The following is a 61,470-nucleotide window of genomic DNA, read 5'->3' as shown; positions in this document are numbered from 1 at the left end:
GGTGTTCCTGGGAAGATTTTCATCACTCTTCATGGGTCAAATTGTAATGGGTGATTTTGTAATGCAGATTTATTTGATATAAAAGTATCAATTAACAAATTTATGAATTCATAATGCGCCTACCTTTCCTAATATCTACAGAAAAGTAAAATTAAATCAAATAATAACTTTAAATGAGCTTGACCTATCCCAATGCAACAGAAACGTTGAGTTTTACCATTCGATAATATTTCTATGCTCTGTCGCTAGTATAAGATATGCAAAAAGTGTGTTTTTTTTTCTCTCTGCTAAATCTCAATAATTTCTTAAGCAATCCATTCAACACTTAACACCTATTTTAAAAATTTCATTAGATAATCGCCAAAACCATATACCATACTAGCAGCTGAACTGAAAAGTATCAAAGTTTTTTTTTATTTTCATTTCTTTTTCGACAACCAAATTATTTTTTCATCGACTCTAAAATGGACATTTAAATGGTCTGTTAGTCAAATCGCGACCTTTCGGCAGTGTGCACAACTAGATATTTATTAAATATTTTTTAAATATTTTGTGTGTTGAATTGCTTGTCGTATCAACAATATAATTTATCGACCAAATCAGTGAATCGCAGTGATATTGATCGATATATTTTTAGATGCGGACTGGTTTTTTTTTTTGGTTTTGCAATTATATAAAATAAAAGTTCAACATTCCGATTGTTCGAGTGAATAATCGAATCGTTTGTTGAACATGGAGTATTAGAGTGGTATAATTGTTATATAGTGAATAACACTTCCCGTATAAACGGACAAGGGAAAACCAAAGATAATTAGACAATTACCTGGATAATCATCGTAAATTGGACAAGTGCAATTGAGACAATGGACTATCGCAGTACACCTAAAATTATACGGGTGAGTCTATAAGCATATTGCATTTCATTCTTAAGATTTATTCTAATGTAAAGTCTGTGGACTTTAAAAGCTTGAGGATTCTACTTGATCAGAACATTAAAAATCTTAATCAAAAATGTATCATGTTAAGGCAATTTGAAATTTAGAACACAAGAGTTTCTTCAGTTAATCTTCCAATACCTGTAATACCAATATCCTCTCTTATACCAGAGAATTGTTTTGAGTGTTCAGGAACGGTATAAATTAATGAAATCCAAATACCCTTTTGTCGAAAATGAACTTTTTCCAAAGACTGCCTCAAAAAGCCTTTACCTGTCGTTTTTGATTTTCCACTTACCTTATAATAATGTTGTCGAAGTGCCACAATACGACACATAAGATGGAATTCTACAAGAGTGGAATAAAAATTATTATCGGCGGGCAGTCCCTTCGTGTTGATATGAAGTGACACATTCAATTTATCGTGGTGGTAAATGGACTCAAAAAAACATATTTTCATTAGCATTTTAATTGGAGATGTCCGTCATTCCTGTATTCTGTTACACTGATCACATTTCCAACAATGTGAATAATATGTTATTGGATACTTCCATTTAACGTCAGATCTGCCATGTACCAGCGCGTATATTGCGTCAAAAATGAGAAACATTTTAATTTGATAAGACATTTTAATTATTCGATGTCGGGGTTTGTACATGGCGAGCCTAATGAACGAGTGGATCAATGCAATCAGAATATAAATGAAGTCATGGGAATTTTTAATGCAGCGAGGAAAATGTCTAAAGTCGAAAAATGAAAATGTTAGCATGGACATTGGACAGCAGCTATCACATTAAAATCATCGGGTTGAAGGTTTTGACTTTAATAAGTTATACTTAGTGAGGATTCCTTACTTTTAAGAAAATAATTGGTTTTTTGCCGTGATACCAATCTTCTATTGCCCTTTTCATTATTTCAACACCGAGGTGGTGGAAGGTCGATGCTAAATTACAAATTCAGCCAAGAAAAGAGCTTCAAATTTTAATTTAAACTTTCTTAATTTTATTGTAAAAGTTCTTAAATTTTAGTATGTAAATTATTCAGCGTCAGGACTATCACCGTGTATGTGTATACCTATACCTATACCTATATATCACAGCCTATACCACCACTATAATTATCGAATCTATTACTTCTTTTGACCTGACTATCTTCATCAAAATCCTGTACTTCATTAGTTTTAAAATACAATTTGCTATATAAGATCGAATGAACCTGAATTCATCGTTTATTTTGTCCCCGTTGTCAATAACAGATGACTGTGCCGTCTGCAAAAGTAACAAATAGTGTTTTTAAAACCTCCAAATAGTTTCAAAATAGGTAAAATCGAGGTACAGGGCGAAAAACGTGAAATTCGACATCTTTTCTAATTTGGCAGTTGTTGTGGTTTGAAATTGGTCTCACAAGAATATTGTCAAATGAAAATCTAAATTTTTATTTTCTGAATTTGGTTAGGCATGTGCTCACTCGGTGGCATATATACCTATTCCATAACAATTCTTAAATTAGATGTTATCACCCGCACAACGCAATGCGTAGTACGCATCCTTATACATTCTTTGATATTGCTTGCATGTCCGAATAGAAGCTAAGCAAGATAAATACAAACTTTGGTAAAACTTCTGTAAAATTCTTACGCTACATACTAGAACGCTCACCAATAAACATGGTCTTATTATCATTCCCGCTTAACCTACGCAAACCACAGTTTCAGAACGTTAAACGTTCCACGAACCGATCCATTCAACTCAATATTTATATGACTCGATACATTACATAGATATGGCGAGTCTGTGTTTGTGAGATGATTACGAATTAAAATAATTCAAGGTAAATTAAAAATTCGAAACATTTTGTCACGATTTACTTACTCGTCCGATAATCGTATTGCCCCATAATGAACTAAATGATGTGATAACAATTTTAAGTAGTGCTAAATTTTTATGCAAACACGTTACATTTCATTTTCCATACTTAAACTCTGAATCGATTCAATTTTGGTTTTCAAGGTGAGTTTACATATTTCTGGATCACAGCAACGGCCACATTTCGATTGCATATTTTTATCGTTCATCACAGTTCATTCTTCTTACATGAAAGATGATCAGTTTTTGTAAATTTATTGCCGTGATTTAATCGACACGATCTTAATGAATGTTAAGACATTATTAGATTCACGTCTCCTAACTGCAGAAGCTAGACAAATTCATTAACTGCACGTAATTAACCGTGATAATTATATTGCTCAAGTAAAGATATGTGCACACACCTCGACTGTTTCAGTATGAAGTCATTGATGTAGCAGATAATAATTGAACATTCTTAAGACAATTTCATGGTCTGTTGATTGCATAACATTTGCAATAATTTATAATAATAAACGACGCAACAATTATATTGTATTACTAAAGTTGTAGGTTGCCAATTAGCGCGTGGTACAGTTTAGTAGCACATAATCGTGTCGTCTTCCTAATGTGTGCTAAAAATCTAATGCCGCGCCGGTCACGATAATAGTGATGTGATTACCAGCGTATGTATATTCGATAATATTTTTAGAGTGGTGGTGGTTTTTACCGATGAAATGTGGAACCACATGAATCACTTTCGTAAAGTTTTTCATCATCATTTGCTTGTTATAGAAGCCCAGGTTTTTAACTGCCATAAACGAGGGCTCAAGCTCGTCTCTTACTGTTGTGTTCATTATCAGTAACTGATGACTTGATGCCCATTTATTATTCTTCTTGTAGATGATAATCGATGGGTATCGGTGGTAGATATAGGCTGAAGCTAATTCTGATGGTCCTATCATGCTAACACCTTTCAATTCCTGTTAGACAGAGTGGGAATCGACTTTGGGGAGTTATTTAAATAACTTAAAAACCCATAAAGACATTTGAAACGTAAAATCAATATATTTTTCGTTTTCTTTTTGTGACTCCTCTCTTGCTTGAATTTAAAAAAACAAAAATAATTAGGCACCAAAGAACCGAATACTTGTAACGAAATCCTATAACGTTGTTGTGCATCGACCAAATTCCAACATTTCAATGAAATGGTTTTATAAATTCCAATAAACCCTCAAAAACATGCATAATTTGTAATCTTGAACTCTATAAACATGCCATGGCTTGTTTATTATTTGTAGACGGTCAACGGAGATATATAATTCGCACACAATCTATACACAAAACATTTTGTTTTTTAAAACTCTTTCTGTATGCAAACATTATACCCACCGGTCACATATAGTTTATTGTGTGATTTATTGTTTCTGGCAAATGGAATGTGTATTTTGGTCACATACATCACGATGTTGTTCCACAAAAATTCTTCAAATTACCCATTTGTCAACTGAATATGAAACATAAATTGCACAACGTTTTGGTCTTTGATATTGTGGTGACTTAACAAATAGGTAGAGTTGTTCGACATTAAATTTCATGTCGACGTAATGGTTATTGTTTCGATAATAGGCCTATTCTAATGCATTGTGGTTTATGTGATTTTTGTGCGTCATTTTACACGCTTGCGAATTTCATGAACCTTCGACGCCCACAGCATTTAAAATCCATTAGAAAACTCGGGATAATAGTCTCGTTTTTGTGTGTTTATTGACTTCGGCTTCGTCTCGAATCAACAAAATTCACACGAAAACTTTAATTTTCAACTTTTTATTCCTTGTCTTGTTTACGTTTCATGATTTTCCGAAAGATGATGAAGTACAAGATTCTTGAATCGAATAAGTGCAATCAATTTCGATTTGTTGCTCAAGAAGAGCAAATTAGTTTCTTATTCTATTTTCGATCCTTCGAAACATGACAAAGTGTAATTTAAATAATTCGTAAATATACAAGAGAATTGAATTGAAATAGTTACGTCGGATATGAAATGTGCGACCAAACTTTTCCCGTAATTTTCACCTAATTGTACTAATTTGACCATTTCTGATGTTCCTCAAAGGTATGAGGTTAAGCGTTAGAAATAGTAAAATAAAGTCAAACGGCGATCTAATTGATGTCCAAAGCTATGTACGTTCTTGTTTGGGGATTTTAATACTGATCAAAATATCAATGTGCAAACAATCACTTATGTAAGATATTTTACTTGCGAAGTTCAGCGGAAATTGCTGCAAACGTCTTCATTTCCGTGGAATTCAGGGAGTGAGATCATTTACATAGTTCGGTAATAAGAGCTTAAAAATGCACGTTCTCGTCTGCGTAAATTTAACTAGACTTCACACCGAATTGAATCACACAGAGTGGACTTCAACCTTAAATCCCTAGTTATGTAAATGACTATTTCCAAAGTGCTGCGATAAGGCGCACAAAAATTTTATTTTAAAAATCAAATAAATTTGAACAAAATAATCGAAAATTCTCAATGACCGACCACGGTCGTTTCGAAACATCAAAAGTTATTTTTTCCGCATTGCAAAAATGTGTTTAATTTAACACGAAAAAAACAAGATATTTTTATCGCCTTTATTCACATTATGCAAAAATAAAATAAAAATAAAAGACAAATCACGTGCGAAGCAATATTATTAAGTCATAGTAATATCATATGATATCCGAAAAATGAGTTTTACCAAAAATAAATAGAATTCCGTACCGAAATGAGGAGGTTATTGACATTTGAAAGAAGTAACCTTTCAGAGACGGCACACTATAACACATACCACAAAATATACACGGAGTCTGTTACTTCTTTTGATACACATATTTTCATCAGATTGATGCAACAGTCAGTTAGCTTGGTTAATGTTAAAAATGGAAGAGCAGGTTAACACATCATTTTTGACATCAAAACAACCCAAATTTCACCTGTGCTGTGAAATGGCTAGTTACCGTTATTTGTTTACCAAGGGGATATCGCTTAGCTCTTGTAGGAATTTTATATTTCTCCCCGAGGTGAGGTGAACACATAATTTGACATCCGAATAACCGTTTTTATCCATGAATTGTTGCAACATTTTTCAAAACCAAAAAAAAATGTCAGCAAAGAGAAAAACGCCTTATTCGCCCCGAGGTGAAAAACAAGTTAACAAGAGTTGAGAAAATAAAAATTTTCTTACCTCAACTGTCATCAGAGAGAGCGTCAAAAAAACGCCATCTTCTCACCGCATTGGAGTGAAAAAAATAAGTTTATTCACGACGCATTGACAAAAAATCATTTACTTCGGTGGTCGTTTTCTGCTTACACTCTTTCGTTACTTTTTTGATAACAAACAGTATCTAATAGAGAAATTTGATGTAGTTTATTAATATATATTACACACTTGTCACGAAGAAGTCGAGGCTTGCCGAGACTGATATTGACTCTATTTTATCCAGGGCGGCATGTGACTTACTTTTCTCACTAATTCTGACTTTTTTTTAAAGAAGCGATAGTGACTTACTTTTTTTTGTTTTTTTACTTTTCTAACTATTTCTAACTATTTCGGAAAAAGTATTGAAAATCGGAACCATTTCTTGTTCCAACTAAATATTTATTACACAAAGACATCACAAAATTTGCCTGCGGCGCAAAAATGTGCGCAGTAAGGTAACTGACTGAAAGTTGACCTAGTGGAAAAGTGATCTTAAGTTTTCCGTGTAAATTTGTATGAAAAAAAATTATCGGTCAACTCAACATTCAATAAACCGTGATATGTCCTATGACTTTTGTATAGATAGGACAACTCACGATTCAATGTGTTTGAGATTTGTCAAATTAGGTCAACTTTCAGTCTGTTACCTTATATAAAAATTTTCCGATTTTCCTACGTATTAGGGCAACTCAGTTTTTCTGTTTTTTAGTCGTAGAGTAGTTTACGGTAGCCCACTTATCCCATGTGAAAATAAAATTCGCTGAGAATTTTTTTTAGTCGAACAGAAAGTAGCCTAAGGTAGCTGTATTCTGGGACTGGTAAGACGACCAGTATCCTACAGATGCTTCTGCAAAGGTTTTATTGTGAACGCAATCTAGATACGACATTCAAACAAAAATATATTAAGAAGCAGAAATTTAAAACATTTTAAGTTTTTGTGTTGACAAGGTTCAAAAATAGGGTGACTATACATGAATGGAGAAAATCATCTCCTGGAAAACCTCCAGCTGATGCGATTTTTTGACATAAATTCAATTGTATTTAACAAAAAACACATTCAAAATAGAGGAACAGTGAAAATCAGCTTTTGAGAGGGATTTTTTTATCCTTAAAAATGCTCAAAGGGTCGCCCTATTTTTGGACCTTGACAATACAAAACTTAGTTTCTGCTTCCAATGCTTCTATTACTTTATAATGAATTGAAATACCTCTCAAATGAGCTATGTTCTGCTGTGCCAGCTACGGCTCTACTCGTACGTTTTCGGAATAAAATTAAAGCAAAATAAAATGATCGAGTCTAGTTTTTGACAATTGAATTTCAACTGTCAAAAACCAGATTTTATTTTGCTTTTACCCGCACAAGCTTCGACCTCGGCTTCGACTATAAAAGTGTATCTACGGATAACTAAACTAAATGTGGAAAACCGATGTACGTATAACAATTGAAAAACCTAATCTATCGAGGAATCATGTTCAAAAAAGGAACGTGAGGTAAAATTATATTTAAATTTTAAATCAAGTTTTTGAGTAAAATACCTTACTTGGCATTGCCAAGTTGGCAATGGAATAAATGGTGTAAATGGCAATTCTTGTGTGTTTACCAACCTCGGCTACGATTCGATCGCCAAAATCCGCACAAGCAGTGCCATTTCCAGCATTTGTTCCATTGGTAAGTAATGTACTATTTGAATCAAGCGAAGGTAAACAATTTTAAAGGACTAGTCACTCTTGTTTTTAGCAATCTTTCAGTTTGATGAGGTAAGCGAGAAATAACTTCGATATTTTATCTTTCCCATAAACAATTCTAAATTTTTGATCACCTTCCTTTACTGTCCTTTATGGTACATTCAGATATTATCGATTTAATAAAAGTGTCTGTTTAAACTTGTGCCGTTGAGTTTTAAGTATTATGGAGTTATTTTGATAACTCATCGTCTCGTAGATATATTTGCTCTAAAAAAACGTTTGTAAAAATAAAGTTGCATTTTGTGAGTCATGTCAGTTTAAGGGACAAATACAAGTAATCAGATAACAATAAGTTCTTAGTCAAATCGTCAAAACTAAGTTTATTATTATTTTCTGATCTCCCAATCACACTTTGTGATAAAGAAAAAGGCTTTGTCTCAATAAAGTAACCAATAAATCATAATCGAATTTCGTGCTTCTTTTTCAAGATTTTTAAACCTCCCGCCTGCTGCTAACAAGCGCTAAAGTGTACTTTACTCTTTCTTAGTAGAAAGCAAAAGTGTGTGCTTGAAATTCACGTTTTAGCGCTGGTTTTTGTTCACTATTCGGTCACTATTTATAAATCAATCGATAGTGAGAATACCAACTATTTTCGGAAAATTTGATCACTTTTTCACTATTTTCTGAAGAAAAATCACATGCCGCCCTGTTTATCACATAAGCGAAAACGAGACAACAACATAGAACTGAAATGTAATTTTTGAATTATTCCTCTAGTTAAGTAATTTTGACATCCGAACATCGTATGTTATAAAGACTTTAAGTCACCAATTTTGAAGCCATTTTCTTTCAATGACAGTAGCGTTAAGGGAATACTCGTGAGAAAAATATACTACATAATGGTTAGAGACGTTTTATTTGAGTTGTGCGATTGCACCCCTCAACTTCGGTTCGAAACATGCGCGTGGGACAAGTTCTCATATACGTACGTCTCTTAGCCACTTCGAGACGTCAATAATTTAGTATAGAATCTACATAGATGCCACACAAATTTTCATACATTTCAAGGGGCGGCTCTGTGAACGAAACATCTTTTGAGGTTAGCTTTATGAAATTGACAACTCATTTGAGACTTTTTGAGAGAAGAAACCGCTATTTGACACTGATATGTTATAAATCTATTATACTGTAAATTTTACTTTATACTAGAGCACGCGAACTGTCAGCCGCTCTATATATAAAAATATTTCGTTCTCGGTGTCGTGAACAAGGTTCTCGACTTCGTCTCGAACAACTTACATCACCCCGAACCGAGATACGACTTTACAGTTCTAGCTACGGAATCTTTTACTTCATTGGTTAATACCCCTTGCTTCGGCACTGCTTAAATCTAATAGTATCGATACACATCAAATACACTACAACAAAATCGTTTTCTTTTACATTATAGGCGATGAATGGGAAGCAAGAAACAACTTTATGATTGTTTCTACCGACTTATAGCTATTTTGGTGTTAACTATTTGCATAATCTTATTAAAGTTTCTAAGATAAACATTCATATTTATTCGATTGTCGTGTTATTTTGTCCGTCCTTTAGTTGACTTTAGTTTAGCATCTTTTTCAATTCTAATTTGTAAATTTATCTTAAATTTTCTGTATTATTAGCCTGTTTCTACGATTCATAGTGTTGTTTTTTATTTCGACATCATATCAAACAAAAAATGGGTCGATAAACTTGATAGGATTATGAATCTAATCGTCATATAATTTCCCACAAATAAACGGAACCTTTCGAATATTTTCCCAAGAATATATTGGTTTGAAAAGTCTGAAAAATGTGAAATGTTTTTTTTAATGTTTCTATACTTAAAGACTTTCAAAGTAGAAGATTTAACGAGATTATCGCGATATTCTTATCATTTAAAGGGGTAATGTTTTGGTTTTATGACGGTGAAATTTACTGTACTCGTGGGATTTTATTTACGTCTTTTAGGTTCTAGTAAAGTTTATGTTTGCTAATCATATGCTTCAAATCGCTAAAATTGTCATAATCTGTTCATGTAAGATTAACCTTTCACAGAAGGAAAGAATCGATTTTCCTTCATTTTGTTGATACCAGTAACGGTTAAAAAACAGACTATATTTCCACTTTTGAAATGCCTGATATCAGCTAAAGATTAAAATGAAGGAAATTGTCGATGTCGATTCAAAAGAAAATTATGCCGATGGACGTAGTCGTTCCTTCCGTCCTTCAAATCTTGTACTTCAATTTTTTAGCATGCATTCCAGTTTCAGTACTACATTTATAGTACCACTCATTCTTGACGTGCGTTGATGAAATGTACTGCATTGATTTATCAACGGCTAGACATTTTGTTCTCAAAAAGAACTACAAAAATTAGCGATTTGCTCTAGGAGTACAAACGAAGTACAAGATTCTGTAGAAAGCACCGTACTTTATTTAAACATTTATACATTTTTTCCCTGAAGAACACCCTGAAATTCATGTCTGGCAACGTCACTGGCATCAACAATTACTGTCTTGCATTTTTTTTTAATTAAAAGAAGAAATGAGCCTAATCATAGCACTGCCACAGAGCTGTTGCCCGATCTATGAGAGGTTAAAGGTCCATACTACTTTTCTGAGTTCATCCATCCGACATATGATAGCAAAAAGTTAGTTGAACACATATCTCACCTATCGTGTCTCGAGCAACTCTTTCTTGTGTGTATACTAGGTCCCACCTTTTGGGCGGGTCAGGTCCCTTGACTGACAATATTTTCAATATATTTTTGACCGATTTCATTGTTGAACTTCCGAAGCATCACTGATAAAAATGCCTACATTTAATATATCGATTACTATAAACATGACAACGAAATTTGACAGAAAAAGTTCTTCAAATAAACCTTCGAAGACCGAATGATCTTTGAGTTCTGATTTTTCTTATAAATTTGCAGAAAGATTTTCAATCAACCACACAAATCGTAAATAAAATGCGACTCGTGTGATTTACGGCCCTCGCTTCGCTCTGGCCGCAAACTTCCCACTCGTATGAGCTATCTATTATTCTGTTTGATTGCCATTTTGTCGAATTTAATCAGAGTAGATGCGAAGTTTTACAAATGTGGAACGATGAGACAACTCTTTCACTTTGGTAAAAAATTTAAAAAAAAACGATAGATGTTCTTTTCTTACAGTTTTGTACAAAAAGGAAGTCCCCCGGTATTTTACAAAACCGTCACTCGTGAATAAAATGTGGATGGTAATAAACGACCGATAAATGAATTATTTTTTTTTCGTTTCTTCACTTTTGTCGATTCAGAAAACGACAAAAGTGAGGGATTGACAAAACGTCTTTAAGTTACATTTCGTAGAAGGATGAATTTCCCTAGGAACGAACAAAACGTCTTTAAGTTACATTTTGTAAAAGGATGAATTCCCTTGGAACGAACAAAACGCCTTCTCGTTACATTTTGTAAAAGGATGAATTCGCTAGGAAATCGACAAAGAGTGAAGCAAAGACAATTTTTTTTTACTTTTTACTGATTTACTGAAGAGGTTCCAGCGACATGTACCACATTTCTATCGGTATTTTATTATTTTTTATCGGTAAAATTGAATTTTTCTATTGGTCGAATATAATATCCCATAAAATTATTACGACTCGTGAGAATTACGGCCCTCGCTTCGCTCTGGCCGCAAACTTTCCACTCGTATGGGAGTTGTAACATATTTTGTTTGATTGTTGGAATAATGAATTTAAAAAAAATATTCAGAAATTTGTTGAGAATGACTTATATCTTATATTGCCTACAAAGAATGATGGTTACATTTAACGTTTTTCATAAAATTTCCTACACTTTTCAATCATAGTGTGCTCATGAAATTTTTCTGCCGTAAGACCTTGAGTAAAAAAACATCTTTCTTTGGTAGTAGACGCATTAAATTTGTTAGTCAACTATCAAGTTGTTAGTCAACTATCAAATTTGATAGTCAACTATCAAGTTGTTAGTCAACTATCAAGTTGTTAGTCAACTATCAAATTTGATAGTCAACTATCAAATCTGATAGTCAACTATCAAATTTGATAGTCAACTATCAAGTTGTTAGTCAACTATCAAATTTGATAGTCAACTATCAAATCTGATAGTCAACTATCAAATTTGATAGTCAACTATCAAGTTGTTAGTCAACTATCAAATTTGATAGTCAATTTTCAAGTCGTTAGTCAACTATCAAATTTGATAGTCAACTATCAAGTTGATAGTCAACTATCAAATTTGATAGTCAACTATCAAGTTGATAGTCAACTATCAAATTTGATAGTCAACTATCAAGTTGATAGTCAACTATCAAATTTGATAGTCAACTATCAAGTTGATAGTCAACTATCAAATTTGAATATCAACTTGATAGTTGACTATCAACTTGATAGTTGACTATCAACTTGATAGTTGACTATCAACTTGATAGTTGACTATCAAATTTGATAGTTGACTATCAAATTTGATAATTGGCTAGCAGGAGATGTTTACCGGTTCAAAGCTGGACATCGACTGATGGAATTGTTCTTTCCACTTATTAAATAAACTCTATCGAGAACATACTTATACGATTTACACACACTACGCAACCAAATCAAATTTCATCAAAGTAATCTTTTTCGATTGAGGCTATAATCAACAGTGTAAAATCCTGTTTTTCCTGGATAGCTTCCAGATCCTTCGTCCCACATTGCCCATCTTCGAACTTAGCCTCGAGATTTTAATTCCACATATTTAAAAAAAAAATTCATCCAAATTGCTTGAGAATTACTCAAGTTATCGTGCCTTCAACGATTTTTTGTCACCCACATTTAACGTTTTTCATACCATTTCATACATTTTCAATCATAGTGAACTTTTTTGTCACCCACATATTTCGGTATTTTCTGGTGTAAGACCCTGACTTTCAGTCAAGGGAATAATATTGTAACGGCTGCATATCAGCTCAACCGAAAAAAATCTGTTTGTCTCGACGAATTCAATAACCAAGGACGTTCGATGAATTGTATTTGATTTTTGACACATAAAAATTTGATATTCGGTTAAGTGGGTTAATTATTGAACTTTTGCATAGGAAAATTTGTTGTGCTGGCGCCATTAGATTTTGGACCGAAAGTTTTGAAGAAATTTTTGTAATTCGTTTCAAGAATTCCGAATTTATTTATTTTTTGTTTGATCATTCAATTGAATTTTGTTTTCTTGGTTTGTTTGCTGACAAATTGATTGGTAAAATATTTTTGCTTCGATTTGTCGTGTCATTGCACAATATTTTGATTGTAAAATGAGATTTTTGGTTTTTTCCATCGTTACAATTTGTTTTTGATTTTTCATTTGACCATGAAGTTCGCTCATTAATTTCTATTGACCTCTTCGTAAGATCTCAAGCGAACGATTTCAAAAATGATTTTCGTTTTTCTGTTTCCAGATGGCGGACACACTAAAAATTCCGCGGGCTGCCATACAATACACCAATCAAGATCTTCAAAAAGACGACAACGTCAGCAAAATGAGAAAAATTCTGGTCAAATCTACAACCGTTGACAGTCTACCAAATGAGGGAAATAATTTTGAGGCTTTTTCTAACGACCTAAAACGAACTGAATCCATTGACAAAAGTCCTCGGCATGTAAGTGTTTTGAATTTTATTTTTCACGTGGAACGGGAACAGCTAATGCTCCTGAATGAAAATTATCCAAAATCGTAGAGTACATTTTCCGGCAAGGATTTGACTACAGCTAATTTAGCTCGCTTAAATAAACTGCACAAGAATGCACCGAACGAAACTGTTCCGACGAATCGTGAATTTACCATCACTGTCGATTCGATGACGACGACTCAGAACCACAAGCCGAAAGAGAATGACGTCGAATCAAATGCCAGCTCAACACACTTTACGGTGGTCAATGGATTCGGCGGTACACGTCTCAGACAGCCTACGAAACCGGCATGCTGTTGCAATCTCATAACTGCTGTTATTGTATCGATGACCATTCTGTTCATGATTATTATTTTTGGTGTGATCATATTTGCCGAGTGTAAGGATTTTTGCGAACGATTCTCTTTATCGAAGTGCTGTTCAAACACATTTTTTTTTGCTCTGTTCAAATTACAGATCCCAGGATGATGGCCGAAATCGAATAGTAGCAGCAGTGCAAAGTTAGATTAATTTTTAGTTTTGAAATTCAGTTCGTTTTTCTTTTATGTTTTGTGATAAAGTGTGATAAGACTAAGATTGAATCCTCATGTATGTAATTCGACAAAATTGTAAAAAAAATATTTTTGTAGCTTAACGTAGATCGTGATTAAATTGAAATGGCATTATATACCAATTGATTCGTTTGTATTGTTCTTCAGTGCTCTGCTTTTATACCAGAGATATGACGTCGAATTAACTAACCTTTCCCAGGCATTACGGGAAGAGTTGAAAATCATTAACAAAAATTAACCTTCCTTGTACAAATGAAAGAAAAGCGTGATTTCATCCCATATATTCTCCTAATATATTCATGGTTCATGTACAAAATATACGTAAGCAGTGTCACCTATTTCCCTGTTACTTGTAGGAGGAACATTTTTAGACCCGTACGAAGTACTGGGGTCTTATGCGTTTACGCATACGTCCGTAACACGTCGAATTGGACTCCCTGAGTAAGGGGAAACCTATTGTGGTTGTCTAGAGATGCCAAATCAGTGGAAAAAAAATGTCCGTCGTCCGTCTGTCCGTCTGCACGATAACTTGAGTAAAACGCATCCGATTTTGAAAATTCTTTTTTTTTCCCGTTTGGTAATGTCAAAAGACAGGCTTAGTTCGAAGATGAGTGATTTTGGATCGACCCTTCCCGAGCTGTGGCCCAATAAGTGCTTTACGGTTTTTCGAAGATATCTCCGGACATTTAAACGTTACACTTGTAAGTGATACGTCAATTTACAATACCGATCGACAAAAAAAAAGTTTATGGAAATCGGATGACCGACTCGTGAGTTAGACCCCTTGGTGTGAAACAGGCACAGGGCGGCAAGCAGTTTTTGCTTGTAGGTCGGCCACATTTCAACATATTTCGTCTATTTTAGCTTTATTAGATAGGTATTGACCGTACCAATCAGTTTTTGAAATTATGTTCTCCGGAGCGTGAGCTAGGTCTCTTGGAGTGAGCTCTTATCTGGCTACTCGGCCGTACAGTGAACGTGGAGTATTTTGTCAATATCTCGAGTAAATTTTGACCGAATTTCATGAATTTTTTTTGTTTGAAAGGTATTAACGAATGTAAAGCGTCGGTAAAATTTCCGGTCTCCTAACAAAATGGCTGCCGGTGGCCATATTGGATTTTAATAAAAGTGATATATATTGGGAAAAATGGTACTTAGAGTGTTTCTGTTAACATGGAAATAATTTGTTATGTGTGTGGGGTGTTTCAGGCATTCCATTTATGGACATCTATATATATCTATATTCACCTATATTGAGCTATATAGAGGCATATAGAGCTATATAATAGCACATTCATCTGTGAAATGTTTATTTATAGGAAAATATAGGTAAATATAGTGGTATATAGATGTTTAAATAGGAATTTATGAAAGTTGACTTCGTACGGGGCTGTCTATATTGCCTCCGGCAATTTATTTGTATATGCTAACAAGGCAAAGAAAGATAATGTAAGTGATTTTAAAGGGCGAATAGCTTTTCAGTAGAGAATGAAGTAAAAGAAATGAAGAGTTTCACAGTAAAGGCTTTTGATACGAATAGGTGTTTCGTACGGGTCGGCGTTAGCTATGTTTTGGTTGATGTTCTTAATCGAGATGCAAAATTCCTTAGATAAAAGGTATCACTTGCTGCTTGCCACTTACTGGCCTGTTTGATATCATTATTAAGCTTAGGCTTCAAGCTTACCTGCAGATACAGTTTTGTTGCCAAAGAAGTGTATTCTAGTCTTCGTTGTACTAGAGGAATAATTTTTAAGCAAACGATCTTGTAAATTAGGTCCTCCGCAAATCGCAATATTAATCTTTACTTTAAAAGTTCTCAACTGTTCCGCACTGACTATGCTGCCCGTTCTCAAAAAACCCCCAGCGGTTCGCGCTGATTTCTATCTTAGTCGTGAGATACTTACTCATTACTATGTAAAAGAATATTCTATTTGATCTTGCACTTCCATTTAAAGTGGGAAGAATGTGTTAAAATCAAATTTTATCGTGCCTGACCCTTTTCAATTCGACGATATTCGAACAACCTTCTGATCAAAATTGAAAATAGGGAAACCAATTCTTTTAAAATACCAGAGAGCATCGCCATCATTCGAAATTTTTGTGCTTTCTCTTTTCGCAAAATAACTTACCATTCCACGGTCGGCTACCATATCATTCGTGCTATTATTGAACCTTTTGAACGATGGGCTCTGAATAGCCTGGATCTAATGTAAGACTAACCTAAATAAAAGGACCATCTAATAAAAGGTTATCCAATCCAAATATTCCTCTCCTTTGTCGCTAATACACTTCGAGGTTGCTTATGGAAATAACTAAAAATATCTAAAAACCTTGGCCACAGTGTTGGTATAACTCAACTCATCAAACCTTACCCATCTGGAACATGAATTTTCTATTGAGAATGTCAAGCGATGTTGCTTCCATTCATTTCTCGTACGTGATGATAAATATATGAGTTATTAGTCCCATTAGACAAGACAATGGTTGATTCAAAAGTTCAGCTGATACAAGGAGCTCACAAAAAAAAACTCGACAAAATCATCTTAGAACAGATATTTAATATCTCGATGGAATCAACTTAAAATTATAATTTAAAAATTGGCGCCTACGGCCAAATAAAATTTAGAGAAAACAAATATTCTTTACATAACACTTTTAACACAAAAAATTAAAATAATTAAAAAAAAAACTACGAAAAATGTCTCGTTATTCCCATATGGGTAACATAAATATCACACTGTGAAGGATATTACTTCTTCTGCACTAACAATGGTGCCTGTATATTCGGCACGACTCCAGAAAATGAAATCATCACTTCTTTGAGAAGATTGTTTAGATCGCCATCTTTTCTGATCGCAAGCATAATATGGCGCGGAACAATTCGCTTCCTTTTTTGCTCTTTGGCTTCATTTCCAGCTAATTCCAATATTTCGGCGACTAGATACTCAAGTACCACCGCTAAATTCACGGCACTGTGTACACGAATTCGATTAACGTACTTTCTTTTACGCAGTTGACGATGTACTCGGGATACGGGGAAAGTAATGTCAGCCCTTTGTGATTTCGTTACTGTTATGTAAGACAATTAAAGTGTCGAAATTAGTTCTTGTGGCCGACGAAATGTATCAAATCTTTTTGATTTGTAATTTATTCCGAAAATAGCTTACATCTAGTCGGAAAACGATTATTTCGCCGGAAAACTGTTTCCATTTCGATGGTTTAAGGTTAAACTCAAATAAAGAGAAAATCAATTGATAAAATATAATTGCACAGAAACAAGACAACAGGTGGTCAACAGTTCGTCAAGAACACTGCAAGTGAAATGGCCTAAGTGAGTCGATCAGAATGTCTCTTCGTTTGTAGATTTTAGAAAATATTCAAGGGGTGGTTTGGATCGATAACGATAATCGATTTGTGTGTTCGATAACTTGTTTGAACAGATCGTTTTTAACAACGCGCGGAATTTCATGTGGTAAGTTTAAAAATCAATTTGAAAAGCTTCGCTCATTTATTGGGTACGCTTACAGCAATATACCTATTTGAAATCAAGTTCATCCACTTCATTTTTGGAGATTTGGATTTTTTACTTGAAAGATTATTTTATCTGTTTATGCAAGAGGCTTCTGATCACCCTGAACACAGAAGATACTCGCCATTTTCAAGAAAGATTGATCGATCTAGGCTTTAAATTCTAGTGTCTCAAGGCAATATCAAATCAAAATGCATTATTTCCCACATCCCACAAAATTCTAAAGTTTCAACAAACTGCAAGTAAATGTACGAAAAACTGGTAGAAAATGGAAGCTTTGCGGAAATGTGAGCAAAACTATACACAAGAGCAACAAATGAGGCCGATGGAAGCGGAAACAAATAAATTGATCCGGTATTTCACTTTCCAAGCCAAGTGAATCATTGTCATATCTAATATGATTTTGATTATGAGAAGAACAATACATCTGCCACCTCTAACAAAATGAAGTACAGCCTGTAAATATTTTTCATATGCAGAATGAGCACCAGCTGAATATCACCAGCTGGATCTGCTAACACACACTTATTGTATGATAAACAATCAAAACACATTCTTAACAATGTGTTTACTTCATTCATACGTGTTATGTGCGCGTAGATGACGTTAACGTAGAAATGCACTGTGTGTAGGTTGTCTTTGAATTGTATACAATATAAAGTGTTGTTGTTTGTACACCAGCTGGTGATATTCAGCTGGTGCTCATTCTGCATATGAGAAACATTTTGCAATTGTATCTTCTAGAGCTTAAAGCCAAATCTTCAACCTCATTTGCATTAAAATTAATTTTTCTATACGAGCGATTACCATTCAGAGGCCATCGCTTCCTCTAACCGTCTTTATCGTTAACAGATGACTTTCCATTCTTAATTCTTAGATATATGGAATCGATTGTAATATCACCATTCGACCGTAACTCGTGCAAAAATTCAACCATCGAGCCATCTTCATTCAAAAATGTATACTGATAAAAGGCGCCATAATACATAATATTTACATAAATTGCTTGATAAAAGAGACCTACCAAAGTTCATGTGTTATTTTAAAAGGTATAGAGAGACTTTTAACCAAATTGTTTAATCTTCGCAATGATTAGTTGCTTAATGCCATTTCATCTCATATTCATCGAGCGTACGGCCTTGAATGGCCTTGAATTATTTACATATATGCGAGATATTTCATGTGTAAAATGTGTTTGGTTGAAAGACAAACGCAAGAGTGAATGAATGACTTTTTATTTATTTATTTATTTTTGTGTTGTTGTTAATTTAAATGCTACTTAGCACAAATTATGATGAATCAGACCCAGGTGGTTTTTAGTAACAGGAAATGTTATGCAGAACTGAAGCAGGTATGTATAAAATTAGAAAACGAACTTCATTTAGCTCAAAAATTATAAGTGATTGGTCATTTGGGTTTCTGGTTAAATTGACGATAAATTTCAACAACAAAAAAAATTATTACACACACATCTTAACCTGTAACAAAGAAGGGACATATCGTCAGTCTTCAATACATTTGTACAAAATCTTTTACTTCATTAATTTTAAAACATATTTTGTTACAAGAAAACATTACTAATTACCTAAAAGACTGTTACAGACGGCTGTCATCTGTTATCGACCACGACAGCAATAATAAACGGCAAGCTCTAACTTATAACATTTTATGTAGCAAAAAGCACGTTCAAAACAAATGAAGTAAAAGATTTCTGAAATCAATCTCACAAAATCTTCGATCAAATGAAGTAATAGTTTAAATAGTAAAACTTGCTTGCCATCTGTGACAGTTTAAGCTACCAGTACAGTATTAAAAACACAAAGATGGAATGTACATTACAGGTGTTTAACGATGAAGAAATATACAATTAAGTCTCCTTTTAAGGCCCGTCATTGGGAAATGACAGGACAGTTTCCCGAAAATGTATGCAAAAATTTATCACAAAAATTCACCGAAAAAAGTCAAAGAAGCTCACCTCTGATTCTTTCCATTGTATTCGTGCACCGTCTCTTTAGGTCGCCAAGGCTTATTTGAACACTAAACACTTTTTACTCGATACAAAAACAAAATTTAGTTTTTTGTTTTGTCGCGATAAAACACAGAAAATATTTCGACACAACTGTGACACTCCGCTATTATAAGGACTAGAATGAATGTTTGCTGTGTTCACTTCGGCGGTAAAATATTTTCATTCAAAAAAGTGTCCGACACTTCAACGATGGTAGATATTTATTAAAATTGTAACATCTCCCACTTCTTTAGTAAGCTAACAAGACTTCGCTGAGTCTAATTATGCCACCTCTTTGAACAAAAAAATCGGCTGAGGTCGAATAATTCTCCGCTGAGCTTTAACAAACCTCCGCTGAGCTCTAATAATTCTCCGATAGGCTTCAGTAAGAGTCTGTCAGACCTTAGCACGTTGTAGTAAGGCAATGAAGCTAAGCGAACACTCAACAAGCATCAGCGGATACCTAATAATTGTTGCTATGATTTAATAAGACTCCACTTAGCTTTGGCAGATCTCCGCTAAGTGTCCGATTTGCTCCATTAAGCCTTCCTACAACTTGCTTAGGCCTAACGGACACTTCCTGAAGCCTAGCGGAGAATTATTAGAGCTCAGCGGAGGTTTGTTAAAGCTCAGCGAAGAATTATTAGAACTCAGCCGATATTTTTATTCAAAGAGGTGGCATAATTAGACTTCGCGAAGTCTTCTTAGCTTACTAAAAAGGAACGAACATTTATTTACGCTCAGCGCAGTCTTACGAGAGGCTAAATTTTTAATAAATGCTCTCCCATCGTTGAACGAATGTCCGCTGAGCTCTCGTAAAGCTTTGAAAAATGGTCGATGAGCATTATTAAATGTATACGCTAACCTTTGTCAACCGTTTGATGATTGTTTTTAAACGTCCGACACTTTTTTGAATGAAAATATTTTACCGCCGAAGTGAACACAGCAAACATTGATTCTAGTACTTATAGTAGCGGAGTGTCACAGTTGTGTCGAAATATTTTCTGTGTTTTTGTCGCGACAAAACAAAAAAAAACTTTTTGTTTTTGCATTGAGTAAAAAGTGTTTGTGTTCAAATATGCCTTGGCGACCTAAAGAGACTATGTCCGAATACAATAGAAAGCATAAGAGGTTAGTTTCTTTGAATTTTTTCGGTGAATTTTTGTGATAAAATTTTACATACATTTTCGGGAAACTGTCCTGTCATTTCCCAATGACGGGCCTTAAGAGATGGAGATGAAGAAAGTCGATCAAGGGGAGAATGTAAATGTGAAGAGAGATTCTTTTCAAAATCCACCTATCAAAATCGGACCCATTTCTTCTGGGATGTATATATACATGGTTTAAAAGGTCTTTGCCAGTAGACCTCAAAACAGGCCTCACACAGTCTTGAGCCACACCTGGTTGCTGGTGGAAGATCTTTGAAGTTGGAAAAATAGAGTTTTTTATCCGAATTTTTTGGCCGTTATAAATTATCGTTCCGGGTGAGAGTGGGCTCGTTGGAAAACAGAGTTTAAGTACTTTCGGGTCATGTCTAGTTTGATTAGATTCAATTATATTTGTTTGCAAAAAATTGCAAGATTTTTTTTTTCAAAATCTGTGTGAACTTTAGACAGGTCTGGGCTGGTACTGATGACGCTTAATGTGAACCTAACATGCTAGTCGTAACACGCATTGTCTAAGCTTTCCATTGATACCTCAAAAGCCTACTATCTCCCGGAACAATCATTTATAGCGGCCAAAAAATTCGCATAAAAAACACTATTTTTCTAAATTCGGATATCTTCCACCAGCAACCAGGAGAGGCTCGAGACTATGTGAGGCCTGTTTTGAGGTCTAATGGCAAAGACCTTTCAAACCATATATATATCCCAGACGAAATGGGTCCGATTTTGATAGGTGGATTTTCAAAAGAATCCCTCGAAATGGATAACATCTTTTTTAGGTTCTTTGTGTTTTTCAAACGTTACAATGACAAAGTGTAATTTGAGTCCGCACAAGGTAAACATTGCTAGGTACCCTCAGTACACAGAGATAACATAAAGTTTGTTCAAGTTAACATTTCACAAACGGTATAACCATATTTGTGCAATTGTCGATGCTGTGTTACGTCCAATGATCTGAGTATTTTTCCGATATCTAAGAAAAATCTAAGATACCCACTATAAAATACCGCATTGGCATGTGTCCATTGCTGATCTTGGTCTATGTTTTCAATAACCGAAGAAGTTTGTAACACTTTTTACTCCATAGCTGAGTTCTGAACTACTATTTATACAAAAAGCCGTAGCACTTGCTTCTAGTGTTAACATAGAAAATATTTGGAGACGAGTGTAAAGAGCGCTCACCCCTTGGCAATTTTCTAACCTACATTTGTGTGCAAAAATATTCGATTATTGATGATTTCTCCGAACCAAAATCTTTTTTTGAAAAAGTAAAACCATTAAATCATGCAAAAATGTGTTACTTTTAAGGGGAAAATTGGTTTGTGGTCGATAACTTAACCCTTTTGGAGAAACCTTTGCAAAACACATAAATTTCTCCAAGTGGAATAAGTTATCATCCTCAAATCAATTTTTCCCTTAAAAGTAACACATTTTTGCATGCTTTAATTGGTTTTAACTTTTTCAAAATAAGGCTAGGCTAGAAAATTGCCAAGGGGGGTGAGCGCTTTTATTGCTAATCAGCTTTGAACATATGAACAAGTTAATAAATGGAGTTCTATAAAATGAACCGGAGACTAGTTTGGCAACATACCCTCAAGCAATTCGTGTGCGCAAAGCCCTATCTTCTTATGAATTACATATTTATTTAAGATGATAAAGAGAATATACTACAAAGCCGAAGTGGTCCGAATGCTAGTATGTATCGGAGCTATGTAACATTAACGTAAGTGAAACAAAAATTCCATATTTTTTCAGTAATTAATTTTGTTATTTCGAAATGTATACTTACCTTTGAGCAATTAAAATAATTTGCTAAAAAAAAAGTTTCAAAACTTACTCACAGTTCAAATTTTGTAATAACTTTCTTCAAAATTTAATTTAATCAAATTATAACTGAATATTATTAGGTCATTTCATGCGTTGTTATTCGTTGTGATTTATATCTACCACAATTACACCTTACACATGATATGAATTATTATTCGTTTAAACTAGATGTGTATTATTATACGACCTATCGTAACACCAAAATTACTTTTGAACAAACAAAAAATTATATAAAAATGCATAATAACATAGACCTAAGTGTATACTTCAAATGCGCTGTCTATTTTTACTCGTAAATATATCTTCTTGCATGCATCTGTTACTATTGACAAATGTTGTACTAATATCCCTGTTTGCAAATAAACGTTTTCTTAAAATGACCCCTTGAAGTAGTATAAGTAGTAAGGTGACCATCCAGTTATCGCTTCATTATTCATATACGTTTCTTACTGTTAGTCGTTGGCGATGTTAGTTGTCTGCATTCAAGACAAATGACTTAAGGTTACGAACATAAGAAAAAATTCAAAGGAAAAACTTAACTCTTCCCGATTAAATATGAAAGAAATAATCTTTCACAGACGGCAGATAGATCAGCATTCTAAATTAGTTAATATGTTACTTATCCTTGGCTTGGTATAAATATTTCAGGCTGATTGATACAAAATCTATTACTTCATTAGATTCATGCTATATGCTATATGCGAAAGGTTAAAATATCGCAATTTATAAAATAGAGAGGACAATACAAAACTATAATCACATTCGTTGAAGTCGTTTAAATTAGTGACGATGCTTTAAAACATTTTTTTTTAAATTAACTTGCGCTTCTTATAATGCTTTTAGTATCGATCCTTTCGTAGGAAAAATTACCGAAATGAATGACACAACTTAAACTGAACAAATTTTTATTACACTCGGGAAGCTAATACGCACATTGACTTGCACATTTTAGTCAGCCTTAAAGCGATAATTTTTTTGTGTTATATGCTTGATATTTTCCAAATATTTTGCTATACTAACTTGTCCAATGTTTCTCGGCAAAATCGAAACAGTTCAAAGTCAATTTTCAAACATCTTTTAACTCTACATATTGTCCACATTTTAATTAAAATACAAAAGGTGACACCAGGTGTACTCGCTGGGGACGTATTGTTGCGGGTCTGGTGCCATGAGAAAGGTACAATAAAAATGGAAAATTTGTTATTCAAATTGGTCTAATCAATTCGCACGGTTGATTTCATTATTTACTTTTATCAAATTAATTATAAAAATATATTTAGACATAAATGAGAATTTATAAATAAATAGAAATAAAATGCACAAAAAAATAAAGAACAAGTGATAGTATTGATAACAGACAACTCGCAAGTCCCTAACATTCAATTCTAAGTTAAATTTTAATATTTTTCAAGCAAAGAAATATACCAACCTCGGAATGAACACATTCATGGTTCAAAGCCTAACTGAATCAGTACGCGCTAGTATACAAATTAGGGAATATTTGAAAAGTTCTAAATTGTTGTATATTGAATTCGCACTATGCATGCAAGCAACGACACACCTTCGAAAATGTAATCGAATATTCCTAACACTTTATAATCAAAACTTAACAGCATTTGGCTCCTCGGTGTTGCAAAACTTATTCCGATTCGGACGTTCAAAGTCGGACTTTAATATTGTAGAAAACAGTAGGAAGGAGTATACACGGCGATTCGCATCGTCTAAAATTTAGTTCAAATTTTTATTTAATTAAAAGCTGTGTTTTCGGAGAAGTGAAATAAATATTAAAATGAGCAATGACTATTCGCTTCTTTATACAATTGGTGATTGAATTTTTTTTTACAAATTTTTGGTTGAACCAAAAGAATATCCGTTGTCACTTCTATCACGTTATAAATCTACCAATAGTGAAATAAACTTCACAACTCAAAAAATTAAAAAATCGACTCAGTTGACCCCAAATAAAATAAAGCAATCTTAAGACAGAAAAGGCACAAATAAAATTATTGTTTTGTTTTCGGGATGAAATATACATATTTCGAACGACCTGTGGAGGTTTAAGTTTATCATAACCAAAAAAGGTTAATAACACAAAGTTAAAAGGCACAGTAACACGTATTACATAATAGTATCCGAACACTTCACCTTCTGGTTAAAACGAGATCTCCCTTTTTACTAAAACTCCACAACGACATATGCTACCACGTGTTGAGCCAAAATAACATGTCGTATCGAACCTGTGCTTTGAAGAGCTTTGAAAACCTTTGGAATTTTTTCGGACTTCATTGAAAAAGTGGAAGATTTAAGTGGAATACAAAAGACGTTTATTTTATTTATTTTTGACAGGTTCCCTAATTTCAATCCCTGGAAAATTGACGTCATTTTCTTACAAAAAAGGCGGCATTTTCCAATGAGATTCACATTCGACAATTGAAAATATCACGTCCTGACATCGTAAAAAAAAACTAAAATTTGGAACTATTAAGCTAATTAGTAAATTCTACCTCTCAGACCCGACTGTGGCTCATTTCACATTGGTCCATTATCCGTACATAGTCTCTCTAATACCCATACTATACTTGTTTGTGGTACTGAAATGGGGTCCTGACCTAATGAAAACAAGACCGGCGTACGATTTAAAGGGAGTCATACTCTTTTACAATCTATCACAAATAATCATGAATATTTACTTGATTTCTCTGGTAAGTAAACATTTTAGAATTGGAAACTTCATTGACATGACTTTTTTGACGTAACTTTTTTTCCCAAGGGACTTTCTCACATGTTGAAGAAAAATTACTTCGAGATGAGAAATGAACCATTGGAGGGTACTCTGGCTTACTACTATTTTTTGCTGAAAATCTACGATTTATTGGAGACGCTGATCTTTGTGTTGCGAAAGAAACAACAACAGGTGTCTTTTTTACATGTATATCACCACATCATGGTCCTATTATTCATTTATTTCGGAATGCGGTCTATGCCAGGTAATCTGAATTCGAGTGATTTTCCTTAGATGAGTGGTTGCAACGCACTGCTCCTAGCATGAACACTACTTTGACAAACGTCGAATTTGGAGGCTTTTGTGATGAGAGCTACCGCTTAAGATTGATTGTATTGAGTGTTTGAACTCACACAACTAAAACAAGTCACCTATCTTCACGAAAGAAACGCAGTGCCTACTGTGACTTCATCAGCCTCCAAATATTTCTTATGTTCATGCTAGGAGCAGTGCGTTGATTTTGTTTAAAAATTACCCAATTATTAGGTGGCCATAATGTCACTTACGGATTTGTAAACACAGTCGTACATGCATTTATGTACTGTTACTACTTTCTTGCTGCATATGACTCAAGCATAAAATGGCTTCCTAAATGTAAAAAATTCATTACCCAAATTCAATTGGTAAGTAAATTTGCTGTCAGAGCATAATGTTGATACTCCCACGGAATTTTGAAAACCGGCACTAGGCATGTTCACTCAGAAATATCAGTCGATGATAAAATTCCAAAATATCGATATAATATCAATCGAATGTTTTATCAATAATCAAATTTATGGGTAATCATCGATTATCAATAATTATTGATAAAATTGTCGATTTTCGATATTTATAATAATTATCGATCATCGATGATTATCGATTGTTAATGAAACCTTCGATTGATATATAGTTGATATTGCGTCAGATAATACTCCCCAGAAACCGGCAAAAATGCCCAGAATTCAAAATTTGCAACAATCCGACTTCCTTCCATTCAATATAGAATAATGATACGCGGAACCACTAACGGCTACCGGAGATTAGTTCACATTTTTGCATTATCAATAATCGACAAACACTCGATCATCAACAATCGATATACATTTGATTATCAATAATCGATTTTCATTCGATTATCAACAATCGATACTTGATTATTTGTGACCATCGATAAAACATACGATTTATATTGATTTGTTGAAAATATCGATGATTGATTGTCTGCGAATAATCGATATTTTATCAATCAATTGATTTCTCTAACATGCCTAATCGACACATACTCTGTTCTGTGTAAAGCTAATCAGCCATAAAACAGAAATGTGTAGGCTTCAAATTCCGTTCGTGCAACAAATGATGTATTGTGATGAAAAATGCTTTTGTTAGACATCATGAGTACCCGAATTGAGTTTATTGAGATGTTTCAATTGTAACCTTTTACTTGCAGCTTCAATTTGTAATCCTTCTTATTCACTATTCCTGGCCACTGTATTATGGACATTGCTGTGTCTCACAAATACAGTGTAAACTCAACGTCATTCAAGCGTTAGTTATGATTGTGCTGTTTGGTAATTTTTACATCAAGAATTACATTAAAAAGAAAAAATAAATTTAATGTTGAATAAAGGATAATTAAAAGTGTTTCCGTCTATTAGTTCCCCCTCTGCACTCTGCATCAATAGAACATTTAGGCTGGTTGCACAAAATTTTGAGGAGATTTGTATTTTTCTGGAGTCCTGCATTGCCAGAAATTAAAAAAATTGATGACCACTATGCCACACAAAATGTTGTTTTGACTCAAAACCAATAAAAAAATGGTTACAAATTGTTTTCGAGATTAACTCGACACGTTAAAATTCTAGAAGCTCATTTTTCGCCATTGGGAAGCTGTTTTCAACTACTTGACTCAGCTAACTAACCTGATCGACCTGAATTTATTTTTCTCGTGAAGCCACATGCAGTTGCAGTATACCTTTTCCACGTAGAACCTTATACTTGCAAAATTATGACATGAAATTAAATTTTTAAAAGAGGTTTGGTTCATTCTACGGCGAAGTAGCGTACAATCACATCGATCAAACCGGATGCCAAAATTACTTTTTTCATATAAAAACTGAAGATCAGTGTCATTTGGAAACTACTGCCTTCATAAGAAAAATAATTTCGGGTCGATCAGGTTAGCTGGGTGAGACAACAGGGTAGTAATGGCAAAAATTAGACAAATGATTAGGATTACCACAATCTAACTACTCCAATATTATATCTCTATAGAGATAAAAATTTGGGATTAGAATTTTTAGGTCCGAGGGGATTACTTTAAAAAAGTAATTTTTTCGGGATTGGATTTTTAATCTTCGCTAGAAATTGAAAAAATGTAATTCCATCAGTGATTAAAAGTAGGTCTAAACAATAATATTGGGGATTGAATGATGATACTACTCCTTATTATTTTCCGTTTATAATTTGATTGTCTTGAAATCACACTTTTGAGTTAATTGAGTTCGAACACGATTTACGAGCAAGATACGGTTTTGTGAGAAAAACTAATTTGGTCTTAAAATGTTGGATTATTCTGCCTTACGATACTAGGCTCAGAATAAAATTTTTAAGTCGGTTTGCAAAGATACTACCAGATTCAAAAAATCATTAAATCAATGTAAACATTACAAAGATAGTATAGATATAGAGAAATTCTAGATCGAAATTGGCAGGAAGGCCAATTTTAGCCGCGAACTATTCCCATTACCACGGGAAACCAGACATTTTTGAATTTAAATGGTTAAATACTTATAAAATATGGTAAGAAAACTTGAGAAGAATATAAAAATGAAAATCATGAAAAAATATTGAGGTTTGAAGTGACGATCTTGTCATCTGGCAATTTGAATTTTAATCCCAATTTTAATCCCACGAGGAATTAGTTTCTTTGAAACAACGGTTCACAATAAGCCACGTTGGGATTAAGAACAAATTGCGGCAGTGGTAAGATCGTAGACTGAAGTGCATGAGGTCCCGGGTTCAAATCTCGTCAGGTAAATAAAAAAAATTTCTGTTTAGTAAAAACATTTCTCATTCCAGATTCACAAAAAAGCTTCTTCTCATATCAGACGTTTAGATAAAAACTATAATATCACAATATCCGTAAAAATCGTTTTTTTTTAATTTCTTTTTCTGAAGTAAAAGTAGGAAGGGTTTAGAATATTTTTTTATTGCATTACAAATAACATTTAGATCAGATTAAAATGAGTAAACTAGTAAACAAGCGTCAAACGTCAGGGCCTAAAAGATTAAAATTTAATTCCTCTAGGGATTACTCATTTGGGGATAAGTTCAAGTAATCCCTGAGGGGATTAAATTTAAATTCTAAAAAAGATTCGGTCGGGTACTGTTAATCACAAAAAGATTTAGATCTAGGTCCATATTTTTATCTGTGTACGAACTCAGCATCATGTTTTTCATTTGTCATCGATAAGAACCAAAATTTTAAAAATCGGTTAAGAATTACTAACGTCATCGTGGTAACAAACGTTACCGACATTTCAAGTGGTTTTCTGTCATAGGACCCTGACTTTCAGTCAAGGGAACAAGTAAGCATAAATGAATTGTAGATATCGATTGTAACATCCTTGATCCCTGAGGAACACTAAGGTAAACATGTTCCAAATAACACGTAAAAATATTCTAATATTGTATACACTCTTGCTGGTAAAGACTTACGGACCTCACCCAAAGATTGGTTGGCTTTATTTTCAAAGGTTCAAACTTCGTCGAAAATTATTTTAAATTGCCCATTCCCATTGTTCATGCGAAGTGCGTCTCGCTTTAAATGTGGCTTCAACATTGACACATAAATTGAGTTCGTTGTTTTTCATTATTTTTAAATTTTAAACACAATCCACATTCGTTCCCAAGTAGCATTCAACGGTTAAAATTCGGTTGTACAACCGTTATTTAACCGCGGTTGTAAAAATTAGACGATAACGAATTGGTTGTCGCAACGTTGCCGCAACGTTGTAATAACGGTTGTACAACGGTTTTTGCCCAGTTGCGAAAGTTGTAAAATTTTAGTAACGAATTGGTCGTAAGACGGTTATGCAACGAATTGGTTAAAGTTGTGAGACGGTTGTATAACCGTCGTAAGACTTATAAGTCACGTTTGGAAATTCAATATTGTCTAACTTATTCGTTGTAAGACGGTTGTTTTACCGTTTCACAATTTTTTCGTGTATCAGTAATTTCAGCTTCTAGCTGCACTTTCAAGAACACGTTTTATCTGGAATATTGTATGTGCAATTCGTAAATCAATTCACATTATTTCACTGCAATTCAACTGATTTTTTTAAAATTATTTATTATCATTCATTATTTGGTGTGTAAATTAAGTAAGGCACAATGACTAGTTCTTGTTTCAGTCACAGTTCCATTTTAGTCAACAATTCAGTCAGACGTTTTTCCACGCGTTTTTTTTTTGTACATTTTTGATAAAGCTCTTTTGAATTGTTTATGCAAACTTGAGTTACGCAGATCGTGTTAGATGTTAGAAAATTTGTTTATTATGAAATGAAATCAAAGATTGCACTATATTGTCTTAATGCCAATTCAACAAAGTTTTATTCATCAATTTCACTTTTATTGTATGATACTGTTGTCGACCCTAACTCCTATCAAAGACCTAACAAGACATCTAACTTCGACAATAGCGGCAAACAAAACTAGTGAAATTGATCAATAAAATGTTGATTTACAAATTGGCAATAAGTTAGAAAATTACGACTATTCACAAAGTATAAACAATTCTCAGCACAAACATACTTCAAATTTTACTGTTACACATAGTGACATCGTATGAAAACTGAAACACTAAAGCATAACAAGTCTCTCATAGATAGGTATATTCCGAGCGAACTTTTTAGCATCACATCTTGATTTCAACTGACGCAAAAACTGAAAATGTATTAGTGCCATAACCGTTTTACGACTAATTCGTGAAAGAGATTACTCCAACTTATTGTTTGTGTGACGGTGATTTGACGAATACGTTTTCGGCAAAAATGATCGATTTACTTATTCGTTTAATAATGGTTGTACAACTAATTCGTTAAAAATTGAATGATAACGAATTAGTTGTGAAACGGTTATACAACGAATAAGTCAAGCTGAATATAACTTATTCGTTACATAACCGTTAGACAACGAATAAGTTTGCAACGAATAAGTCATTTTTCCAACCGCGGTTATGAAATGCTACTTGGGTTCCATAAAAAGTCTACTGCTCACATCTCTAGAGTAAAATTTTTGTTGGGCTGTGTGGGCTGTGTGCAGTAGTGTGTGTTTTGACAGTTTTGACATTTGATACACGTGCGACACAAACGGCAGCAAAAGGGAAAATATTCCTTTTCTATCTAAATAAATTGTACGAGTTGGTACAAATGTCGTAATTATAACATTTACCTTGTAAACAAAGTTTTAATCTACAAAATGCCGGATAACGACTTCGAAGGTGACAAAAAGAAAACGCATCGCAAGAAAAATGCAGGTTCGTGTTTCATTGAGTGAAATCGCGAGGAGCGCGAGGATTGTTGTAACCTTAATTGAATTTTATGAAACATTTTAGGCGTTAGTGCGGAAAAGAAAAAGGCTAAAACGAAACAATCCACGGAGAATCTAACAGCTCGCCAGAAGAATCCCAAAGCATTTGCAATCCAATCGGCTGTCCGTGCTGAGAGAAATTTCCGTCGAAAGGAAGACATCACAGCAAAGAAGCAACACATACCTTTGGTTGACAAAACACCGGATGAACCACCACCCGTTCTGATAGCCATCGTTGGCCCGCCAAAGGTGGGCAAATCAACATTGATACAGAATTTGATCAAGAGCTTCACGCGAACCAACGTCACGAACATCAACGGTCCCATCACCATCGTAACTTCGAAGAAACGTCGTATCACTCTGATTGAGTGTAACAATGACATTAACTCGATGATCGACATTGCAAAATGTGCCGATTTGGTCTTGTTGATGTGTGATGCCAGTTTCGGGTTTGAAATGGAAATTTTCGAGTTCCTCAACATTTGCCAGGTGCATGGTATGCCAAAGATCATGGGCATTTTAACGCATTTGGATACGATTAAAAATGCCAAGACGTTGAAGCGAAGGAAAAAGGAACTGAAACACCGATTCTGGACCGAAGTGTACGATGGTGCCAAGCTGTTTTATTTGTCGGGCATTATACACGGCGAATACCTCCGCAACGAAATAAAAAATTTGGGACGATTCATTTCCATTATGAAATTCCGGCCGTTAACTTGGCGTGGTGCACACAGCTATTTGCTGGCTGATCGCATGGAAGATGTGACCAATAACGAGGAAATCAGATTGAATCCCAAATGCGACAGAGATGTCATCTTGTACGGCTATGTGAGAGGTGTGCCGATGAACAAAGAAAATATGGTTCATGTGGCTGGTTTGGGTGACCTTCGAATTCATGAGTTGAGCGCACTGCCCGATCCGTGCCCATTTCCCGGTACCGAAAAGAAACGAAATTTATTGGAAAAAGAACGATTGCTCTACGCACCAATGTCCGGTGTGGGTGGCATTGTTTACGACAAAGACGCCGTGTACATCGAATTGCAAGGATCGCACAGTCATCGAAAGGATGTGAACACTGAACAGGAAGAAATCGTTCAAGATTTGATCGACAAGAAGGAGACATTTGATGAACAGATCGACAATCAGGAATTTCGTTTGTTCAGCGATGGATCGGTTTTGAAGTCAAAAGAGTTCCAGGATGACGATTCAGAAGAAGATGATGATGATGACGGTAGTAGTAGTGTGGATGAAGGATTCGAACAGGAAGTCGGATCAGATGATGAAGGTGGTGCAATGGATGCAAAGGACGATTGGAGAAATGAATCGGATGAAGCGGAAGAGGATGATGGAGACGAAGAAGGTGAGTTTAGTTTTTGATTTGCTGAATCTATAGTAGATCATCATTAACAACGTACCCCCAACTTTTTGATCCTCTTGATTCTGAAAATGATCCTCGTTTCTTTTGTAAAGAATTGTTTTTTATTCAATTTTCAGATGAAAGTTCTGACGAAGAGTATGAAGAAAACTTCACAAAATCGAAATCGAAAGCCAGATCACTCAGCGGAGGAACTGATGAAGAAAGCGACGCCAGCGGTGACGGCAAAGAAAGTGATGAAGAGAACGACAGTGAAGATGAAGTGCTCAAGAGTAACATGTCTTGGAAAGAGAACCTAGCACAGAAGGCTCGGGAAGCCTACCTCGATCGCCATTCGAATACAGACAATTTAATGAAATTGGTCTACGGCGTTTTCAGTATGGTACGTGAACGTTTGACATTGTTCTAATCAAGCAGTAAATCATGAAAGTCTCCATTTATCCTTTATAGCAATCCAAGCGTAAACGTCAAGAAGAAGATGAATCCGAAGAATTGGGTGGACTGTTCAAAGTCGTTTCATCGCAACGAAAAAGCGGTGACGAGATGAATTCGTTGCTGAATGCCGATGAGAATTGCTTATTCGAAGAATACACTGCAGAAGCCAGAGACTGGCTGCACGAGGAGAACAAAATTTTGATAAAAAATTGTTTCGTCACCGGTAAATGGAGAGCGTCTGAAGATGCCGAAGAACTTCTGCGATTAGATGATATGAGTGACGGCGACAGTGAAATTTACGGCGACTTTGAAGACTTGGAAACTGGTGAAAAGCATGGAGCGACAAAAACGCCAGAAACAGCTGGTGAATCGAAGCAACAAGAAGAGGAAAAAAGTTCACTGAAGCGCCCGATTTCCCGCGTTGAAGAGTCGAACCTAACCAAGACGGAATTGATGGCAAAGAAATTGAAATTGAAAGCTCAATTCGATTCTAATTACGACAACAAGGATGAAGGCCGCATTACTGGTGACCATGAGTACTATGAGGAATTGAAAGCGGAAGCCAATAAACAGTCGGAATTGAACAAGGCCGAATTTGCTAGTCTGGATGACGATTTGCGCATACAGATTGAAGGTCATCGTGCAGGTCTGTACGTACGCATCGGCTTTAAGAATATTCCATGCGAATTTGTGGAGAACTTCGATCCAACGTTTCCGATTTTAATTGGCGGTCTGAACATGTCAGAAGAGAACATTGGCTACGTGAACTGTAAGGTGAAGAAACATCGTTGGTATAAGAAAATATTGAAAACTGCCGATCCTCTGATCGTTTCGTTGGGCTGGCGTCGCTTTCAAACGATGCCAATCTACGCCAAAATCGAAGATGACATGAAGCACCGTTACTTAAAGTACACGCCGAATCATGTGACTTGTAGCATGACTTTCTGGGGACCAATAACACCTCAGAATACTGGTTTCTTGGCCGTTCAAACAGTTCAACAGAACACCGCTGAAATGCGACGTCTGGGTTTTCGTATAGCTGCAACTGGCTGTGTTACAGAAGTTGACAAATCCACACAGATTATGAAAAAATTGAAATTGGTCGGAACACCGTTCAAGATCTACAAGAAATCGGCATTTATCAAAGGCATGTTCACCAGTGGATTGGAGGTGGCCAAGTTCGAGGGAGCCAAAGTGAAAACCGTGTCCGGTATTCGTGGACAAATAAAGAAAGCAAATAATCAGCCGGAAGGTTCGTTCCGAGCCACTTTCGAGGATAAATTACTGCTCAGCGATATCGTATTTTGTCGCACATGGTTCCGAGTCGATGTGCCCAAATATTATGCACCAGTGACGTCTTTGCTGCTGTCGTCGGAGGAGAAGAATCAATGGCAGGGAATGAAAACCGTTGGTCAGTTGAAACGAGAGCAAAATATTCGGAATGAAGCCAATGCTGACAGTGCGTACACGGTAAGTCGATTCATGTTTGTTTTTCTCGGAAGCAAATGTTGATCATGTCCAGTCCACCAATAATCTTCCATCACTTCCACGACTCCTCGTCATCCCACAATTGTTTGTTTACTCATGTGCATTTTTCTCATTTCATTAGCTCATCAAACGGGAGACAAAGCACTTCAAACCATTGGTTATACCGAAGGCTCTACAAAATTCTTTGCCGTACAAAGACAAACCCAAATCGGGTCCCATCAATGCAAGGGCTCCAATTGATAGCAATCGCGTTGCTGTAATCAACTCACCGCACGAGCAAAAGATCGAAGCCATGCTGAAGATGATCCGCACCAACTACAAGGCAAAGAAGGAACGAGACCGCGCCGATACGGAGAAACGAGTGTCGAAATTCAAGGCCGAAAAGAATGCAATTGAAGTGCGGAAATTGAAGAAGCAGAAAGAGTTGAAGAAGAAAATCTGCCGCACGATTAGTCGAATGGACAAATCGTCGAAAGGAAAGGAAGGTGGTAAAGGTAAAAAGGGACGTCCGAAGTAATTGTGATGAATTTTGTTACGGAATTAAAGAAAACTTTCTTTTATACAAACGTCTTAATTATTCAAACTAAATGTGATGTACCTACACAGTCCCGTATCTAGGGGCGAGAGGAGCTAATCTTGGTTTCGCAATGGAAAATGTACATTTTGCTCGCTTTTTCGACAACTTTGACCATTAAAACGTGACTAGTAACTGGTCTTCACAGATTTCGCCTGTTTCTCGCTAACCTCCCACAAAAATATTGAATCATCATTATAAATGGTTACAGACCTGAATGTTCAGTAGTTTACTTAGAGCAAGACGATAAATATTTCCTTCTGCTGAAGACATTACCCTCTATTTTTCTTCGAACATTTCTGTAAAATATTTTCGCTATAATTCGCTATAGTTTGACATGTAGAATGTGTACTAATCACATTGAAATTCTCTGTTCCGCACTCTGGCTTCTCTTCAGATATCGAATAAATCTTTCGCCTTTTACTAAAGATTTCCGTGGAGAGGAGCACTCTAATGAGTCTAAAATAAATTTTTGTTATGGTCGGATGAAAATTCGGCCAAATAATTTCTTTCAAAACCAAAAATACGAGAAGAATGTGGGGAATATTTTACTTCATTTGTTTACAAACGTGTGAACCGCGTGGGTCCAGTATTATTGAAACAATTCTAAGGAGCTACAAAGTTTATAGCATTTAGTGGGTGGATTAAGATCTACGTGGTCAGGCCATGATAAGTTACTTCAGTAAATATTTTCGCGTCGAATATGAAAAAACACGGTCAAAATATGGAGTGTTGACTGTAAGTCTGAACCTAAATCATATTTCATTTTTGATTATCACTTAGCTAGACGAGTCTACGGGAAGGGAGAAAACTTATAATTATGCGGCACGATATTTTTGTTGAATTTTTCACATGAAAACCCTTTACAAAACTCTTACTAGATTGATGTGAAGCGACTATCAAATACAACAAAAGAAAATTCGTTCAGCAGCTGAAATGTTTTCAAGTCAATCAGTTATTGAAATGAAAATTTAAAGACAAACAGAACTAAATTTGATTTAACCTGTTTCCGACGGCAAGCATATATCCAGTATTATTTTCTGGTCTATTTCTTCAATCGGTTGATTTCAAATCTTGTACTTCAATTTTACGTGCATTTTACACATATTTCACAGATCTTGCCATTATTTTTGCCGTCGTTATCGATAACAGATAAATAGCCGTATGTGAGAGGTTAATGGAAGAGCATTTTATCAAAACTTCGTTGGTCGTAGCAGATTCTTAGTTTTGTTTAAGTAGCATTCCAATATATAGCTAAGCAACATTGTATAAATCTTAACTACTATGAGAGACAGTACAGGACGGACTGTGTGTACTGTTAGTGTATAACCAATGTCTTGTTCACAAAATATATTTCTGTTCATCGCACAACAACGTAAAATCACAAAAATTTAAATTAGTCATTGGGCTCCATCAATGGCTTTTAATTGAGCCAGGAGTTCCGTTTTCTTCGTCGGATCGAGTTTCTTTTTGGTCGAGCCACTATTGACGCGTCCCTTTTTCGGTACTTCCTTAACCTTAATACCTGACCGTACCGGGAGCCTAGCCTTTTCAGTATTAACCTTTGCACCTTTCTTTACATCTTTCGTCGCAATTTTCACATCTTTCGACAAGCTCTCACAGAACTGATCCAAAAACGATTCACTTTCGATGATTTCCTCTTGCACATTCTTACGCAACTTTTCAATGTCACCAATGACGTCGTCGCTCGAGTTCTCATTAATACTATCAACAGTCCGTTGATCGGAATAGGATTGGTATTTCGCGTAATTATAATCACCAATGATGGTAAGGTCATCAACTGACTCGACGGTGTCACAGTGGTTGTTCAAGTCATTCGTTCCTTGAGTCGTAGACGACGAATCGAATTCATCGTCATCGTAGTGACCGATTGGCGAATGTACTGTTCCCGATGAATCCATCGACGATGAGTTCTTAAGTAGAGGTTGTGTAGCATTTCCTGTCGGATACTTGATATCCGTGAAATCCATCATGGAATTCTTAATTTTACTAGATAGACCTAACGGCTTCGCTCGATTCGATTTATCCGCCATGTAAGATTTCATCAGTGGAAATGCGTCGCTGGACTGCTGAGAGTAGTTATGTGCGACAGTTTTGGAAGAACTTGGACTAACTGCTGGTGACTTGACGGTTTTCGATCTATTGGCACATGTATCCTGTAATAAGTTTGGATTCATAAATAAACAAGTCAGATGTTTCACTAAAACCAATTACTTTTTTCGTGGAAATCCCCATGTCAGTCGGTGTTTTATCTTTGACTTCGGAAATCTTCGGTTTTAAATTAATTTTCGTTGGAATCGTGCTGTTCTGTTTGTTCGACCGAAGGTACGTTCCCAATGACATTTTACTCGGACTTATCAAGGACTGAAAATTTAACAAAATTTTGTTAGAAAAGTTTTGCAGCCTTTTAGGGCCAGGATATTTTTTCGACAAAGCGAAATGAACTAGCGTAAGGTCACAGGTAGAAAAAAGGGAAAGCAGGTTACAAAGGGACAACTAAAAATTTTTGAAGCTCGGGCCTAACTACTTTTAATTTAAGTTTACCTCAGTTCGAATAATTTCGCCTATCCTCAATATTTCTGCGTTTGCCTTATCCAATTTCAGCATCAATTCTTTCTGCTTGTTCATTCCACTATTGATTTGTTGTTTAAAAGCCTTGGCATCCAATTGCAGTCTTCTATGCAACACTTTCAATTCTTCATCCCTATCAGAAACCATCGTTTCCAAATTACGAACCCGTTCACTTAATTTGTCCCGCTCCTCCAAATTTCTTGAATGTACCAAGTTAAATTGTAAACTTTCAATTAAAAGAGAGATGATCTTACTTGTCTGAATTCAATTGGGATAGGTGTCGATTGTGATCGGTTAGCGTCAGCAGCTGAGCGTCTTTCTGCTTCAATTTATTTCCCAATTCTTTGTTCTGTGATTGAAGATTACGACATCGCACTTGCCAAACGCGAACTTCTTCCGCATGTGAATTTAACAGTTGTGGTAATTCAGCATTGGTACCTTCATATCGTTGGAGCGCTGAGTCTTGTCGTTTATGAATATTTCGCAAAAGACGATTTTCGTTCAAAAGTTCCTGTAAAGGAATCCGACTTTGTTATACCAAAGAATTGGGTTCTAGTTCTCGGTGGACTAACTCCGATATGTCCATGAGCGTCGCTCAATTGATTTTGTACCGAACGTAAACGATTCAGACGTGCTGATGCCACTCGCTGTCGCACTTCACTAACCGTTTTTTGCAATGGGCCCTGACCGAGTAATCGACTTGGCTTCTTATACATTTGCAGGCTGGAATACTCTCGTGGACAACAGGAAGCTGACGATTGGAAACTTTCTAAGCTTTTCGATGACCTAAAATATGGTCTTAGGTTCAATGAAAACACACACAGAGAATCACATTTCTCGTCACTATACTCACATCGGCGGAGTATTTCTCTTGTTGAAAATGGATAGTGTTGGTGACATCTTAGTTAAATTTTTGGTTAGATTCAATGCCGGAGGGTTGAAACGAAAAATGGACAAAAAAGAAAAATTACAAAAAATAAAGATTCTGCTATCAGAGTTATTAATGAAATGCAATTATGTGGTGTGCTGTGTTTTTGATTGGTTTGTTTCTATGGTGATCGGACGATGTATGATTGTCAAGACTGTTAAATCAATATCCAGACTTGGTGGCACATGTCTAAACAAAATTTTCGAATTTGTTTGATTCTGCTAACCTTGACCGAGTGGTTTGACGAGCCACTTATTTGTTTATAATTTAAGTCTTATATCTAACCCTAATATAACAAGCCGGTTGTGAAGAGAGCTTCGTTCATTTGGCATCTTTCTGTGTATTCTGTGCATATCTGTGAAAAATCGTCGAGACATTGAATAGAAACAACAAAAAAACGACGAAGAGTATTTGGTTAAGATGAACTGTCTATTACAGCTTCCAACGTTCAGAATTCTATGTGGTGTTAAACTATACCACTTTCAGCTATTTCACATCCACCGAGTAAATTTTCACCTGTTACTGAAGGCTATCATCGATAACGACTTCAGGAATAAACGACAAGCTCTGACTAATGCGGTCTTATACTGCGGAAATGGATGTTCAAAAAAATGAAGTAAAAGATTTGAAATGAGACTCCAATAGTGCAGCTGCCTGCAGTCTGTAAAATCTTAAGTGAAAACAAATTTTGCAGTAGGACATTAAATCTACAATCGCTAAACCGAACTGGTGTGCATACGTTATTTTGCACCAGCTGGTCACATACAATTCCAAATGGGACCAGCTGGTGCAAAATAACGTATGCACACCAGTTCGGTTTAGCGATTGTACTAGATAAGTTCCATGTACTTCCATGTCCACTTACCTACATCAACATCAATAAATCTCTGAAATGGAAACACTTTCCTTCTGCTTTCCTGAACTTTTTCCTTTAAATTTTTGCCTTCTAAACTTCAAATTGGGACTTGAACACAGAGTACTCCTACGGTTCTAATATCTCTCTGAACTAAGATTTAAAATTCTTGATCGAACGTTATAAGATCACTCAAAAAGGATGTCCACGATTAGGACATAAGAAAAGAAGGGTATGAAAAATGGACAGATTTGGACATCTGGAAGGTTGAATGAAGTGCAAACGAAATGGCCGCGATATAAATGATGAGAAAATTTAATCTGGCATTATTTTGAGTTAATAGAATAGGTCTCAGTGTCCTCTGCGATGTACTTACGCTCTATATAATTGAACTTAAGCTGTCAGTACCCATGTGTGTGGCACATTAATGTAAAGCTAGACCAGAGTACGTTAAGAACCAGTAGCAATATTAAAATTCTGTAACTGAGGTAAGGCTATTCCACTAACAGAAATTTTCGGAATTTGTATAATTTTGACTTTTTGTCTGTGTTTACGATATCATCGACCAAGGTTGCCCCATAACTAGATGACGCCTTTGTCCAAAAAAAACGATGTCAAAAGAACCTATAAAAACGCCTTTCTTGAATATCCTCATTGCAGTCATATAAGAAACTTATGGCGAGAAAAGACAATGAAACATCGATAACTTGTTTGTACAAATCATTATAATTGAATGACGGCCTGAGCCTGGAGACAAAATATTGAAGACATTTCTTTAGTCAAACATTCTTGATTCGTACAAAGAAAATCCTCTAGGTAATTATTTAAGCCAACAACCACGATACCAAGGCAGCTCTACCGCATACACATTGCTTATAAAATTGGGAGGCCTAAAATGGGACTGTTTCATTACATATACTTCCAACATAATTTGCAAGCGGTCACGGTCCGATTTTGGCTTCCAAATTTTGTAAACAATGTGCATTGGGTTGCTAGAGAGCTGCCTTGACGATACACACAAGATCTTAGTGAATTTAGATTTTATTTTCTGAAAACGATTACTACTCGTCGAGTAGCAGCAATTGAGTGTTAACGCGTTATCCTTAATTTCATCGGCGATGGTGACCATTGTGACTCGATCGCTCCCGCCTTGGTGTCTCGTCATGATGACGTTGCTTTTCACGAGACCTTGATCTGTCTGCCCTAACACGTCTTTCAGGTGATTGATTTCTTCGGCTGGGTCTGTCTTCAGTTCTCGAACGTTTTTCAGTTTTCTTGCGATGCTCTTCGTCACTGTCACTCGACGATGACGATGATGAGGACGACGATGAGGCCGATCGTTTTCTGCTCTTCTTCTTTTGCTTTTTCTTCAATTTTTCGATTTTCTGTAGCTTCCTCAGGAGTTTTTTCTTCTGTTTTTTTGTCAGATTTTTGAGAAATTCATTTTCCGGATTGATTTCCTTGTCCGATTCACCGTCACTCGGCACCAGTTGATTCAAACGTCCCGACTGGAAGCTCTGTAAACTTTTCGCCCCCTTTTTCATCGCCAAACCATCCTCTTTCATCTGTTCCTCCAACACTCCTTTCGACATAATTTGATTGGCTTCAGCTTCCGAATGAATTTTTCGTGCCTCGCTCATCGATATGCTGTACATAGTGCACTCTTTGTCGGTGTTGATGTGCCCCCATTTATGACATTTAATGCAACGCACATTCCTCACCTGAATGCCAAACGGTTGGTCGCGAATCTCTGTGTCCCCTTTGCAGTAACTTTCACGCGGGGCATTATATTTGCGTTGCCATTCAAATTTGTATTCTGGTTCGTTGTCATCCTTATCGCGTTCTTTACGGACGCCAGGTGGTGGTTCGTACATGAAATTCATGCTCAGCTTGTCCTTGCTTTCCCGACTGAGCATCGCTTTGTTATCGTGCAGATCCTGTTCCTTCTCATATTGGTTTCGGAGCTCTTCTTGCTTCTTTTTGTAGGCATCAGCTTGCTGTTCAGCCATCCATACCTTTAATTTAGATAGAAATGGGCAAGGAATTAACAAAATGTTAGTCATTCGATTCAAAACGATTTGTTGACAACCACAAAATATTTACTTACTCGTTTCAAATTATCTCGAGACGCGGGATGGAAGAACTTTTTGCACATGTAATTGTTGAAGCCTTTCCCCATGTTTACAGTTTTGTTGTAAACCTCGAATTAGCCGAATTATTATCGTAAAATTTACCAAAACAATTTCGTCACAAAAAACTCAGACTGACAACTTTCCTATTGAACACCTCTGACAGTTCTGTGAAGTGAAGTTGTATTCAAACTGCGAGCGTACGACAAGGAACTGTGCGTCGATGACGTGTGGAATATTATCTGAAAAAAATATTCCATGTTACTGCGCTGCCAGTGATATTTAAATTAACGCGGCAAATAATTAAACAGCGTCTCGTCTTCAATTTTTATGAATGCATGTGGAAGATGGAATAAAACGATTGATAGGGAAAGTAAGGTAAAAGCAAAATAAAATAATCGAGTCTGGCTTTCAACAATTGAAATTCAATTGTCAAAAACCAGACTCGATCATTTTATTTTGCATTCATTTTATGGTCCAAGATACGTAAATAACTATCGATACCACATTTTCTTCTGGTTCGTTCAGTTCGTACGCGAAATTTTGAAAACTGACACATTTTCTGTTTCGTGGTTTACTGGTTTTTTGTGAATTTTGCATGTGTTTTTATATGGAGAAATCAGAAACTCAAGTAAAACACAGAAACAGAAAATGTGTCGGTTTTCAAAATTCCGTGTGTGTAAGTATGGCAGTTTTGTGAACTTTTGACCTTTCTTCCATTTATTTTATGTCAAACTCATGAACTATACGAACCATAATTGTTTACCCCCAATATGTGATGAAAATTTTTCGATGCTACAACCATGCCTATGACATTGACATATGCAAAACCACCAAACATGAAAAGCCAAGGCAGACTGAGAGCCTTGGAAAAACACTTGTTATACGAGTTTTACTTAATCAAAAAATGAATTTTAAAATTTTATTCGTCATTTGGAACCAATGCTTTTACTTTGACATAAACTTCCTCGCATCCTCGTAATACCCTTCTGGGACTCATATCTTGAGTCTTGAAAGCTAAAGCGTGTATCGTATTGGGCGGTGTTATAACATGGCATAGGTTTTAAACCGTGGTCTTACAAGGAGCTCAAAGTTCCGTTAGACTAATACTCTTGAAAGCTCCCGAATGCGAACTGAATCTGAATGAATCGATGCTATCCTTTCGAAATTATGACATAAAATGTGGCAACACGAGATCAAGCGTTTCGATGTTTTAATGTTCTTTCTTTGATGATAAAAATGTTCCATTGTTGATTGATATGTAAACTAAATCTTGTACTTCATTTGATTAAACACACATTTCGCTATTTAATACCAATCCGCCTAGAACTATTCGCTCAGTTGTACCATCAAAATCTACAACAGATGATAAAGTCTACTGTTAAACGATAAATGAGAGCCACTTACTTTTTATCTGATCAATTCTTCAACAATCGAAATAACAGTGCTGTGGTTTGGCAAATTATGCAAATGTACAAATAATTGGTGTGCAACTATTCCTCCATTTTCTGTAGAAAATTCGTCTAACTGTAACGACTATTGGAATTGTTACAATCTCAATTTCCATAATAATACATTTTTATCTACAACCGTAACAACATCTTTTCGTGCATAGTTTATGTGGAAAATATTTTTTATTATTTTACTTTCAGGGCTATAACAAGACAGAAAACACTTTATGTAAGTTGTACGGGTTGTCTGTGAATGGAGGGAAAAACGAGAAGAAAGCAAAGTTTTTAAATAAAACTTTTCTTTTGAGAAAACACATTTTTTTTTGATAACACTCCTTCTCTGGTATAAAGTTTTCATACAGCAAGCCGAACAGGGGAATAGAAAGAATTATCTGATGTTTGTCAGTAAAATTTTGCTGGATCGGAGCCAAATTTTTCGTTTAGCAGGCTCGAACATAAAGCCTATTTTCAGGGTGTGTTAATATAATATGTATAGTCGAAGGTTGGCGTATAAAACTGTGGGTGGTTGTGGAATATAATAGTGTTTTTCGGACGGTTCATATGCCTATACACCGAAAGTATTTTCCTATATATTTTTTATGGTTAAAAATACACAACAAATAGACGAAGAATGAATGCTTGAGACGAGGGGTTTCTGTTTACTATATATTCATATTTTCTTGAACGGAATCTTTGCATTGAAGAACTGTGTGCATTCACACACCATTTAAAACATGAATGAACTTCTAAAAGTCACTTTAAAGCTTCTTATACGTTCAGACAGTATAATGCATAGAAACACGGGATAAGATAAATTATGTTTCTTATACACAAACAAGGGTTTTAATAAAACAACCAGCAATATTGCTTTGGTACATCATAAGCAGCTTAATTTAAAACATTCATAGTCATTATTATCGTCGGTGTTCAGTGAATATTAGGATGGGTCACATCGCGAACTTTATCGAAATCATCGTCGGCTTTTGTCAAAGTATATTGACTTTCATAATTCATACAAACGAAACTCACTATATTTTGACGGAAGCCGATGACGCTATAATAACGTGGATTAACGAACCTATCAAATACTGAAGACACATGGCGTGAAGCATTAATTAAATTGCTTTCTGTAGTCAGAATTCTAAAAAGAAATTGAAGAAGTAGTCCAATTGACAATACTTGTTGATTTATTCACTGTTTTCACCTGTTACCGACGGCAAGCGCAAGCATAAGACCAGTGCTGTTATTGGGTCTATTACTTCCATCGATCAAAGTATTTATAATCGGTTGATTTCAAATCTTGTACTTCAATTTTTAGCCCCGTACGAAGTACAAAGGGGCTTATAGGATTACGATGCCGTGTGTAATTGATGGAATTCGAAGCAGACGGTAAGGGCAAAGTGTTTGCCTATGTTCATAGATGACGAATCTGCAATAAAAATTTTGTCTGTCCGTCTGTCCGTCTGTCACGTCGATATCTTGAGTAAATCAAATCCGATTTCAAAATTTTTATTAGATAGTCGAAATAGTGAGGCTAAGTTCGAAGATGGGCATATTCGGGTCGGCCCTTCGTGAGTTAGGGCCACTTAAGTGATTTAAGGTCTTTTGGTGATATTTATGGCAAAATAAACGATGGAAATGTAAATGACACGGCAAATGATAGGTATTGTCAATACCAATCCAGGAAAAAAAAGTTTTTTAAAATCGGGTGAGTGGACCGTGAGTTAGGGCCTTAGAATTGAAATGCTACTAGGGCCCTATGTGTATTTTACATAGAACTCGAGTAAATTTCATTCGTTTTTCGTAATTTTTGTTTGATTTGGAAGGTAATCGAATGCCGAATAGAATGTTGTTGAAAAAAAATTAAATTTGGGTCCTTGGCCTAAGGCTGCTACTAGGGCCCTATGTGTACTTCACATATAACTCGAGTAAATTTCATCCGTTTTTCGTAATTTTTGTTTCATTTGGAAGGTAATCAAAGGCCGAATAGAATGTTGTTGAAAAAAAATTAAATTTGGGTCCTTGGACTAAGGCCACTACTAGGGCCCTATGTGTATTTTACATATAACTCGAGCAAATTTCATCCGTTTTTCGTAATTTTTGTTTCATTTGGGAGGTAATCAAAGGCCGAATAGAATGTAGTTGAAAAAAATTTTAAATTTGGGTCCTCGGACTAAAGCCGATACTAGGCCCTTCAAAAAAATAAAATTTTAGGGCGATTTGAAATTTTTGTTTCATTTGAAAGGAACGTCGTACGGGGCTTCGTAATTGCGCTATGCGCAATTTGTAAGATGTACATATTACATAATAATTTTACTTTAACTACATTAACCGGCGCAATAGGCTTACGGTCAAAGTAGGGTGACAGACGCACTAGGGTCACGTACGCAGCAAACGCTCCGACTGTTCTGATGGCTCGTTTTAAGTGTATTTTACTATACCCAGAGCTTGGCATTATTTTTTTCGTCGTTATCGATAACATCGCTCCATTCATTTCCTTATATTTTCCATTCATTCGCACATATTTACCGTTTATTCGATCATATTCGAGCGTATGTGACAGGTTGAACAAAGGCAAAAGTTTCAAAAGTTGATCCACCCTAAAGTCATCATATTAAATCTCTTTGCTAAAATTCATTTAAGTGGAAAAGGAGCGAGAGCTGAAAGTTTTATGTATAACAAAATGAATATTATGAATCAAGTCAGGAAACTGATAAGTCTAAAAAAATCGATAAATTCAATAGCTCAACTTCATAACTAATTCAAGGTTCGATTTTATTTTACTCCAACTAGCAAGCGCATGTATTCACCTAATTCTTATACGTATAACACAGCTACGATCCGTCAGGCTTTGCTACATGACATTATATTTAATTAATAATCAGAAACCGTACAAACAATACCATATTGGGATCATTTTAATAGAATTAGAGCTTACAATGTGGATGTATTTATTAAGTGAGGTTGGAGAAGGAGTGCGGGTACATTTTGTTTTTCAGGCTGCATAATAGCCACGACAAAACAAACAGCAGAACTACATCGTCTATATACTTTACCTATACCATTCACATTACGTGCCCGGAATAAAATGACTTGTTATATTTGAACAAGACGTGCTCGTTTCCTGGTGGGCTATGGGGCTATATGTACTTAACGTTACACACGTAACACAATACCACTTCAGAATTTGAAATTTTTCTCAGGTATCAAGTTTTTCGTTTGTGTATAATTAAAGGCTGCATCATGATAATTAAGCTGTAATAAGAGTTTAATTTCTTTTCTCGGGATGTGTTACTTCGGTAAGAGGATGAAAAAAAAAATGAACAAACGAGTAGCATACCGGTAGCCGTTGGTTATGCATGTAAATTGTATTTGAAGGAAGCTTATCGCTTACATGTATTTGGAGGTGATAAGACCAAATTTGCCCTATAAATAGAATTGGCAAAGTCTTCACATTTAAGCATAGCATGTTAAAATATATTCTAAAAACGTACCAACACTGCAAAATTGAAATGATTCTTCTAAGAATGGGTCGAATTAAAATTAAAAATTAAAAACTGTTGCAGCTACTGTAGATTACCTGGAATCAATCCTTCCCACGAAAGGTGTTTTTTTACAAGTATTGAGAAACATTAAGCGTTCTTTCATCTATAGCAATTAAACCTTTTATTTCTTTTGATTATGGTATCTTTCGTGTTTGACACGAAATCGTTTAATTCATTTGTTCTAAAAATGTATTTTGCAAATTTCAAATAGCTATTTTGCTAACAAGTTAGTAAATGGGCTTGTTTTGCGCACTAGATGTGAGTTTGCCGATACGAGTTGCTACATTGGTTATATGCATATAAAGCATATAACTAAATATATAAACTTATGCGCACGGAAATTTTAGTGTGTAAATTGACTGTCTTTGCTAACTAGATTGGTGCTGAAAATTATGAATTTTTTCAACTTGCAGTAGATAAAGACAATGGGTTGTGATTTTCGCCATTTTAAGAAGAAGAAGAATGACGTTTCAGGTCTATGACGCTCAGTAAAAACACAATTTGTGAAACTATTTATGTTTCAGGCATGTAGTATACGTTGAATAAATTGGTTTATTGAGCCTTTATCTCAATTTGAATAAATCATTAAAGTGAAAAATCAAAAAGAAAATGTTGACATTGGCGCTGGCGATCAGTTTCGACGGTCAAACCATGAACTTTCATCACAAGCCATTTAGCTAGAGATGATCGCTTATTTTAGTTGTCGTTGTTAACAACAGATGTCTTGTAAAATTGGTGACGAAATTGAATTAAATTGATCTAAATTGAATGAATCTATTGAGGTGAATGCCAATACTAGTACATTTACTAAGATGAAAATCATCATCCAACCAGGGCTTATTTTCTTGGGAATTCAAAAGTTGCAAGATCTTCTTTAGAATTTTTAGGAAATTTTGAGAGTTTTAAGAAATTTTTAAGAACTGAACACTGAACGAACTTTATTATTTAACAAAATACACATAAGACTATAATAATAACTGTGGTGAGAGTTTAGCCTAAGAACGGCTCTTCCAACTTAATTTGCTGCAACTTGCCAGGACGAGTATTGTTACATTTAAGGATTATTGCTGCCCGAACCAACCTTCTAAAACTCATTAACCTTGATTTTAAAAAAATGATTCAATTGATTATCTGACTCCAACGTCGGCCCTCGTCGGCCGAAATATTACATGAAATTAATCTGATTTGTAGCATACGTTAAACAATAAAAATGAGCAATATACTTGTCGATTTCAGCAACGCAAAGTTGCTCGTGTGCTTTCGGCTTTGGAAACATCCTGTAGAACAACTTTTAGCTTACATTTTTTTGTAGCATAAAATAGCAGTGAATTCATAATAAAATGATTTACTGAAATTTGTGTTTTTTAAGGAAATCTGAAAAGCTCGAATTTCTTTTATTTTAAAGAAAAGAAAGGACTTCGTCAAGAACTGGAGAAAAAAAATCCTTCACATGCAAGGAAATGATGCACTGTATTCTACCATTGAAAATGTAAATAAATCTCCTTTGTCAATTCGTCGTTGTAAAAACAGTCAACGGGGAAAATAAGAGAAATGTATGCAAATTTTATGTTTTGGGAAAATCACAAAAGAACACTTTATAAAATGCCAAATAAACAAAACGGCGAGAATATAAATTGTTTTGTAATTTCTTTTGTTCATTTTGCGAATGATAGTTTCTGTTTTTCCCGTGCATTTTATAACACAGAATTCAAATTATTCAAATATATTCCACACATTTCGGAGAAGAAATGAAAAAGACAAAAGGGAAAATTTATTTTCTTTTCACTCACATGCAGTTACGTATACTCGCATTGCTGAAGTGGATTCTAGTTCAGAAATGTAGGTGTATCGTACAATGAATTTGAACTATTTAATATGGTAAATAAAATAGTAGATTACAGTGCAGAACAGAAAATTATCCGAACTATCTACTCATTAGCACAAATTATTCCTGGCTCATTATAATGTCTTCTACATTCTTTTACAGCCTTTATATTCATTCACTCCCATGGGTAATTCCAGCTAATTTGTGACTGTTCGAAATATTTTCACCAATTGAAATGCGATTTCGGCAAACTTTTTTTTCCTTGAAAGCTGTTGACCAGACGCGTCGTTTAAGCCCCATATTACGTCGGTGGCCAAAAATCTCGGAGAGATACAACCATAAAAATGTATGCTTGTTTTCAGAAATTTTTTGAAAATTCTAGTTTATTTCACGAAACCTGAACCGATTTCACTAAACTTTTTTTTTGCTGAAAGCTATTGACAAGACGCGTAGTTTGACACCAATATGAGGTTATTGTAAAATGCAGTCTCAGGGAGACATGACCAAAAAGTGTTTGTCTGTATTCGACATTCGATATTCTCAATAAATCTCAAATGATTTTTGAAATTTGTTTTCCTGTAGATGTGGACCATATAATTCCACAATTGCTCCAAATGACACGAAATTAAATCTTTTGAAGATTTTTGGTTCATTCTGCTTCGAAGTAAGGTAAAATCACTTCGACCCAAACGTTGCCGAAATTACATTTTTTCAAATAAAAACTGAAGATCGATGTCATTCGAAAGCTACAGCATATGACTTCACGAGAAAAATAACTTTGAGTCAATCAGGTTAGTTGGGTGAGTAAAGTAGGTGACAACAGCTTCCCAGTGGTGATAAAAGTCATCCTCCAATTTTAACTCGTCGAGATTATCTCGAAAAATTTTGTAACCATTTTTTTAAACGGTTTTGAGCCGAAACAACATTTTCTGTGGGGTAACAACCACCAATTGTGAAAAAAAATATTTCTGGCTATTTATGACCTCCGAAAAATATCAATTTTTTAGACATATCTCCCCCAAATTTTGGGTTACCAACCTCATATTGGGCTTAAACTGCGCGTCTTGACCATAGCTTTCAGGGAAAAAAAGTTTACCGAAATCAGTTTTTATTTGGTGAAAATATTTCGAAAAGTCACAAACGTGTAACGCAACTAACCGCCGACTTTGGCGATCACACAAGTCAGACTTCGCAGGCTAAAAATTCCAATTCTTGTTGGTATGAAAGGACTGTGTCTCCTGAGTATTAGAAAATTTATAGACTGATTTGTTACCGCAAAACATAGCCAGCACAATTAACTTTATGACTCACAGTTATAGGTATGGGAGACGTTCAAAATTATCGATAATATCAATCGAAAGAAATTATCGATAATTGATTAATCATATCGTTATCGATAATTTAATAATTATCGATAATTATCAAAATATCGAAATTCAATAATTATCAAAATATCGATATTTTGATATTTATCTGAAAATTCATGATAATATACCGATATATCGGAATATATCGATAAATATCGTATTTTTGGACCGAAATATCCATATATTGAATTATCGATGTCTTGATAATTATCAAAATATCAATAATTATCGATTATCGAAATTTTTTTGATAATTTTCGATAAACAAAATCGATAATTATCGATAATCATTATCATTATCGCCCATGCCTACTCCCATAACTTTTTCCATTTGTTTTCGATCTAATGATCTTCGTTTTGCATCATATTCAAAGGCAGTTTGTCTTACGGACATTATGTGTCATATGCATAGAGGTCATATGTTATCGACAGCGAAGACAAAAATAAACAATAAGCTAAATGCAAAAATGATCTTATATGAGAGAATGTTTGATTTTTTTTTCTTAATCTAGTGAAGTAAAAGATTTTGAATTAACTTGTTGCCAATACTTTGTTATATATTCTGTCATTCATTGTGCCGTCTGCTGTCTGCATAAGGTCCACATTCGCAGATTGTGAATACATCACCGAATAAATATCGAATCTGTTATTTCCTTTGATCTAAGTATTTTCTACAGATTTATATTTTACATCAATTTTTACTATTTACTTTGCAGTAAACACAAGACAACTTAGCCATATTACATCGTTTATTTTTGTCGTTACTATCACTTACAGATGGAATTCGAAAAAATAGACCTGGAGCCCACGACACTTTGAGTCCCTCATAAGCCAAATTGGTGCCAAAATGAAGGTATTGGTGCCAAATGGTGAATGATATTTTAAAATTAAATTTTTATTGAAAATTTGATTTGTCTGGAACGACAGGCCTTTTAATAAAAATTTAATTTTAAAATTTCATTCGCCATTTGGCAACAATACCTTCATTTTGGCACCAATTTGGATTTTCTACTATATGAGATGGCGGAGATACACACTAGGTCTACCCTACAGGGTCATTCTAGGGCTCAAATTCAAAAGTCGTAGAACAAATGTTTTTCGTATTGTGTAATGTAGCAAAATGGCATAGGTTTCAAGCCGTCGCCTTATGAGGGACTCAAAGTGTCGTGGGCTACAGGTCTTTAAACTGACTTGACTGCAATACACGACTGTAGTCAAAGAACATACAGATATTTAATGCACTCAATTTACGGATTAAACACACAAAAAAGCTCGAATATTTGCAAATTATTTTAACATGAAAAGAATTATAATGATTCATTAGCATTAGTGAAACATCGTAAGAAGGTCACTCGTAATTTCACTAAAATTTTAGTAATATGTCATTAGTTCTAAAGAGCTAATCTCTGAGCATGACTGGAAACCAGTAAACATTTACTCCACAATCCATTAACACTTAAATTAGACATTAGCGTACATGTACCATCTACCCATCTAGCTGTTCAAATATTTGCAATTTTTTATTTCCACCATTTATATCCCCCGAACCACATTGCACTCACTCTATATAAACAACAGACGTTAAACATATTGAACAGCTGTAGATTTTTTATAGATATTCTTTATACTAAAGCCTACAACACAGAAAAATACACTAAAGAAAACCAAAAAATCACGTTTCTGGTTTCGTCCGACGAAACAAAAAAAAATGTGGAAAGAAAAAAGTATTAAGCCCCAACAAATCTGAAGCAGACATCGTGTATTATACAACTAACATTTTGCTTGCGTGACTTCATTTCGAATTGGAGTTGTAATTGTAACCACATTGAAAACAATTCGTGTTAAGAAAAAATTAATTCATTTCGAATTCATTTTGCTTGATTTTCTTTTGGATTGTTTTTTCCTCTGTTCCTTTCATTGAAATCGAAAAATGTAATTATTTATACTTCTTTCGGGGGCTCTCTTTTCATTTCTTTTTATTTCTTTCGTCTTTCCTCCGATAATTTAGTTTGAATGCACTTTGTTAACTAATGAGGTATTGTTCTTGTCGATGCAACGATAAATCAGGAAAATAATGACATTTCAGTCGTTTAAATGATTGCCAAATTAAATAGAATTTATTGGATTCGTTTATTACAAAATTTTAATAAATTATTGAATCGAACTGCAGTGAAGAGTTTTCTTTATGTGCAATGAGTCTAGGCAAAACCGACATGATGTATATAATACGTGTTGTATGTCCAACTGTTATCTGTTTTAAAAAACACGGAATTTTATGACCACATTCATGTCATGAAATTTGTATAGATTGCTTCAATTTGTAATCTAACTTCTTCGGAGGTTAAACCCAGTGACTAGTTTTGAAAACCCGATATTTTCTTTAATTTTCAAACATTTTCCTAGATTTTCCGATGTTTTTCTTACAGTTAGAGGCAGTGAAATTTCGGCATGAATTTGCTTCAGCTGGTTTTCAGTTTATCTACCCAAACAACTAAAACTGTTTATACGTATTTTATACAGTCTTACTACTACCACGCGCGTGCGTATGGCAGCTAAACCGTATAAACAGTTTTGATTGGATGTGTGGATCAGCTGAAAAACAGCTTCATCAAATTCATGGTGAAATTTCACTGCCTCCGACTGTAATAAAAAAAAATATTTTTGTAAAAATAAAGGAAAATGTTTTCCCAAAAATAGTACTTGGTTAACCCAATGACTATGACTATGACTATGACAATGACTGTGACCTGCGATGCTGCGATCATGACTCGACAATATTCCTCATATCACCATACGATACCGTTTTGTGTTGGTTGAAACATTTTTATAAAGAAGTATACATCTGCACATACGTCCAGTACGCTTTACGCAACGTAAGTACGTACAACGCATAAAATTTATAATATGCTTACGTTCTTCCTGTAATTCTGCCATTTAGTCGTTGGTTTACAGCGCCAGTCGAAGCAACATGTTTGTTAACGTACATCGATTAAACTTCAACATTTCGTGATTGTCTTCGATAACTTGATAAAGGCAAATACGGACTTGACGTGATTCTTTAACACTCGATTTATTTTTTCATAAGAAATGCTTATGAAACAATAGGGGTAAACCTTTGTGGTATGTAAAGTTTCAAAGTTTCTCGATGAACAGGTAACCTGTTACAGACGGCTGTCATTTGTCATCAACAACGACAGCAAGAGTAGACAAGCTCTGACTGATTAGGTCTTATATAGCAAAAGGCATGTTTAAAACAAATGAAGTAAAAGATTTCTGAAATCAGTTTCTGAAAATCTTCGGTCAAATGAAGTAGTAGTTTGTAAGAGTAAAACTGTTAATATGCTGACTGGTTAAAGTGTAAACTTCATTTACTTTATACATTTTTGTTGAGGTTCAAAAAAGGAGATCAAAATATTTTGAGGACTCCATTCATGTGATCAATCTATTTATTCTCGTATTTAGCATGGTAATATTTTTGAAAAAACCGTTATCACGCAAAATAGTAAATTCCATGTCGGTGCAATAATTTACGTTTTATGAACCACTTGTTGTCTTCGAGTCACATTTTCCTCTCAAATCCAAAAGCTCACTCGGTTTTAGAGCTTTTCTCAATCAAAATAACTTCGTATTCAATGAGCGTTTTACACACCGTCACTGATGTCTGGAAAATTCTTTCCTTAACGCTATGTACGTGTAATCGTTGTAGTAAATTGGTTATGGTGGAACACATATATAATCGCCTTCGAACACTGAAAAGTAACGCTAAAATGTGTACACCATGATTATCGATGAGAGTTTCATTCTCTTGTTGAAAGTTGGAACATGGCCAGCACCATCAGGCTTTTATGGGGAATGTCGTTTTCATTATACGAACAATAATTGGAAATTTTTATCGCATACTGAAGGGTATGCTGATCTGTATGAGCTAAATAGGCGTATGCATGGACATATCAACAAGAATATAGGCTTTCCACTTGACAAAAATTTTCGTGCTCGTTTCCACTGGTTGGATTTAGTGGAAAGTCCACTTCAGTCAGACGGTAATGTTTACGTATGAAATCATCGGAAATCACAAAGCTAATAAGAGGAAATTATTGCTTGACTGAAAGCTAAATTATGGACAGCGTCGGTCGTTGGCATCGTTTCTGCCGGCACTGAGCCCTCACTTTTTCACAAATGTTGCGTAAAAAACACACCACTAAAGTTAGAGAAAAGTTTAATTGAGAATCAATGGCTGGTCTGTAGCTCAACGGACAACCTCAAGAGATTTTTTTTTTTACCACTAGGAAGAAAAATCTGTCGCTTTAATTTACAACTCTGAATTACCTATCAGTGCGCCAATTTCATGTTTGACAATACACTCCATTTTACACGGTAATTGAGTGATTGTCAATTAAAAGTGTGTATGAGCAAATATAGTGTGAGTGTTGGTGCATAGAGCTGGACATCAAAGGTATATTGTTTTCGGTTTTCAACTCAATCATTATGTCAGTTTCATACTGACTATACTTTCCGCGCTAGTTACATTTTATTTTCGTAAAAAACTGCAACATTTCGTCATTTATGCTCTAAATGTATTGAACATAAACCAAAGACTATATTAAAGCAGGAAAAACTCACGAAAAAATCGATGAAATTATTTAAAAAAAAAACTTTTCGAGAAAAACAACAAGTTTTCCAACCAACGACATAATTTATCCTCGCATTTATCTAATCAAATTTTTATGAAGATGTTGAGACTAATTTCGTTTTCCCCCATAAAGTATACTCAATGAAAGCAAAATCTCCATTAAAATATATTTAATTTCAACAAATTTTCTTCACTGCCGAGACCAAAGAAAAGTTTCTCAATCTACGTTTCAAATTCTCATTAAAAGTTTTTCAACTGTAATACGAAGTACTTAGTAGTTTTATTAAAAATATATTTTTTTCATCTGCAAAAGAGGTTTTGGATGTTGTTTTTTCTCTCGAAAATTAATTTGTGTCCTTGATAACAGTTGTACCTATACTGTACTACCTACACACACAAAAAAGTTCGGTATACGTTTAGGGTTTTTTTTAGGTTATGTTGTTTAAGAATATTACTTTTAAAAATCAATTCCAAGAAAATAAGGAGAGAGATTCTTTCGAAAAATAGCCTACCGAAATCGGTCGCATTTCGCATTGCACCTTCTTATATGTGCCATGAAACGTATAGTCTTAGTCATGGTGTTATTAGAAAGGTAATCTTATGTCAAGTCAAATGGGATCTTTTATGGGGGTTTGGGAGGCACAATTACAAAATTTCACTGGAAAATGCGTCCGCTTTCGGTAGGCCATTTTTCGATATAATCCCACGGAGGAATAACTTTTTATCTTTTATTTAAATAGAGATTCCCATCTTTTCATAATACATCAGCATTGCTCATTGCTACTGAAGAATTGATCGACCTCGATATTATTTTATTATCCACATTATCTAATAACGGTATGTAAAGTGTACATTACCTCCCGCTAGCAGATAATTTGAAGTTAAGTGTGTGTACGGTCGAGGTTAACGTTTTAAATTGTTGTTTGAGTGTAAAAGCTAGTAGCATGATGTCCATTTCCTCCAGACATAACTATTAAGTTTTGTATAAGGTGCATGTTCTACAGTTACTGCAATAGCGGTTCATGTCGACCTAAGGCAATGTCAATTTAAAGTAAATTACAAAATATGGTTAGTGTGACCACATCAAGGGAGTGCTGAGGTATGATGCGATACTCGTTACAGAATGACCACAGCGTATATTTTCATGAAATATAACGAAAAATATCAGAATATCTTGTTAGAAATATCGAGCAAGCTTAATTGCATAAAACGTTGCTTAAAATAATTTAAACTCTTAGAGAGAAATTCATATAATCTAATTGACAAGTGTTAGACAAGCTTCTTGGCTGAAATTTGTTTTATCCCAGGTTATCATTCACACAAAAAATAATTTCCATCATAAGTCCTCAGGTTGTTATATAAAATTCGAAAGTAGTTTCGTTAGTTTAACTTCATTTCCGTTTAGTGGAACCGTTTCAGTGTGATTTATATTAGAATCTATGAATTTCAATCATTTTTTTCCTCTGAATATCAAAAACGGAAATTATTTTTGATCTGTGACATTTATATACATTCAGCATTTGCTCATATATCACTATACGATGGGTGAAAAAAAAAACCGGTGTAGCACAATTTATGAATATTAAATAGAAACCCTGTAGATGTATAAAGCATTATCATACTATATACATACACGATATTCCTCAGTTCGATTTCCAATTCATATATATAAATTTATAATAAAAAAACGAGCAAGCAATAGGAATATTTGATGCATCGAGAAAAATGTGTAGCTAACATGTTAGATTTCAAAAATTTGAATAAAATTAACTTTAACACAAATGAAGTAATAGATTTAACAATCTTCACAGATAGAAATATAGATCTAGATTTAAATCTTTTAGATATAATAGGCTTGGAATAGGTTGATTTAGGACCTTTAGGACCTTTGACCTAAAAATTGATGACCTCACCTGAATTTTTCCTGTTTCAGTTTCAACCTGAATGGACCTGATTCGTTTGCATATTTTCTGTTTGTTTTCGTTGCCGCAGACTTCTAAATTTGTGTTTTCTGGCATATGTGGTTTCATGCGACACATTTGTAAAATCAAATAAGCACATTTCTCAAGACTTTTTTTTATAATAATTTATGTAACAGGTCAGGTTTTCGATTTTCTACAAGATCTATAAGATCAGATATCAGGTCATTCAGGTCATTTATTTCAAATCTTGTATTTCAATTTTTTTAACATGTATTTTACTACATAAAAGACCATATTACCCAAAGCTTGCCATTTTTTTGTCGTCGATATCGATAAGAGATGACAGGTTAACGTGGTTGCAAATTTATGATCATGTATTGTTTTACAGTGTTTGTTAATATTCCCGTTAGACATGAATTCATATATGATCATGTAATTTTTGGCGGTGTATCCATCTAGGTAATTCTATTTACATGCTCGGTTGTATTTGCTTTGCAGTGAGGAGTTTGTTAAATACGAAGGAACGTGTTGCTACACTCAAAAAAAAGTTTTTTCGACAATTGCTGTGTGCCGGATATTGTAACTGTATGCCTTATAATATAGGTAAGAGATCCATAATATTATGGCAACTGAGCCCATATTTGCTTGATATGGTTAATGTGCATATAATATAAGCTGTATACCCATAATATGGACTAGAAACACATCGGTACATTACGCATAATATAGCTGATGCTTTATTACGAGGGTACAGGCCCCATATTTTAGAAGTAAAAAATATAGCTGTGTGCCCCATATTGAGCAATTGTATGGGACTCATATTCATGTGAAAGGAACAAGTCTTAAAGTAAGTGCGACTAAGTCTCGTACATATCTTTTCTTGACTTTTTGAAGGAAATGGAGGCTAGCTCCAGCCAACGAGGTGTTTTGGTAGTTCTTTTTGTTGATTTGATCGATATACTGGCAAATACACCACTTCCTCGTAGTGAGCTAAAAATGTGCTCCTCGGCCGTAGATTGATAGGTGGTGTATTTTGCGTATATCTCTCGACCTGTGGCAGAAATGTTGGCTTTTTCTGTATAGTCTCATGAGAGTTTTGCGAGTCGAAGTAAATAGTATTCGTTAAAAATGAAGAACTGTTAGTGAAGTAGAAGTAAAAGTGACTGACATAATGTCAGTGACATTCGTGAAAACCGTCGGGCACTAAGAATACATAAGATGACAGTTTCTAGTCGGTTCCTAGCTTTTTCTGAGAACCCCGCTTTTGAAAATCATAATCTTTGGCTTCGTTGGAAATTCTTTTGATATTTCTTTTCAAACTTTTTTTTCGCGACTTGTTTACCGCTTCATTTTGATTGTGATCTTTTTATACTTGAGTATCAAAGTTTTCTTGAACCAAAATTTTTAAAATAGAAATGTGCTAGCTTCCTTTGCAAAAAACTGAAAACGCTCGGTGTTCAAGATTTCGATTTGGAAGCCCAGAAAAATGATGTCAAATTTTCGGTCGTTTTTCTTTCAATTTTTAATTTTTCGGTTTTCGGTTGTCCAAAAAAGACTTGAACAAATTTTGTTTGTTTTTCTTTCTTTCAAAACAATTAAGTTACCAACCATTTGGTTGTTTTTCACTATTTCGAAACAATTATGACAACCAAAATTGTTCCATAAAATGACTAAAAATGCTGATTAGTAAATGCTAGCAAATGTAAAATGTTTCATAAGTTTTGTTCAAAACTTCGTTGTGATCGAATAATATAGCTACACAGTCCATATTGTAATAACAACGCTTCAAAATAAAAACATGTCATAGCACAAGTAAAGTTAGCACATCAGTAGCATAGGCTTCAGTTAGTTTCTCGGGTTAAGCATCAATCGAAGCGGTCAGTACTTAGGTGGGTGACCGCAAAAAACATGCAAAATAATAACATTTTTTTTTAAACGTCATAATATGAAGTTATTACCCATATTATAAAGCACACATCTATATTATAGGTCCAAATACCATATTATGAAGTGTACTTCATATGGGAAGTAATCCCATAATCTAAGTAATACACTCATTATATCCGGCACACAGCCTTATTCATTCCAGTTTTTCCAATATGGGGCATACAGCCTCGGCCAAAATAAAGACCGTGCTAAGTCCGCTTATGGGTACCACATTATTTTTTTCCGTGTATGCCCATACATATTTTCAATCTAGCGCTGCTTACATTCAAGAGAAACTAGTCCTACAGACAGAATCTTATAGTTCTTGGCTTTAAATTTGTTTTAGTCTAGTCTCTACTTAAAAATCTCCATTAAACCCAAAGATTTTTCTCTGTACAGTGTTCAGGACATGAACATTTATAAATCTATATTCACATATAGTTAAAAATAGATTTTCGTTTCTGGAATGAGACGCAAAAAAATTGGGTGAGAAAAATTGTGAAACCGTCACAGCTATCAGAAATCCATAAGTTTCAAGAGCAATAATGTGCACACACATATTCGGACGAATATATATTGAAATTGCATTTCGGATGCAAACAAAAATATTGTATATTACATCTCAGAGCCATATCAAACTGAGGCACATTTAATGCACTGCACAGTCAAACACGATCAAGGATATGTGTTTGGCGTATGTGTGTGTGTGAATCTTCACTTCTTATTTCAAACCAAAGAAATGATAAAAGAAATAAACTTCTTCACCATAATGTTGCTGGCAATGTACCAAGAAAATTGGGAAAATAATTTGAAATTTCAGTGTCAGATATCTCTTTTGTTTTTTTTTTTTTTGTTCCCGTCGATATGGCATACCTAAACCTAAACTTTATGTATGACGACGATGGGAAAATTGGTATGCTGTGTATAGGCGCATAAATGCTTTTTCGTATCTTTTGTCGTATGGCAGTCAGTAGTCTCTCTTACAATACACAGAAAATACTATAATGTAATATTACACCAGCGAAGAAAGTTCAATTTAATATTATACGAATTCTGTGATGTTAAAGCAGACGATGGAAAAACAAATTTTTTTTGATGAAAGTTTGAATTTATTGCAATATAATGCTTTGCTGTTACGTTACCCGATTTCCCGAACATATATACGAAGAGTGTGGTTAGATTCTAATTCCCTTTATACAATATATACGTATAAGAAATATGCTGACGCTGGCTGGTGATGGGTACAGAATTTCGTATTCGATGCATGTGGATAAAAGATTTTGACCCATCGGGTCGTTTGTGTGGTTTGTTTTCTTTTTGTTCTGAGAATATTTGATTTTAATAATTATGGGTGTACTCATTCTCAACGATTTTAATGTATCAAATATTCACAAAAACGATTCGCAAATATAAAGTAAGGTCATGGTATGTTGTCTTGATGAACCTAATTCACTAAAACTTGGAAAGAAATGATTGCCTGCAAGGAAGTCAGTGCCTATAAAAATTGCCAAATAATCTAATCGTTACTTTGTTAGCCAAAGCCTTTACGGTTTTTGTTGCTTTTAATATAATCGTTGACAACTGAATAAGTATGCAAATAGAAATAGAGCATAAATTTAGCTCAGAGGGATGCTAATATGACGACTGAGAAGTCGTTTAAAGGGAATATGCCGAATGACAGCTGGTTTTTTGGAAGAGAGTTCAATACATTTTCTATAGACCAAATTCAAAATTATTCGACACATTCCCTCTATCCGTCAAATCGAACCAGTCGTCATATTAGCATCTCTCTGATTTAACTACAGATCTGCCTGGCAGCACTGAATCGCGGACGTCCTTTATGTACGTTCCCCTACTACATTACTTAACAGCGTTTTCTTTTATTTCTCGCGGAGAAATTTTCCGCACAGTCCACATTTCGAGCTTCACATTTCAACGGCATTACATTGACCTTGTGACAGCACTTATTCGACACGGTTTCACCCTTCGTTAAATTCCTTAGCTATTTGCGAAACAATTATTGTACGTATTGCATCATGTTTAACTTTGCAGCCACTGTGCTTGCATATCGCTTACATTATATACGGCGAACATAAAATATGAATTTCATTTCGCGAACTCTTGCAGGGAATCATTCAATGTCAATACTATCATTGCATTCATAGAAGTAGAAAAAGAAAATGGTAAAAAAATGCATTTACTTAAAAAATTTCCATCAAAAAACATTCATGCATACGATGATCGATATAAACTACTGTATTTATTCACTTGTGTCTCTAGAAAAGTGTATTGTTTCGTTCATGTTGCAAATAATACAAAATTCGAGCTTTCATGATATTTTTTTGTTGTTGTTTCAATTCCATTTTTGTATTGAGTACACACACTGCTCTATATAGACCAGACTGAAATATCAATATATTCTGATGTTTCAACCGGATTGTGTGTATTTGCAATTTGTGTACACAGAAAACAAGGGTTCTGGTTTTAGGTTTGAGTAACATATGTACTTTGACTTTGGCTCAATGCCAGTTGGTGTATAGTCTCTAGAATTTCGGATCAGAAAAAAATATAATACAGGCGGAATGAGTGTATCAACTAAACCAAAACTACTATTATTTTCCCAGAAGTTTTATGGACGTTACGTTTACAGTTTTAAATTGCATTGAACATGTATACAACATTATTGGTTGAACCCACGGTAGATATATTTCGTGATTGCTTATTGAGGTTTCGTAAAGAAAATGGGAAAACCAATTAAAAACTGCGTAAGAGAGTCTGCGTGTGCATTAAGTCACGGTTGAAAGCCTATGAGAAATTTTGTTACACTAAAAATGAGTACCCTAACAAGAAGAGTGATAGATATTCTCGAGGGGTGACGCACGTCCATTTAATACCATTTAATCCAGAAGTGCGTAACCTCCCCGGCGATTTTTTGCCATCATGTATCGTATCTAAGAAAATCCAAATTGTAGCCAAAACGGAGGTGTTGGTGAGAAAGGACGAAATGAATTTAAAAATAAAGTTTTTATTGACAGGACTGTCTGTCGTGCCAGACGAGTTGAAAATTTGAATTATCTAGTACAACAGACGTTTCAACAAAATATTTATTATCCATTCGGCAGCCAATTCCTTTATTTTGTGCCACCGCTGAGATATGTGTCAGATATGCCTACCTCCTAGCCCTCAAAAATAAAAGTCATTGGCCTAGAGTTTTGATATCGGATGGCATGGTCTTAAATTGTGACCTTTTGATGGTCTGATGTCATAATGTTTGAACTGATTTTTGTGCCATGAAAAGTGTTTTTCATTTGTGCGGTGTAACTCACCTTATTTTCTTCCCTTAACACCCAATAAGAAAATAGCGTTGCGTTTTGTTAACGAGTGCTTGAATGACATTTGTAGGGAGAAAAGTGCAATACGCTTTTTCTTGTGGGGAGAAAATAGAACTTTTCTCACTTGAACTGTAAATTTGCTTTCAAAAGTAGTATGATGAATTGGTGTTTTTTTGTTTTACCGTAGAGAAACGGTAAATCACACGTCGCGCATATGAAAAATGTAATAAGAAATTCCAGCTCGAGCGA

The 61,470-nt window shown here is 34.8% G+C and overlaps 5 protein-coding genes, 1 long non-coding RNA gene and 1 other non-coding gene across 8 annotated transcripts; 4 read left to right on the top strand and 3 right to left on the bottom strand.

Moving 5' to 3' along the window:
• Positions 1-776: 776 nt before the first annotated feature.
• Positions 777-14,093, top strand: LOC119080791. Of its 2 annotated transcripts, none has more exons than XM_037189360.1 (4): positions 777-896; positions 13,186-13,386; positions 13,465-13,795; positions 13,873-14,093. In XM_037189360.1, the coding sequence occupies exons 1-4, from the start codon at positions 864-866 to the stop codon at positions 13,899-13,901; spliced, it is 594 nt and encodes a 197-aa protein (XP_037045255.1). In that variant the 5' UTR covers positions 777-863; the 3' UTR covers positions 13,902-14,093. The 2 variants fall into 2 exon arrangements, with proteins under 2 accessions (XP_037045255.1, XP_037045256.1); XM_037189361.1 differs by lacking the exon at positions 777-896 and adding an exon at positions 12,731-12,986.
• A 2,412-nt stretch (positions 14,094-16,505) lies between these two features.
• Positions 16,506-17,309, bottom strand: LOC119080814. Its single transcript, XR_005088373.1, has 2 exons — positions 17,135-17,309; positions 16,506-17,036 (listed from the first exon to the last, which is right to left on the bottom strand). It is a non-coding gene; the product is annotated as an uncharacterized LOC119080814 (long non-coding RNA).
• A 6,853-nt stretch (positions 17,310-24,162) lies between these two features.
• Positions 24,163-26,888, top strand: LOC119080778 (elongation of very long chain fatty acids protein-like). The gene is made up of 5 exons (XM_037189347.1): positions 24,163-24,320; positions 25,009-25,199; positions 25,268-25,484; positions 25,766-25,902; positions 26,709-26,888. Exons 1-5 carry the CDS (start codon positions 24,287-24,289, stop codon positions 26,868-26,870), a joined length of 741 nt encoding a protein of 246 aa, XP_037045242.1. The 5' UTR covers positions 24,163-24,286; the 3' UTR covers positions 26,871-26,888.
• Positions 26,889-30,596: 3,708 nt separating this feature from the next.
• Positions 30,597-34,710, top strand: LOC119080667 (ribosome biogenesis protein BMS1 homolog). The gene is made up of 5 exons (XM_037189098.1): positions 30,597-30,797; positions 30,876-32,210; positions 32,345-32,607; positions 32,676-34,130; positions 34,270-34,710. The coding sequence occupies exons 1-5, from the start codon at positions 30,740-30,742 to the stop codon at positions 34,663-34,665; spliced, it is 3,507 nt and encodes a 1,168-aa protein (XP_037044993.1). The 5' UTR covers positions 30,597-30,739; the 3' UTR covers positions 34,666-34,710.
• A 389-nt stretch (positions 34,711-35,099) lies between these two features.
• LOC119081168 lies at positions 35,100-35,223 on the top strand. The gene has a single exon (XR_005088451.1). It is a non-coding gene; the product is annotated as a U5 spliceosomal RNA (small nuclear RNA).
• Positions 35,224-36,062: 839 nt separating this feature from the next.
• On the bottom strand, positions 36,063-38,428 carry LOC119080702. Its single transcript, XM_037189161.1, has 6 exons — positions 38,168-38,428; positions 37,887-38,100; positions 37,569-37,825; positions 37,288-37,513; positions 36,958-37,107; positions 36,063-36,899 (listed from the first exon to the last, which is right to left on the bottom strand). The coding sequence occupies exons 1-6, from the start codon at positions 38,212-38,214 to the stop codon at positions 36,123-36,125; spliced, it is 1,671 nt and encodes a 556-aa protein (XP_037045056.1). The 5' UTR covers positions 38,215-38,428; the 3' UTR covers positions 36,063-36,122.
• Positions 38,429-39,801: 1,373 nt separating this feature from the next.
• Positions 39,802-41,401, bottom strand: LOC119080759 (corepressor interacting with RBPJ 1). Its single transcript, XM_037189319.1, has 2 exons — positions 41,203-41,401; positions 39,802-41,110 (listed from the first exon to the last, which is right to left on the bottom strand). The coding sequence occupies exons 1-2, from the start codon at positions 41,272-41,274 to the stop codon at positions 40,205-40,207; spliced, it is 978 nt and encodes a 325-aa protein (XP_037045214.1). The 5' UTR covers positions 41,275-41,401; the 3' UTR covers positions 39,802-40,204.
• Positions 41,402-61,470: the final 20,069 nt, after the last annotated feature.

This window comes from Bradysia coprophila, unplaced genomic scaffold (genome assembly GCF_014529535.1).
Source record: "Bradysia coprophila strain Holo2 unplaced genomic scaffold, BU_Bcop_v1 contig_350, whole genome shotgun sequence".
Lineage (NCBI taxonomy): Eukaryota > Metazoa > Arthropoda > Insecta > Diptera > Sciaridae > Bradysia > Bradysia coprophila.
Note: the sequence above shows the minus strand (reverse complement) of the source record. Positions and strands in the feature narration are given on the sequence as shown.

Coding starts and splice junctions, on each gene's coding strand:
- LOC119080778 (XM_037189347.1), top strand. CDS start 24,287: ATGAGCAATGACTATTCGCTTCTTTATACAATTG. Junction 25,200..25,267: donor ATATTTACTTGATTTCTCTG/GTAAGTAAACAT, acceptor TTTTTTCCCAAG/GGACTTTCTCACATGTTGAA. Junction 25,485..25,765: donor CGGAATGCGGTCTATGCCAG/GTAATCTGAATT, acceptor CCCAATTATTAG/GTGGCCATAATGTCACTTAC.
- LOC119080702 (XM_037189161.1), bottom strand. CDS start 38,214: ATGTCACCAACACTATCCATTTTCAACAAGAGAAATACTCCGCCGAT. Junction 37,108..37,287: donor GCGAAATTATTCGAACTGAG/GTAAACTTAAAT, acceptor TTAAATTTTCAG/TCCTTGATAAGTCCGAGTAA. Junction 36,900..36,957: donor TGGGGATTTCCACGAAAAAA/GTAATTGGTTTT, acceptor AACTTATTACAG/GATACATGTGCCAATAGATC.
- LOC119080791 (XM_037189360.1), top strand. CDS start 864: ATGGACTATCGCAGTACACCTAAAATTATACGG. Junction 13,387..13,464: donor TTGACAAAAGTCCTCGGCAT/GTAAGTGTTTTG, acceptor CCAAAATCGTAG/AGTACATTTTCCGGCAAGGA. Junction 13,796..13,872: donor TGTGATCATATTTGCCGAGT/GTAAGGATTTTT, acceptor TTCAAATTACAG/ATCCCAGGATGATGGCCGAA.
- LOC119080759 (XM_037189319.1), bottom strand. CDS start 41,274: ATGGGGAAAGGCTTCAACAATTACATGTGCAAAAAGTTCTTCCATCCC. Junction 41,111..41,202: donor CTCGAGATAATTTGAAACGA/GTAAGTAAATAT, acceptor TCTAAATTAAAG/GTATGGATGGCTGAACAGCA.
- LOC119080667 (XM_037189098.1), top strand. CDS start 30,740: ATGCCGGATAACGACTTCGAAGGTGACAAAAAGAAAACGCATCGCAAG. Junction 32,211..32,344: donor GGATGATGGAGACGAAGAAG/GTGAGTTTAGTT, acceptor TTCAATTTTCAG/ATGAAAGTTCTGACGAAGAG. Junction 34,131..34,269: donor ATGCTGACAGTGCGTACACG/GTAAGTCGATTC, acceptor TCATTTCATTAG/CTCATCAAACGGGAGACAAA.